The 70,190-nt window shown below is 46.0% G+C and overlaps 3 protein-coding genes across 5 annotated transcripts in view; 2 read left to right on the top strand and 1 right to left on the bottom strand.

Moving 5' to 3' along the window:
* LOC129861249 (sorting nexin-21-like) overlaps positions 1-3,061 on the bottom strand; it is a 3,761-nt gene extending 700 nt beyond the window's left edge. Inside the window, exons 1-4 of the mRNA XM_055932496.1 lie at positions 2,903-3,061; positions 1,859-2,138; positions 1,335-1,492; positions 1-1,260 (exon numbers count right to left, since the gene is read on the bottom strand). The exon at positions 1-1,260 is cut by the window's left edge and continues 700 nt beyond it. Of these exons, the coding sequence (XP_055788471.1) occupies positions 490-1,260; positions 1,335-1,492; positions 1,859-2,126 (1,197 nt within the window). The 5' untranslated portion in view covers positions 2,127-2,138; positions 2,903-3,061 and the 3' untranslated portion in view covers positions 1-489. The remainder of the gene's footprint in view (positions 1,261-1,334; positions 1,493-1,858; positions 2,139-2,902) is intronic.
* An 11,882-nt stretch (positions 3,062-14,943) lies between these two features.
* Positions 14,944-27,763, top strand: LOC129861245 (deoxyribonuclease gamma-like). Of its 2 annotated transcripts, XM_055932487.1 has the most exons (10): positions 14,944-15,180; positions 21,089-21,165; positions 24,702-24,856; positions 25,060-25,148; positions 25,581-25,667; positions 25,876-25,988; positions 26,064-26,176; positions 26,342-26,499; positions 26,638-26,734; positions 26,917-27,763. In XM_055932487.1, the coding sequence occupies exons 3-10, from the start codon at positions 24,716-24,718 to the stop codon at positions 27,067-27,069; spliced, it is 951 nt and encodes a 316-aa protein (XP_055788462.1). In that variant the 5' UTR covers positions 14,944-15,180; positions 21,089-21,165; positions 24,702-24,715; the 3' UTR covers positions 27,070-27,763. The 2 variants fall into 2 exon arrangements, with proteins under 2 accessions (XP_055788462.1, XP_055788461.1); XM_055932486.1 differs by lacking the exon at positions 21,089-21,165 and having other exon boundaries at positions 14,947-15,180.
* Positions 27,764-27,853: 90 nt separating this feature from the next.
* Positions 27,854-47,498, top strand: LOC129861244 (minor histocompatibility antigen H13-like). 2 transcript variants are annotated; one of them, XM_055932484.1, is made up of 13 exons: positions 27,854-28,237; positions 29,193-29,228; positions 30,143-30,241; positions 31,128-31,210; positions 31,327-31,415; positions 31,517-31,602; positions 32,142-32,267; positions 32,614-32,671; positions 34,008-34,091; positions 34,267-34,303; positions 34,798-34,900; positions 35,012-35,097; positions 46,061-47,498. In XM_055932484.1, the coding sequence occupies exons 1-13, from the start codon at positions 28,010-28,012 to the stop codon at positions 46,140-46,142; spliced, it is 1,197 nt and encodes a 398-aa protein (XP_055788459.1). In that variant the 5' UTR covers positions 27,854-28,009; the 3' UTR covers positions 46,143-47,498. The 2 variants fall into 2 exon arrangements, with proteins under 2 accessions (XP_055788459.1, XP_055788460.1); XM_055932485.1 differs by lacking the exon at positions 29,193-29,228 and having other exon boundaries at positions 27,855-28,237.
* The last annotated feature ends 22,692 nt before the right edge of the window (positions 47,499-70,190 follow it).

Below are 70,190 nucleotides of genomic sequence, written 5' to 3'. Positions count from 1 at the left end.
AATTCTTTACTGTGTAAACAAGCAAATAATACCCACGTAACAGGTAGAAAATGTGTCTTTGAAAATCCCTGTTCCCTTATCAAAATGAACTGTGATCCTTTTATCCTAAAAGTAATTTGTCCACTCACATCAAGATTCTGAATGGCATATTTAAAAGCAGCAGTACTTGAAATATTGACCTGGAAAAATACAATGTTTCATAAAAAATATTAGTATTTGCTACAAAGCAGCTGTATCATAAATATAATGATTGAAATAACTTTAGTGTTTTCAATTTACAAGGTAAAGCTAAGTGATTACATGGAACTATAGAGACATTCTATAAAATGTGATTGTTTTCTGCTTATTGTGTATGACTTGGTCAGTTGAATGTCTAACAGTCCAGACTCCTGTAGAAAATACAAGTCAAAAGAGACCAAATACCTCATTACTAGGCTAGGCTACATGAAGTGCATTCCTCATAACTAACTGAGCACCATTATCTTCGGGTTAAGTGGTGTCGTCCCGTTTGACCTTGGCCTTAGTGTTTCCCTCACTCTCCACCAGGTTTTCCTTCATCAGGTACTCCTTCAGGCTGGGCTGGTTCCCTACATCAGCCCCAGAGTCCTGGATCTCCTGTAGCAGCACCTCCCACCGCCGCTTATCCTTGGAGATCTTCCACGACAATCTGACGTTGGTCTGGAGGAGAGGGATGAGCAGTGGGTGAAAGAGGTGCTGCTGCAGGGCCTCCGGTGAGGGGGCCAGGTCCCTCAGGGCTCGGTCACAGTGCTCCTGGGCCTCCCCCAGCTGCTCCAGCTCCTGGAAGCAGGTCACCAGGGCCAGCAGGGTGTAGAGCCAGTGGGTGCGCTGCTGGTGGTGAGGCTGCTGCATCCCCTGCTGCTCACAGCCTAGCTTCTCCTGGAGCCTCAGGCCGTTGAGCAGAGGGCCTAGGCCCTCCTGGTAACGGCCCACACGCATCAGCATCTGGCCAGCCTGCAGGTCACCCAGGTAGAAAAACTCGAGAAAGGTGGGCGAGCGCCGCAGCTCAGCCAGCGAGTGCATGTGGGTCAGGTACTGCTCAAACGCCCGGCTCCGCTTGGCGATGGTCTCTGCCACAAAGTTCTTACGCAGCCTCTTGCGGGGGAAACAGACACGCTCCATGTGGTCCCCGTGACGACGGCGAAGGCGGCTGTGCAGACGCTCGAAGTCGGTGTATCGCCGGGTGATGACGGCGGGGGTTTTGTCAAACATCCCAGACTGGATCACATGGATGGTGTAGAGCTGAGGAGAAGGAGAGATGTCACACACAGGCTTAGCCAGGGACTAGACTTTCATCTCTGCTGTGTCACACTTACCACATACTTGGAGGAGCTCTCTGGCACCACACTGGCATCAGTCACTTCAAACACCAGCTTCTCAGGCACAGTGCAGCTCCGTAAGCTCCTCCAGCTCTCCTGCAGCTGACATGTGAGCAGGGATGAGACTCCAGGAGACAGGCCCACTGGGCTGGTGTCTGAGGAACAATGAGAGACATCAGCTCAGACTGCCCTAAAACCGCTCATCTAAAAACTGAGAAAGATCAGACTGAAAAACCTTCAGTGAAATTTGCAGTTTCAAGAAAACAGGATACCGTGGAATGAATGCTATTGTTATTCTGGTAAGACTGTTTCAGTTGACTGTGCCTAATAGTACATCATTGTCCATACACAATCACAGTTGTGGATACTTAGCAGCACCTCATATTCTACTGCTTTCGTTCCTGCACCTCAGAATATTAGCTCAAAAAGGATTGCAAAGTTCCTGCAACTAAATATAAAACAGTACCAGCACTGAAATGAGTATTGGCACCTATTTTAGTTGCTGCTAAGGTCTACATTACCTGTGCTGCTGAATCCATCCTCTACGGACTCTCCAAGGAAGTCTGAATCACTGTCTGGTCCTGAGGCCTCACCTGGGTCTTCTGATTCCATGGCGCTCTCCCCATCGAAGCAGAGTGTTCCCCCAAGCCGCTCTGAGAGACAATCTGTGTCATCTAACTCAGAACTCTCTGGGAAGCTGTCCTCTGGTACATCAATTGGCTCACTAGCGACTACTTCTCCTTCTTTGAACAGTGTCCGTCGCAGTCTGTCCAATAGCTTAGAAGCCATCCCATCAGACCACTAGGAAATAGTTTGACATTTCATTTGATTTCAGAGAGTATGCTTTAGTGTACAACCTACAAGAAATCCATTTCGGTGGAAGTCATCTTATAATAGTAAATATCAATCATTATTTCGTATGGTAACAACTCAGATCAACTACGTTCGGATACTAACGTTACACCCCCAGCTAGAACGTTTGAATGGAAACGTAGTTTATGAATAACGGAAATCCTGAAACCAGACACTTCGAGTAGGGGTCTTAAAAGACAATAGCTACTTTTGTATCTAACGTAACTAGTTAGCGGTTTTTTGAATATTGCGTTTGCCTGATTGTTTAAATAAAATAACATGCATGTGTGCAAGATGGTTAACCAAGGCAAGAGCTCCAACGTGAAAATGTATGTAGAAGGGAAAGAAAACCTCGCTAGTTACGAATGCAAAATAAATTGGCTAGCTCGCAAGACTACCTAAAGAGGATTACCTAACTTTACCCACTTTTAAAATGTCAACGTCAGTGGGGGACGTCCCAAGGATCCCGATTGCAATTACCATCTAACTAATAGGTAGCGAAGCTAGCAAATAATACAAATAGATAACGTTAGCTAGCTAGCAAGTCAAATCGGCTTATTTAACTAATTAACTTGTTAACGTAGCTATAGCAACGAGTCAGCATGCTACTGTAGCTATGAAAAACTATTTAGCTAGTTAATTACTTAGTTACTTGAATTTATTTAGTTAGCTAAAAAGTAGCTATAGCTAACGGAGTTGTAACTCTTACTCACTGTTATGATGGATCCGTAAAGCACCCAACCTTATTTCATCAGCATTATGCCGCTTCGGTCTCTCTCCCAAACTTATTTAGGACAATCTGTCTGACCTCTTTACCACTGGATACGGCCCTGAATTTCTTCTTCTTCGGGATTGTGTTGGCGGATCGCATCCAGTTGAAGGTAGATTCACCGCCACCTACTGTACTGAAGTGTGAGGCCATTCACGACCGACCTACATTTATTTGAATTGGGGAAATTAAAAATTACCCTGCCAACTATTAGCCCTCTCTCTAAAAAAAATTACAAAATATATATACATATATATAATAAAACAAAACGTTTTATAATAATAAAATGCCACCCCATTCCACCCTATCAATCACATTTATTTATAAAGCACTTTTTGCATTTCATTATTTTTCTCTATTTAACTAGGCAAGTCAGTTAAGAACAAATTCTTAATTACAATGACGGCCTACACTGGGCAAACCCGGACGACGCTGGGCCAATTGTGTGCTGCCCTATGGGATGGCCCATTTGTAATACAGCCTGGATTCAAACCAGGGTGTCTGTAGTGATGCCTCTAGCACTGAGATGGAGTGCTTTAGATCGCTGCGCCACTCGGGAGCCCTATATCAGCAGATGTCATAAAGTGCTGTACAGAAACCCAGCCTAAAACCCCAAACTGCAAGCAATGCAGGTGTAGAAGCACGGTGACAAAGAAAAACTCCCAAGGAGAACCTAGAACCTAGAGAGGAACCAGGCTCTGAGGGGTGGCCAGGCCTCTTCAGGCTGTGCCTGGTGGAGAATATAAGAGTACATGGCCATTTAAGGCCAGATTGTTCTTCAAGACGTTCAAACATTCATAGATGGCCAGCAGGGTCAAATAACAATCACAGTGGTTGTAGAGGGTGCAACAGGTCAGCACTTTGAGAGTAAATGTCAGTTGGCTTTTCATAGCTGAGCATTCAGAGGTCAAAACAGCAAGTGCGGTAGAGTCAAACTCAATTGTCATACTCCATTGTCATACTTGAGTAAAAGTAAAGATACCTTAATAGAAAATGACTCAAGTGAAAGTCAGCCAGTATTTACTACTTGAGTAAAAATCTAAAAGTATTTGGTTTTAAATATACTTAAGTATCAAAAGTAAATGGGATTGCTAAAATGTACTTAACCCTTGTGTGGTGTTCATGTTTTTGTTATTCACACAATGTTCGCGGGTCTGATGGACCCACAACATTATTGTTTAAAAAATAAATAAAGCCATAACTAACAATTAATGTAAAAATACTTAATAATTAGATGTTGACATATCAATTACAAGCAATATAGACAGCATACATGGTTAATATTTGCCATTTAGCTCTGCTAGATCACATTTATCAATACGTATTATTCGTTTTTTTAATATGAAATGTTGATTTTTGTCAACAAAAATGATCAACAAGTGGATGGAATAAGTCATGTTTATCTTGAACAAATATAAATGAAACAAGGTTTTCATCACTATTGATGTTTATTGCTTTGAACTGAACAAATTAGAAGGACTCATTTTATATACAGTATTTTATGGAAATGATCAATTAGCCCATTGAACACAGATTAAGGCTGGTCTACACACCACATGAGGGACAGAGTTGTACTGGGTGTGTGTTGCAAATGTATTTCTTTCACTTGATGCATGTGTACTGTGTCTTCCTGTCCTTCTAGGGTCCACACACATCGCAGCGCTTCTTCTTGTTCCTACCGGCTGTAGTCCAGAATGATGGAAACACTTAGTTCAGGAGTTTTACTAACATCTCACTCACATATATAGTTACAGCAGACCAAGGTAGGAGAGTCAGACACACACACATGAAACAACATCACTCACACTTACTTCCGGTATTGGAGTTGTTGGTTCTGTGGGTCGGGCGGATGGGACACCAGCATCCTCCTCCTGAATCCTACTCACGATGGCTGCAGAAGCTGTGGTCTTTGGGATATGTTGCCTCCTCTGGATTTGAGGTCTTACCAATGCTTTGCCCAGCTCCCCGAGAAAGAGCCGTCTCCTCTGGAGCTTCCCTCTGTTCCAATCTGGGTTCAATGCCATCCAGATGACAAATGCGTTGTACGCCAAGATGTCCAAGATGTTGAAGAATATCACAAGTGGCCAGCATAGGTTTCTTCTTTTGCAGCTGTAGCCAGTCACCATGTTGTCTAAATTGTCCACCCCTCCTTTTGTGGCATTATAATCCATTATGATTTAGTTTTTTGATGTTCCTGGGCACAGATTCTCCCATCCCTATTCAGCGCACTCATGAGTACCACATTTTTGCCTTTCTTTGGCACGTAGGACACTAGGGACGTGTTGGCCTCTAACATCGTCAGCTTGCTCTTGAGGAGCTCCTGTCACAGCTTATGCGAAGTAAAAACATTATCGCATGTGATGTTGTGGCCACGAAGTCCCTTTGTCACGTCCAGGACAACCCACATCCCTTGGTTCTTCTCAGGGGCTCCTCCATCTGGCTTCCCCATATACACTTGCAAGTTCCACGCATATGATGAAGCAGCATCACAGGCAGCCCAGATCTTGATTCCATATTTTGCGGGTTTAGACGGTAAGTACTGCCTGAAAGGGCAGCGGCCCCTAAATGGCATAAGCTGCTCATCAACAGTAACGTTGGGCCCAGGGTTGTAAAACAGGGGACGTGGTCCACTTACTTGTCCCAAACTGACCTGATTGCAGCTACCTTGTCTCACTGCCGCCGAGCTGGTCTGGTGTCTCGGTTATCGAAACGGATAATCCGGGAAATAATGTAGAAGTTTTGTAGAAGAGACATTGTTGCACGGAAAAGTTCTCTGCCAGTTTCTGCATCCCACAGGGTTCTGTGGAATCCCCATTGGATCTGAAAACAACAGCAAGGATAAGAACCCCAAAGTATTGTGAGAGCAAAATTGCAAGATTATGTTATAATACTTTTATTGCATCAAATGGTTGTTTTATGCAACATAATAGAGGGTTCTTATAACTCTATTGTGTCTGTGTGAACTGAAAGTGGGCCTCAGGAGATTATATGTATTTATTTGACCTTTATTTAACTAGGTAAGTCAGTTAGGAACAAATTCTTATTTTCAATGACAGCCTAGGACCAGTGGGTTAACTTCCTGTTCAGGAGTAGAATGACAGATTTGTACCTTGTCAGCTCAGGGATTTGAACTTGCAACCTTTTGGTTACTAGTCCAACACTCTAACCTCTAGGCTACCCTGACAGGAGATTTACAATGTGTTTTGGGTGATGAAACCTAAGGAGACCGGATTCCAGTTAATGTTTCTGTTCTATAAGGTACCAGGGAAAGATGACCCCAGGGCCAGACCTTGGTCTCTACACAAAGATAACTTTTTTTTTTACAGCACATAGGCATGTAAATGAAATTGGTCTCTCTCCAAAAACACGCCTTTCCTCCAAATTAGTGCAGTCTAAAATGATTTTCTGGATGGTGTCTGGGATGAACAGTTCAAAAGAAGAATTTATGTCCTGCACATGAGTAACCGCCATCTGCGTCAGCCCTGGTTGCATCCTTATCACATTGGCAGCCATGCGAGGTGGCTCATTCCTTGGGCAAGAAGAACCCTTCAATTTCACAATTTTTTGACATCCATATTTCTCCTCTTGCAGGCTGCTGATGAGCTGGTTGCTGACGGGCTGGTGCTGTGGCTGGCTGAGGGTCAATCTCATCCTCTTCTTCCAACTCACTGTCAGACTCCGAATTGACAGAGACATGATCCTAATATTCTGAATTTTCCAAAGTGGAAGACGCTCCTTCCACACTAGCTTCTCTCTCTGCAAACATTCTTTCTAAGGCCCTCTGAGCAGAGATTATTTTTGACATACTGATTGATTATGGTAAGGAGCCACACATGCAAAGCTATTTATTTGTTGTGTCCCTCCCTCAAATTGCACCTGGCTGTGGTAGAGTGTGGAAAAATACAGCATTTAAAAAAATGTATTGTAATAACATTGTGTAGGTTCCCGCAAGACATTGTGTAGTTTCACACACAATACAAAGGACAAAGAGTGCGAGAAAAGCGGGAGACAGGCAGACAGGCAGGGAGACAGACAGGTTATTGGTGATATGTTGAAACAGCAGGCCCAGGGAGGAGGAAGACTCAGGAACAAAGCAAACCTTTGTTTCATTTTTACTTGTTTTCACCTACACACACACACACACACACACACACACACACACACACACACACACACACACACACACACACACACACACACACACACACACACACACACACACACACACACACACACACACACACACACACACACACACACACACACTTTTCCTAGCCTTGGGTCCAGTGTACCCGAACACCACATATGTAATATAAATGTGTTCAGTAGGGGGATGCACAGTGTGCACACACTTCAAATGTGTTTTTTTACATATTATTCACAAAACCATTTTTATTTTAGTAAACATTGAAAACACCACACAACGGTTAAGTATCAAAAGTAAAAGTATAAACCATTTCAAATTCCTTATATTAAGCAAACCAGACGACACCATTTAAAAATAAAAATGTATTGACGGATTGACAATCCAACACAGGCATAATTTACAAACACAGCATTTGTGTTTAGTGAGTCCGCCAGATCAGAGGTAGTAGGGATGACCAGGGATGTTCTCTTGATAAGTGTGTAAATTTGACAATTTTCCTGTCAAAATGTCAGAGGTACTTTTGTGTTTCAGGGAAAATGTATGCAGTAAAAAGTACATTATTTTATTTAGGAATGTAGTGAAGTAAAAGTAAAGTACGGATACCCCAAAATACTACTTAAGTAGTACTTTCAAGTATTTTTACTTAGGTACTTTACACCACTGCTCCAGACCAACGGTCTGAGAGGACAGAACACTGCCACTCAACATCCCCTGCAACTGTTCTGCAGTAAAACCTCGCAATCCCAAGTATTTCTCTGCTGCTGCCACCACAACCTCTATTTTCTGTGACTTTTGATCCATTTCTGCAGTACAATTGACAACCATAGCTATGATTGCCAAGAAACCTACCTTACTGAAAGCACATAGTCTTCCCATCACTCTCTATTAGTCTAAGCCTACTCACAGGAATCCTCTCAGTGTCCCATCTTCCTCTCCCACTCTCTTCACTTTGTACTGTACTGTACTGTACTACTCTGACCATAGCTATCTCAACCTGATTTTCTCTCAACGGACACCTCTGATCTTCAGCCCCATGGGCACCTCCACAACTTTATCCACTGAAACTACACACTCCTTTGTCTCATGCCCTCCTGAACACTTTTCACATCTAGGACTCTCCCTCCCACATACTGCTGCAACATTGCCCACAAACTTTACACCTAAAACACTAAAGTATTTTGGGAACAAAACTCTCTCACGGGAGTTTTGTTACACTTCTCAAGTTACACTTCCTACCTTAACCTTATCTGGCAACGACTCTACTTCAAAACTCAACAGGACAGACAACTTCTTCTCCGTTTCCCCACACTCGCCACCAGATCTGTGTCGCACCAAAACAGCGAGTGTCACAGACACCGGAATATTCACTTTCAATGGTGACCTGCTCCAGAGAACAAAGCAAGCCACATTTCTTGTCCCTAATCGTGTGATCTGGAGTGACCACCCGCTGAAGAAACACTATAAATCATCACTAGTCCACTCTTAGTTACTTTCACCAACTCAACAGTACCCAACCTCTTCTCCACCCAACCTACCACCACATATGGATCAGCCAAAATGCAAGAATCTATTCTTTCCACAAATTTTACTCCCACTGGGACAGAATCATCTTTCACATCCTCGGACCGAGGCCCGAACTCGGTGGTCCTCGCTGCAGGAAAATCATCCACTTTCTTGTAGTTCCATCTCTGAGCTACTAGAACACTATTCCTCTATTTAGCACTCGACGCTAACCACACTGCTATATGTATATGTATTGTTTGCCATTGGCAGATTTTTATATGCTCAAAAATAAGGTAATTTTGGTTTTGTACGCGGTCATATGATACGTGGGACAGAAAAATTTAGGTGAGTACATGGGGTGTTATATCTCAGCAGAGGGTCTGTCTTTCTGGTCAACATCACTGATACAGGTCCCCCTTCACCCTCTGGTGGTACGGATAACTTGTCATTACAGAAAAACCTATAGAACCAGCACTAAGGAAGGTCTCCGTCACAGACAACATCTTCCTAACCACACTGCTAGCCTCTACATTTTAGTAGACACTCTTATCCAGAGCAACTTATAATAATGCATATATTTTCATACTCCTCAACCCCAAATACTGATCCCCTATGGGAATTGAACCCACCACCATGGCATTGCAAGCAACAGGCTCTACCTACTGAGCTACACTCAACTTCTCCTCAACAGTCACTGCACCTGCCACCATATCTAATTCATATCTCACTCTCGTCACTCTCCATTTCCTCAAGTTCTGTGAAATCCCTCATTCCATTTTCCCTCATAACAATTTGCACTTTTCTCCTTTTTTTCCCTTGTCCATCATCTTCCCCTTCACCAGATCTTTCCCATGACCTGTGTAATCAATCCCCCACTCCATGTTTATTCATAATATGCTCCACTTTCTTCCTTAACCCCCCCACCCAGGACAGTGTGTCTTCTGTCTGGGGGTTGGGTCTAGGGATGGGTCGTTTGTGAACAAACTGATCATTTTGAACAGATGTTTTTGGTGAACGTCAGGAGCCAAATCGTATCGGTGAAAGAGATGTTCATTTGGTTCCCTGATGGAGAAAGGAGGAGATAGTAATCATATTGGACAATAAATGGAGGAACGTATAACCACAGATGGAACAATGAGCCAGATGTATAAATGTGAAATATCCAGTTGCCGTTTCCGCTCACTACCAAATATGGTGATGAGTGGAAGCACAGTGGCCAACAGAGAGCGTGTGTTGAAAGGAAAGTAGTGGGCGTGTGGAAAGGAAAGTGAAGATTTTTACATGACAGGGGTCGTGTAGAAAGGAGTGGGTGTGTGGAAAGCGATCAGCTGTGAGTCGTATTTCACTATTAATTTTACACAAACAATTTTACATTTTCAGTTTTAAAACGGATGTTTTTAAAAAAAAAGTATTTATGATGGGTGTACTGTTGCGTCATACATTGAATGTATGCGTGTGCTCAGGGTTAAGTTGAGGAGTTCGGTTAAAGGGTTAAGGTTAGGAGAATGGTTAGCTAAAAGGTTGATGGTTAGGGTTAAGGGGAGGGTTAGCTAACATTCTAAGCTAAGTAGTTGCAACGTAGCTAAAAAGTAGTAAGTAGTTGAAAAGTTGCTAATTAGCTAAAATGTTAAGGTTGTCTATAACGAGATCAAACTAACAACCTTTGAGTTGCTAGACGTTCGCGTTACACAGAGGGTCTAAACACATTTCTCCTATTTGTCTGACACTTCAGAACAAGAGTGCATTGCATGGTGCCGTTGCAAATGTCAGACTCCACTCTGTGAGGTACATCGATCTGCAGGTTGAACATGGGGAGGTTGAACCTCTCCCTGACCCAGTCTGTAATACCTACATGTTACAAGCAGACCACCATAGTCCCTGTGCCCAAGGACCCCAAGGTAACCTGCCTAAATGACTACCGACCCGTATCACTCACGTCTGTAGCCATGAAGTGCTTTGAAAGGCTGGTCATGGCTTACATCAACACCATCATCCCAGAAACCATAGATCCACTCCAATTCACATACCACCCCAACAGATCCATAGATGACGCAATCTCAATTGCACTCCACACTGTCCTTTCCCACCTTGGAAAATTCCAGAAAATTATGTAATGGCTTTAGAAGCTTCTGATGGGCTAATTGACATAATTTGAGTAAATTGGAGGTGTACCTGTGGATGTATTTCAAGGCCTACCATCAAACTCAGTGCCTCTTTGCTTGACATCATGGGAAAATCAAAAGAAATCAGCCAAGACCTCAGAAATTAAATTGTAGACCACCACAAGTCTGTTTCATCCTTGGGAGCAAATTCCAAATGCCTGAAGGTACCACGTTCATCTGTACAAACAATAGTACGCAAGTATAAACACCATGGGACCACATAGCCGTCATACCTCTCAGGAAGGAGACGCATTCTGTCTCCAAGAGATGAATGTACTTTGGTGCGAAAAGTGCAAATCAATCCCAGAACAACAGCAAAGGACTTTGTGAAGATGCTGGAGGAAACAGGTACAAAAGTATCTATATCCACAGTAAAACGAGTCCTATATTAATATAACCTGAAAGGCCGCTCAGCAAGGAAGAAGCCACTGCTCCAAAACCCCCATAAAAAAGCCAGACTACGGTTTGCAACTGCACATGGGGACAAAGATCAAACTTTTTGGAGAAATGTCCTCTGGTCTGATGAAACAAAAATAGAACTGTTTGGCCATAATGACCATTGTTATGTTTGGAGGAAAAGGGGGGAGGATTGCAAGCCGAAGAACACCATCCCAACCGTGAAGCACGGGGGTGGCAGCATCATGTTGTGGGGGTGTTTTGCTGCAGGAGGGACTGGTGCACTTCACAAAATAAATGGCATCATGAGGAAGTAAAATTATGTGGATATATTGAAGCAACATCTCAAGACATCAGTCAGGAAGTTAAAGCTTGGTCGCAAATGGTTCTTCCAAGTGGACAATGACCCCAAGCATACTTCCAAAGTTGTGTCAAAATGGCTTAAGGACAACAAAGTCAAGGTATTGGAGTGGCCATCACAAAGCCCTGACCTCAATCCTATAGAAAATGTGTGGGCAGAACTGAAAAAGTGTGTGCGAGCAAGGAAGCCTACAAACCTGACTCAGTTACACCAGCTCTGTCAGGAGGAAAGGGCCAAAATTCACCCAACTTATTGTGGGAAGCTTGTTGAAGGCTACCCGAAACATTTGACCAAAGTTAAACAATTTAAAGGCAATGCTACCAAATAATACTTGACTGTATGTAAACTTCTGACCCACTGGGAATGTAATGAACAAAATAAAAGCTGAAATAAATCATTTTCTCGACCATTATTCTGACATTTCACATTCTTAAAATAAAGTGGTGATCCTAACTGACCTAAGGCAGGGAATTTTTACTAGGATTAAGTGTCAGGAATTGTGATAAACTGAGTTTAAATGTAATTGCCTAAGGTGTATGTAAACTTCCGACTTCAACTGTTCATATTACCTAAATTACCTTGACTAACCCGTTCCCCCGCACATTAACTCAGTAATGGTACCTCCTGTATATAGTCTTGTTATTGCTATTTCATTGTTACTCCATTTTTTACTTTAGTTTAATTAGTAAATATTTTCTTAACTCTTTTTCTTAACTGCATTGTTGGTTAAGGGCTTGTCATGCAGCGTCACGCAGTTGCTAAGCTAATCACCACACAATACCTTTTAAAAAAAAATCAGGGTATACATCGAGAAACCTTATTATTTCCCTATAAAGTATGCGATGTCACGATTCTGTTAGGATATACCTAGGGGTCATGATTGGGGCTGTACAAATGTTTGGTGTAGTAGAATAATTGATTATGCTTATGTTATATTAATAGAGGGTTAAAAGACACCTCCCTCTTTACATTTATAGGGTTTTAGACTACTGATTAACAATAGATATAGTCATTGTAGAAGTTTAGTATTGTTCTACATTTGTATTTTAGTTCTCTCTTTTTCTGCCTCATTATAAAGAGGCCCTTAGACAGAACTCTGCAGGGGAGTGAAGGAGATATGACTAGGTAAACATTCCACAATAGGTCAACTTTGGGGGAAGGGGACATTTACTGCTAAGTGTTTAGCTAACAACAAAGGCCCTGTTTATACAGCTTTGTAGGCATGGTTTTGGTCCCAGGAGTAGAGGATGATGATGTAGGTAGTGACGTCACCAGGGCGCGACTTAGGGTTTAATAAAACCACTGGAGACCTTTTGGTGGGGGCAGAACTTACTCTGAAACATGCGTGCTATGTTCCTGTTTGTCAACTTCTGTCTGCAATTGCATTAATAAAGGTTTTTGAATGATTTAATTAAAGACATTGTCATAATGCTAATTTCATCAATGAACCAATGATTGACAAAGAAGGACATAAGGAACGAACCCTAACAATTCCAAAGCTATATGATAGTATTGAGAACAAGTTAATTATCTAACACCTTGGAAAATATGTAATGTTGTACTTCATGTTGACGAAATTAATGCTAATGTTGGGTTTTTGAGCTTGCGCCCAATTGACTCAAATTCTCTTTCTGAAGGAGAGCTCACCGCGTGGCCCATTGACGACGTATGGGCAACGTACTGTACACAATGGGCTTTAATACGATTGTAATTGGGTTTCTCCTTTCCTCAAAAGTAACTCTGCTGCCACTACTGCTTTGAGCTAAAAACAGATACGTTACAAAATAATTATCTGAAGAGGATGAATCCTCACTGCAGAAAGAATAAATAGTGCAGAGAGAGCGTCAATCTGTTACATGTTGGGGGAAAAAAAGTGAGGTGCATAGAGACAAATATTGAAATAAAAGGTAAATAAAGATACAAGGTAACTACTTTGTTAGCTATTTATTATATTGCTTGGGAATAGATGCTGTTCAGGAGCCTGTTGGTGTCAGACTTGATGCACCAGTGCCTCTTGCTGTGCGGCAGCAGAGAAAATAGTCTATGGCTTGGGTGGTTGGGGTCTGACAATTTTTCACACCGCCTGATATAGAGGTCCTGGTTGGCGGCGGGGGGGGGGGGGGGGGGGGGGGGGGGGGGGGCGTACAACTCTCTGTGCGATCGAGGGCGGTGCTATTTCCAAACCAAGCAGTGATGCAGCCAGTCAATATGCTTACAATGGTACAGTTGTAGAACCTTTTCAGGATTAGAGGGCCCATGCCAAGCTTTCCTCCTGTGTCAGCAATGCCTGGGCAGAGGAATGTGCAGAGAGACAGATGCATCAGCTGTACCATAATCACACTTGCAAACATAACATTGCAGACAGTTGAATGTTTGGGTGAGATGCTTGATAAATATTGATTCATTAACTGCTTGAAATATGTTTAATCTACAGATGTGTGCCTTCTACAAAGCACTGATAAGACTATTACATTTTCAGATTGCTTTCCACTGAGGAGAAAAATTCAAATTTTCTCAATAGAACAATTTAATAATTTTGGAGATTTACTAGACAGTCTGGTGGATTGGTGTCATAGCCACTTCTCAAATATGTTTTATTGGTGTTTATTGTAAGTTAGGCTAAAAGTCCCAAATTAATTGATCGCCCACATGAAAATATGTGTTTATGTAAGAAGTATTATTTGAGAATTTGTAAAGCTGTCACGTAAGAATGACATGTTTATATTTTTTATTTAAAGATATTTGAGAAGTGGCCATGACTGACTCAGATCTGTGTAGTTTGCGCACTAAGAGAAGAGTGTTAGAGAAGAGTCTCCTTCCTCGCTCTTCTCTAACATATAGGGGCACAAATTCCAAACAGTCCCTTTACAAGTCGGACTGTTGAATAAACGTAATTTGAATTTGACCTGTTGTCCACTGATTTCATCCTTATGTGGGTGGAAATTTGAGACACAATATCCACAGGAAAGTGTTATTAACCAGACTTTTAGAACGCTGGTGTGTATATGGTTCTGTCGGATTGTATTTCTGGTTTTGTATTTTCAATCTATTGATGCATGCAAAGTAAACACTTGCACAATTTATAAACAATTGCCAACCGAACCACAGTTTAGCTATTATATATCAGCGGGCGATGTGCAGTAAAATTGCAAGCGAGCATTTTTTTGCCGGCAATCTCCTATTACATTAGGCGATTATTTACATAGTGTCCATCACATGCGAATACATCAGGAGATTGAAAATATAAATTGACAAAACCATACACCCACCGGCGCTCAAAAAATTCAGCTAAATAATACTTTCCGGCAGATATATTTTCTATAATTTTGATGCACATAAGGACCAACCGCACAGACAACCGGTAGAGTACGTTCAAATAGAATTGTATTCAACATTCTGTTTTGAGTGTTAACTTTCCATATGTTTGCAGTGCATTTAGTCAGACCGTGTAACTGGTAGACTCCAGTTTACAAGAACAAAAAAAGGAAGCGGATCGGGACATCACCTGACAGGAAGATGTGTTAAAGGTGTGGTGAAAACGGATACTTGCCCTACACCCAGCGGCAGCCAGACGGGACTTCTGTCAAGGTGTTTAAAGATTAGTCTAATTCAACACCGTGTACCTGGAATTCATCAAATTCTCTTCAAACAAGGTAGACTAATGATATTCACTGTTTCTGTTCAAATATTGTATCTTCACCTTGCTCACCAAAAGCTTCTAAATGTAATTCTGCTTCAATGCTTTTGTTGTTGCCTACAAACTATCATGGAGGAAATTGCTTTAAAAAATAAATAAATAATTAACTACGTAAGTCAGATAAGAAAAAATTCTTACTTACAATGACGGCCTACCGGGGAACAGTGGGTTAACTGCATCGTTCAGGGGCAAAACGACAGATTTTTACCTTGTCAACTCAGGGATTCGATCCAGCATCCTTTCGGTTACAGGCCCAACGCTCTACCTGCCGCCGAGTTTTGTCTGCTTCTTTTGAGTCTCTGCATCTAATCACTTTTCTGCTGGTGTGAATGTTTTATAGACAAATGTTGAATTCTCAGACTTATATCTAACTTTAACCACACACACGTTAGGTCCTTCGTTGGAGCATCTTTAGAGCTGTTTCAAATAAACAATCGCTATTAACGTCGCACATAACGCCTGTCTCAGACGACTCGTAGAACAGCAAAGTTCGTCAGATTGATTTTTACCCTCCCGCGTCAGAATATGCTAAAAATTAAAACCGAAATGACTGCATTAACCCTCCTGCTCTGTTTCCGGTCGAATTGGACCGATTTACAAGTTCTCTCTGAAAAATGTAGTTCATGTAATCTTATTGTCATACGGTTCCATGACTTTGTCCACACAGGGCATATGAACATACAAAATGCATTTAGTTGATTTTCATTACATTTTGGGTGTTTTATTTAACTTTTGTACACCCTTGGTGTTCCCTTGACCGGTCATTAGAAATTAATGGGGAAGACTACAATTAGTGTAGAAAATTGAGTTCAGGCACATGCCCATTCATCAGATGGACACTTCCTCTCCCAGAGGCATGTGTGTTTGAGCACACACACACCTTACTCCCCATCTTGGCTTCCATGGAAAACCCCACGGAAACCACACCTGTTGGCATTCTCACAAATAATCATATTATTGAAACAATATTACATAGAACTTTTCTCGCAGCTCTGGTATATAAAGTTTTTTTGAGGCCTTGTTCACAATTCATTCTGTGTCACCACAATGACCAAACGATAAACTGTATGCGAGGCTCTTGATCATATCTTTGATCATGACACTGGTGAGGAGGAGAGTCCTTGTTAAACTTTGACACAAAGTAGTCTGTGATAATTAGCACTGTCATCTGAGTATTTGTTTATAGTCAAAATAATAAATTGATAAACTCATGAGTTGTATGAGCTCAGGTCATTGAGGCCTACAGGCCATAAATAGCAAATAGAAGTTAAGTTCTTGTGAACATTACAAGTTTTAAAGTTGATTAAAACGATCTAACACAACATTAGGTGATATGTATTATTATGGATTTATAAATCAGCTATGAGGCGGTCATTTTGGACCGGGAACACAGAATGAGTTAACATGAAACCAACACAACAACTGGGTTAAGAGTCTACAGTAGTCTACAGGCCTATCATATTGAAATATATTTAATGGTAAATCAAATGAGTTGTATTTTGATACTTGTATGCTACTGTCTGTAATTTCTCTAAATATTACATGTGTAGCCTAACTTGTGCAATGATGTGCCAAATATGTGCAGCCATAGGCAATATCTTTATAGGAGCAGTGGGGTATATTCATGGAGGCCAAGGGAAAGCCAGACCCCCCCTCCCCATATATTTTATGTATATTTCGACTGTTTAATAATTTTCCTTCAATTCGCAATATGCTGACTGCATCTCACAGGAGAAAACATCTGTGAGAGAAACCGTGCCCCTGTCTCTCTGTGGTCCAAAAGAGTATGACATTGTTGCCCCACGTAGCATTGAATGCAAGGGAAGCCAGCGAGCATTTTGCTTCACTTGACAAAAAAAAGTATAAATTAGCTAATCAGCTTTGAGCTAAACTGAGCAAGCACAAGTGTGCATTGTCCTGACACCCGCCCCCCCCCAAAAAAAGTCTAAGGAAGACGGCTTGGATTTGGTGTCTATCCTATCAAATCGCATTGAGCATATGTCATTGACAGGAACAACTTTAATTGTTGCATCTAGTTGTCCTCCGGTGGCTAGCTCGCTATCTAGCTAGAATTAAGCAAAATCTGTGGTTTTACTTAATTCTCTGTACTGGCCAATGATTATAACGGCTATTCTGATCCAACCATTAATTCATACATTGTTTGTTGTGTCCCTGGCCTGAGAGGATGTTAGTTCAATACGTAGCTAGATGTAGAAGGCTAATGTTAACTAGCTAACGTTGCCCATGAATGGAAGTTAGGCTAGCGAGCAAGCATTTTAACCAGGTAGCCTAGGACAACAAAAAAAAGTGTATGACAGTGATAGACCATTTCATCAACATGAAAGAAGATGACATTGGTGTTTCTCTACAAGTAGGTTGAGTCAACATGTTTTTTTTTTACTTGCACAAACACACAGATGTAAAGTACTTAAGTAAAAAATATTTGGAAGTACTACTTTTTTGGTATTTGTACTTCTACTACTTTTTTGGTATTTGTACTTCTACTTATTTGACAACTTTATACTTTTACTTCACTACATTCCTGAAGAAAAGTATGTACATTTTCCCTAACACCTAAAAGTACTTTTTACATTTTGAATGCTTAGCAGGACAGGGAAATGGTCTAATTCAGACTTATCAAGAGAACATCCCTGGTCATCCCTACTGCCTCTTATCTGGTGGACTCACTAAACACATGCTGCATTTCTAAATTATGTCTGAGGGTTGGAGCTTGCCCCTGGCTATATGTCTGGTTTGCTTTATATAAGGAATTTGAAGTGATTGATACTTAATTATATTTTAGCAATTAATTTACTTTTGATACTTAGGTATATTGACTTGAGTCATTTTCTATTAAGACAACTTTACTTAAATTACTCAAGTATGACATTTGGGTACTTTATCCACCACTACACACACACACACACACACACACACCATAACCATGGACAGCCACATCATATTTAGCTTACTTTGATTGGACTAAATTGTTTTACTTTGATTGGACTAAATTGTTTTTGGTTTCTTTTAGTTGTCATTATTAGACTAAGCATAGGTGATTTGATGATGAAAGTGTGCTGGAATAGTGGAGGCAGCTCCTGTTTTCTTTACAACTTGCGTTAACTCTGTGGTTCTAAATCAATAGTTTAGTGGTCCGAAAATGTTGAAAACATTAACATGCTTGACCATGCTGTAGGTCATGTTAACTGTCTGTTACATGCAATATGCTTTGTGGACTTCACCAGACAGAGGTTACTATCTGGTTTTGTGATGAAACAAAGGTGTGGTTGAATTTATTCTGCCACTGTCTTCTTATTGTCTTGGCCTATATATCACGGTCGAAAGGCATATGAAAGAGCAAATAATGCAATTATAACCTGTTCAATCACAACACACAGGTTGTAATATGGCTTTTTTGGGGGTGTGCTCCCCCATTGATTTTACCCACGCACCGCTACTGTCTAGGAGCTGCTCCGTCATCAGTATTGTGCTTCTATGCTTCTTAAGTTTTGTTTGCGTCTTTAACTTTCAGTTTTGTACACCAGTTGGAAATACAATATTTTTCTTCGGTTTAGTTGGTCCAATGATTCTCTACACTCTACATTGTTTGTTTTGTAAAAACTGAAATTAGGCAAAGTTAGAATTTTAGCAACCAGGAAATGGCAGAGCATTGGTAAGCCTAAATGCCATTGCTATGGGAAACTAGGCCTTGGAGAAGTACCAAGGTAAAATTAGTTTTATATTGGATATTTGGGTTTCTCTTGTCAATAGCTATTGAACCAATCATGACATGACTGTTGGCCAATAGCTCTTACACAAAGTGTTCCATGACTGATTTAGATTCTCCTCTTTTTGGGGGAGGGCTTTCAATATTCAATAGCTCTTCCTATGAACATTTATTTTTGTCCCTCCCCTGATTCAGAATATATAATTTTCATAGTCATGGCATGCTTTGTGTAAGGCATAATTTCCCAAACTCTGTCCCCAGGACCCCAAAGGGTGCATGTTTTGGCCTTAACATTACACAACTGATTTGTATTGTAAAAGTTTGATTATTAATTGTTTCTGAATTAGCTGTGTAGTGCTAGGGCAAAAAACTAAAATGTGCACCCCATAGGGTCCCAAGGACCGAGTTTGGGGAAACCCTGGTGTTGGAGCTTTTGAAAATAGAACTGTATTTTATACAAAAAAATTATAAAAAGAAGCTGTGGAATTGTCCATCCTCGACTGATTCAAAATACAACATTTTCATAGTCATGGATCGTTTTGTGTAAGAGCTATTGAAATCTGAAATCTTATGTGTAAACGTGTATTTATCTCCATCCACCCCTGATTCAGAATATACACTTTTCATAGTTATGGCATACTTTGTTCAATAGCTATTGACAAACTGAATATCCAATATAAAACCAATTTTTGTCTGGGCTGGGGCTTTCTTAGTACAGTTGTCAGCGATTAGCTCATGACTTGCTCATGTGAACTACAATCCCTACGCTGTGTTTTAAAGTTTTAGAAACGTTAATTATTGCTTTCAATATGGCTTTCGAAACATATGGCCCTTACCTTTCATAAGCGAGTGGAAAAAATCCTTCAAATAAAAGGTAGACTTACTATAGCAGTTTTGCACAGATCCGTATAGCTATGGGTGCCTCCATCCGAAACCACACTTCCACAACTAAACTCAGCAAAAAAAGAAACGTCCCTTTTTCAGGACCCTGCCTTAGATAATTCGTAAAAATCCAAATAACTTCACAGATCTTCATTGTAAAGGGTTTAAACACTGTTTCCCATGCTTGTTCAATGAGGCATCAAAAACAATTAATGGACATGCCCCTCGTTTTTGTTAAGACGCTTACAGATGGTAGGCAATTAAGGTCAGTTATGAAAACTTAGGACACTAAAGAGGACATTCTACTGACTCTGAAAAACACCAAAAGAAAGATGCCCAGGGTCCCTGCTCATCTGCATGAACGTGCCTTAGGCATGCTGCAAGGAGGCATGAGGACTGCATATGTGGCCAGGGCAATAATTTGCAATGTCCGTACTGTGAAGTGCCCTTCACTGACAAGTTGCGGTTTTGTCTCACCAGGGGTGATGGTCAGATTTGCCTTTATTGTTGAGGGAATGAGCTTTACACTGAGGCCTGTACTCTGGATCGAGGTGGAGGGTCCGTCATGGTCTGGAGCGGTGTGTCACAGCATCATCGGACTGAGCTTGTCATTGCAGGCAATCTCAACGCTATGCGTTACAGGAAAGACATCCTCCTCCCTCATGTGGTACCCTTCCTGCAGGCTCATCCTGACATGACCCTCCAGCATGACAATGCCACCAGCCATACTGCTCGTTCTGTGCGTGATTTCCTGCAAGACAGGAATGTCAGTATTCTGCTATGGCCAGCGAAGAGCCCGGATCTCAATCCCATTGAGCATGTCTGGGACGTGTTGGATTGGAGGGTGAGGGCTAGGGTCTTCCCCCCCCCCCCCCCCCAGAAATGTCCGGGAACTTGCAGGTGCCTTGGTGGAAGAGTGGGGTAACATCTCACAGCAAGACTTGGCAAATCTGGTGCAGTCCATGAGGAGGAGATGCACTGCAGTACTTAATGCAGCTGGTGGCCACACCAGATACTGACTTTTTATTTTGACCCCCCCCCTTTTGTTCAGGGACACATTATTCAATTTCTGTTAGACGCATGTCTGTGGAACTTGTTCAGTTTGTCTCAGTTCCTGAATCTGGTTAGTGTCATACAAATATTTACACATGTTAAGTTTGCTGAAAATAAACGCAGATGACAGTGAGGACGTTTCTTTTTTTTGCTGAGTTTACATGTCACGCTAACACAGGTGTGTCACCTCTCTTTTCAATAGGGTCCAGCTACGACGTCATCCCTCATGGTCTCTGTGCTGCCCCTACTGATATGTCATCTCGGTGCATCTGAGGAAAAGTGGGTGTTTTGAAAGTAACCACATGGATAAGTGGGGGATTCGAAAGGAGTATTTTAACACTAGAAAACGCTGGAATTCAATATCAAGTGTAATTAAGAAGCCTTTTTAACATCAACAGATTTTTTAAATTCATCCTTTAACTAGGCAAGTCAGTTTAGAACAAATTCTTATTTACAATGACTGCCTACCAGAAGGCAAAATGCCTCCTGTGGGGACGGGGCTGGAATATTATTTTTTTATAAATAAAATGTTGGTGCTTATACAGAATCTCAGCCTAAAACCCCAAACAGCAAGCAACGCAGATGTAGAAGCACAGTGGCTAGGGAAAACTCCCTAGAAAGGCCAGAACCTAGGGAATAACGCCCTAGAGAGGAACCAGGCTCTGAGGGGTGGCCAGTCCTCTTTTGGCTGTGCCGGGTAGAGAATATAAGAGTATATGGCCATTTAAGGCCAGACTGTTCTTCAAGATGTTCATAGATCACCAACAGGGTCAAATAATAATCACAGTGGTTGTAGAGGGTGCAACAGGTAAGCATTTTGAGAGTAAATATCAGTTGGCTTTTCATGGGAGAGCCCAAGACGAGGTGGCAGGTCAGGGTTCCATAGCCGCAGGCAGAACAGTTGAAACGATCAGCAGCACGACCAGGTGGACTGGATACAGCCAGGAGTCATCAGGCCAGGTAGTCCTGAGGCATGGTCCTAGGGCTCAGGTCCTCCAAAAGTGGAGGGATAGAGAGAGAGCGCATCACTTCAGTCGGTGCTCGGGAGAAAGCGAATCACTAATGGTAGTATCGCTCTCGCAACTTCGACTGTAGAACTACAATCATGTCTGACAAGGCCCAGTGGTGGGAAAATGTACCCAATTACCATATTTGAGTAAAAGTATAAAGATACCTTAATAGAAAATGACAAGTGAAAGTCACCCAGTAAAATACTACTTGAATAAGTCAGTGTTTTGGTGTTGAATATACTTATTTGAGCAATTACATACTTAAGTATCAAAAGTAAGTGTAAATCATTTAAAATGTCTTAAGATAATGGTGTCTGGTTTGCTTAATATGTTTTATTTACGGCTAGCCAGGGGTAGACTCCAACACTCAGAGGCAGTAGGGATGACCAGGGATGTTCTCTTGATAAGTGTGCCAATTTGACCATTTCCCCTTTGGGTGTCAGTACTTTTGGGTGTCAGAAAATGTATAGTGTAAAAAGTACATTTTCTTTAAGAATGTAGTGAAGTAAAAGTTGTCAAATATAAATAGTACAGATACTATTTAAGTACTTTTACATAAATATACTGAACAAAAATATAAACTCAATGTAAAGTGTTGGTTTCATGAGCTGAAATAAGATCTCAGAAATGTTCCATGTGCACAAAGTTTATATCCTTGTTAGTGAGCATTTCTCCTTTGCCAAGATAATCCATCCACCTGACAGGTGTGGCATATCAAGAAGCTAATTAAAAGGCATGATCATTACAAAGGTGCACCATGTGTTGAACAATAAACGGCCAATTTTGTAGTTGTCACACAACACAATGCCACAGATGTCTCAAGTTGAGGGAGCGCGCAATTGGCATGCTCACTGCAGGAATGTCCACGAGCTGTTGCCAGAGGATTGAATGTTCATTTCTCTACCATAAGCTGCTACCAATGTCGTTTCAGAGAATTCGGCAGAAACTGCATTTTATCTTTTGGCATTTTGAATGCACAGCGATACCGTGATGCGATCCTGAGGCCCGTTGTCGTGCCATTCATCCGCCGTCATCACCTCATGTTGCAGCATGATAATGCACAGGCCCATGTTGCAACGATCTGTACACAATTCCTGGAAGCTGAACATGTCCCAGTTCTTCCATGGCCTGAATACTCAGACATGTCACCCATTGAGCAAGTTTGGGATGCTCTGGATCGATGTGTACAACAGCATGTTCTAGCCAATTTCCAGCAACTTCACCAAGCCATTGAAGAGGAGTGGGACACCATTCCACAGGCCACAATCAACAGCCTGATCAACTCAATGCGAAAGAGATGTGTAGCGCTGCATTAGACACATGGTAGACACATGGTGGTCATATCTTTACTGACTGGTTTTCTGATCCACACCCCTACCTTTTTTTTTCTTTTAAGGTATCTGACCAACTGATGCAAATCTGTATTCCCAGTCATGTGAAATCCATAGATTAAGGCCAAGTGTATTTTCCTTATGAACTAACTCTGTAAAATCTTTGAAATTGTTGCATTTATACACAATATGACCAAAGATATGGACACCTGCTCATCGAACATCTCATTCCAAAATCATGGGCATTAATATGGAGTTGGTTCCCCCTTTGCTGCTATAACAGCCTCCATTCTTCTGGGAAGGCTTTCTTTCCATTAGATGTTGAAACATTGCTGCGGGGACTTGCCTCCATTCAGCCATGAGCGTTAGTGAGGTCTGGCACTGATGTTGGGCGATTAGGACTGGCTCGCAGTCCTAATCACAAAGGTGTTTCGATGGGTTTGAGGTCAGGGCTCTGTGCAGGCCAGTTAAGTTCTTCCACACCGATCTGGATGAACCATTTCTGTATGGACCTCGCTTTGTGCACGGGGGCATTGTCGTGCTGAAACAGGAAAGGGCCTTTCTCAAACTGTTGTCACAAAGTTGGAAGCCCAGAATCGTGTAGAATGACATTGTATGCTGTTTTTGTGAAGACTTCCCTTCACTGGAAATAAGGGGCCTAGCCCGAACCATGAACAACAGCCCCAGACCATTATTCCTCCTCCACCAAATGTTATAGTTGGCATTATGCATTCGGGCAGGTAGCGTTCTCCTGGCATCTGCCAAACCCAGATTCATCTGCCAGATGGTGACTAGTGATTCATCACTTCAGAGAATGAGTCCTATGTTGGCGAGCTTTACACCACTCCAGCTGACGCTTGGCATGGTTCCAAACTTCTTCCATTTAAGAATGATGGAGGCCACTGTGTTCTTGGGGATCTTCAGTGCTGCAGATATGTTTTGGTACCCTTTCCCAGATCTGTGCCTCGACACAATCCTGTCTCGGAGCTCTGTGGACAATTCCTTCGACCTCCATGGTTTGTTTTTTTGCTCTGACATGCACTGTCAACTGTGGGACCTTTTATATAGACAGGTGTGCCTTTCCAAATCATGTCCAATCAATTGAATTTACCACAGGTTGGAATCCAATCAAGTTGTAGAAACATCTCAAGGATGATCAATGGAAACAGGATGCACCGGAGCTCAATTGAGGCTCATAGCAAAGGGTCTGAATACTTATGTAAAGTACTTAAAAAAAAAAAAATACATTTAAATACATTTGCAAAAATGTCTAACCAGTTTTTGCTTTGTCATTATGGGATATTTTGTGTAGATTGAAGAAAATAAATTAAATCAATTTTAGAATAAGGCTGTAACAATGTGGAAAAAGGGAAAGAGTCTGAATACTTTCCGACTGCACTGTGGATATGTATTGTTCAGTGTAGTAAAAACAAAAGTAACAATGTATGATCTCGCATGTCTTTTCCATTCACAGCAAGCAGCTCAGTCATGACTTGCCCCTCTCCTCTCCTCCTCCTTCTCGTTGGTATTTTTGGGCCATGTTCAAGCTTCAAGATCTGTGCCTTCAATGTCCAGAACTTCGACGATGCCAAATCAGCCAACTTCAGGGTGATGCACACTCTGACCAGGGTGAGACTCTGCCTCGTCTTTTCACAATCATACAGTTGCTATTCATGACGACTGGTCCAGGAAGGAACTAAACTCAAACATTTTAACTATAGTTCCATACTGTTGGGTAAATCAGTCTCAATTACTTTATTATAATCATCCAGGTATCTTTCTATGATTTGTTAGACATTCTTGTTCTAATCCGGTTGGTTGATTGTCCACAGATTGTGTCTCGCTGTGACATCTGTCTCCTTCAGGAGGTTAAAGACACACAGGGCAATGCCACTAAAGCTTTGGTGGAGGCACTCAACAGGTACAGTTGCATCTAGATACTGTTACCATAGAAAGAGAATCCATTGAATTCTATTTATGACTGTAACAAGTACTCTACCTTAGGCATATTCCAATCTTACCCTACGAGGTCCGGAGCCTGATGGGTTTTCTGTTCTTCCTGATGACTAGTTGCACCCACCTGGTGTCCCAGGTCTAAAACAGTCCCTGATGGGGGGAGGGGGGAAAGCAGTGGAACTGGTTTAGAGGGCCGGATTTTAATTTGAGGGATTTTCCTCATGCACCGTTCAGTGATGCATATATACATTGTTTTGTATTCTTTGATTGTTTCCTATAAAAGTGTATTGCGGCTTTTGTTAAATGCACTTTAAATACATTTTGATTATAAAGAAAATAATTTAAGTCTTTTCACTTAATTTATGGACCAACCCTTTTTTTGTTAATTTCTTCTTAGATATGATGCCTATCACTATAAATATGTTTCCAGTGGATTTCTGGGGCGAACACCTCAGGACCAGGAGCAATATGTCTATCTGTACAGGTAAGGGAAGCTTTCTTTTACATCTATTACAGCTCTTCATTTATAAATGCTACTCTCGTGACGTAAACTTGCATTCATTTGAGATCCTAAATATGCCGCCTCCCCTGTCCTAACCTTTTGACTCTCGGGCCTACATGCTAGTTAAACTGTCACCCTGCTTGACTTTAAGCCTAAACGAATGGTGCTATAACTAACTGCCTCTCCACAGGGATGAAACCGTAGAGTTGACAGATCAGTACCAGTACGTTGACAGAAAGGGGGGGAATGCGGCTACATTCTCCAGAGACCCCTTTGTTGTTAGATTTCAAGCCAAGGAAGCAGGTTAGTTAAGTTCATGAGAATTTGAAATTCATTGTGTACTGTTTGGATAACTTCCATTGATCTTCCTCTGAACAGTGATTGGAGACTTTGCTCTGATCCCGCTGCACACTATGGCCTCTGATGCAATCAAGGAGATTGACAAGCTCTACGATGTTTTTGAGGAAATCAAAAAGAAGTGGAATACTGAGGTGAGGCATGACAACTACCTGCTGGTGTTTCTGTTTGGTTCTTATTTTTCATAGTGTCTGTCGGTAAGCTGAATGCAGTTAGTTATCTGTCTTGCTACATGATTCTGAATATCTAACTTTTGGAACATACTCCTCTCACCAATGTAATGCCACTCTGTACCATAGAACGTGATGTTCCTTGGAGCCTTCAATGCTGGTTGTGGGCACATGACCCGGCAGGACAAGGCGAACATCCGACTTTTCTCAATACCTGGATTTTTCTGGTTGATCAGGGACCAGGTGGACACCACTGTTGGGGATACTGCCAGCTGTGCCTATGACAGGTGGGTGGAAATTTGAAAATGAGCTACACTGAAATGATATTCTTTGAAATGAAGGCATTTTGATTTATAACCAATCTGTATTGATGGATCCAATAACATATTACTCTTCAGCTCTATTTGACACTTTTTTTTTCTTAGGATTGTGGTACACGGAGAGCGCTTCCTGAAGGCCATCAAACCTTATTCAGCTCAGGTCTTCAACATTGCCAATGAGTATAAACTCTCAAAGGAAAGGGTAATACTTCCTTTTCCTCTTTACAAACAACGTTTTCATTTAGCCTTTCAAACTCCTATCCATCTTCAACAAAGCCCCAGGAGAAGATGGAACATCCCAGACATGCTAAAGTCACCTGTTTTATGTCTGTTTCCTGTGTCGTAGATGTCATGACACAGAATAAACTGATCTCCAAATTTCAGGTTCTGGAAGTGAGTGACCACTTCCCTATTGAGGTGGAGCTGAAGACTAAATCGTCAGGGCAGCTTCAAGCTCCGGTTCAGCCTCTCCTGCTAATTGCTCTCTCTGTCATCACCTCCGCCCTGCACATCTTACCTTCAACCAGTATGGTGTGAGGAGGACTGATGGTCTTCTCCAGAGTATGGATCATAGAAATGTATAATTCATTCTAATTCAATAGTATGGACATCTACAACTTCAATGAGCAGCTGGTTCACTCATGCAAGGTTTTGTCAAACCTATCCCCAGGTACCCCTAGATGCTTAACTATTTTGCTGTAGCCCTGAACTTGCTCATCTGATTCATCTAATTAAGATGTTGATGATTAGTTGCTACGTTTAATCGGGTGTGCTGGCATGGAACTGCTGGGGGTCCCTGAGGAGAGGTTTGAGAACCACTGCTCTAATAAACAGTGATTGTCTGACTGGTCCCCATGAGATTGCAGACATTTTAGAGACAGCAACATTTATCACAACACAAATTGACGGCATAATGAATTGAAAGGAGATGAGGGACATATCTATGGATTTGCTCTGGTGTTGGATTGCTGATCCCAATTTTGCTCTGCTCTGACATGCGGCTTCAGTTATTTGACGTATAATATCTTGAATGGAAGGCTACAGATTCCAGAAGCCACCACTTCTGCATTTAGTAACATCTATTTTGTAAATTAATGGTTGTAATATTTCAAATTCAGTTAGGTTTTTAAAACATTCTTATGTGATGTGGTTTTTACATTGTCACTGTAAATGTTCAATGCATGTATTGTACACCAGTATTTGAATAAAACGAAATTGATTTTAAAACAAAGTAGGCTACATTTTGTTGTTTGAGGATCTGTCTACCCAAAACAAACCACCCAGACCACTGGGCGGCAGTAAGTACGGGTTTGAAACGATATTGACAAGTGAACAAACAAGGAAGAGGCTTGTCAATTGCCAGAGTTAGGAAACGTGGCCTTAGCAAAGGAGAATCCAACATTAGTAGAAACGAGCTGTCTTGATAGCAGGCAAATAGCGTACACGACTCCGTTGGGTTGGTGGACAACTTGCAAACATGGCCGATGTTAATCAAGAATCGGTCTTACCGAGCGAAACTTCACCTCCCGCTCTGGACGGACTGAATGCAACCGACTCAAATGGTACCGACGCTGTCAACGCGACAGTGGCCAAGTTTGTGGCGACACCGGAGGGAACAGCACTGGCATATGGCAGCCTTGTGTTCATGGCCCTGTTGCCCATCTTCTTCGGTGCACTGCGGTCCGTTAGCTGCGGCAAAAGCAAGGTAATGTTAACATGAATGCAATTTTACAAGTAAGTACCTAGGTAGTTTACTCAGCTAGCTAGGTTCCCACTGTTAGCTAACTGTTGGGCCATAAACAGAGGCAATGATCCTCATTCCCCTGTCAGTCTGTCCAGTGCACACGTATCGTGAAACACTAGCCAGCTGTCACTCACCTTCCACAATCAGTGTTTGTGTTCCATATCCAGACCAGTATGATGTAACTAGCCAGCCAGTTATCTAATCATGGCTAGGTAACTACAGTGAATGACTGGCATGCCTTGACTGGGGCTATCAGTGCACCATATGTTCATCTTATTTGCCTGGTAGTTTACTCACCTAGCTAACTAGATTAGTTTATTGTTGATAGTAGCCAATATTATTTTTTTTATCATGACATTGAGCTAGTTCGCAAGATGTTTTCGAATCATTTCAGCCAGGAGGGTGTTACTGACAAGTCTTGTAGCAGGTGATTGAGATGTGTACAAGGTTGAGCATTTTGTTTTGGCGTGTGTATAATCGGGATAGGTTTAGATTGTTTCAAAGTTAAATTCTAGCTAGTCTTTTAAAAAATTCTCTAAGGCTCCTGTGCTCCATGTATAGTAGGAATATGCTAATCCTAGTTTGATTCTCTTAACTACACGTGTCCTTACTGCCATCACTTCTGGTCTTTCAGTCGGTGGGTGGACGGAAACCGATGATGCACGACCTGGTTGTCTGATGACATGACCGATTAGAGAGGACAGGCTTCTTGAGTGGCGTGAAACTAAACTAGCTACTTTTCTGGTGGTGTGGTTAACTAACTTGCACTCTGCTAAAGAGCGTTTCATGTGTGGTGTTGAATTGTGGTTGGTTGCTGCCTCATCCAGAATCTCGCTTTGCGCTTACTATAGATTACTTACTATACCCTTTAAATATACTCCGTTAATGACTTTCTGTGTACTTATTTCGTCCTTAGGTTGCTGGAGAAAATGGTTGCGATTATGAGTACAGAGTGAGTATTAGAACTGATGATCAGAACAGTCAGATATTTTTATTATTCTGACACATTGTTCGTGGCAATCTGGAAGATGCGTCATGACAGTGTCGCTATGCGTGTATGTTTCCCATCTGTGTGTGTGAAATCATTCTGGTTATTAGGCACCGAGTGTCAAGGTGTGGGCCTCATTGTCCTGCTTTGCCCATAATCAATGAGCATGTGGGTCTGTTTGGTGTACAGGTTAAGGCCCCTGGACCAGAATCCCACTGAACTGGGTGGGTGTACGCTGATAAGGGTCAATGACTGTGCTCAAGAAGAAACTGGCACAGATGGTGATAAGTCAAAGGCCTCTAGTATTTTACTGGAGATGAGGTCTTTAGAGTTGGATGGGATTAATCGCTCGCCCGTTGCAGTCCTGTCTTGTTCCTTGCTGCTCATCGCACCACATTGACCCATTTTTAATTATATTCCCTGTGCAGATTTGCTCATTTCATTCAGTTAGGCCTATCTCTAGTGGGACACGAACATGTGACCTGCCTGAGTTTGTCAGTCACCTAACTACTTATTTTGTGATGAATTAGTCTGTGATGTGATGAAACAAAGATGGTCTCTTTAAACAATCAATTCTAGTGCTTTCTCTTTTGAAGTGGAACTTTAGCAATGTGCATTTTTTCCCGGATTCAAAATGGGGCTCATAGGTGGTAGGCCCTCCTGTTGGCCGCCGCAGAGACACCATTTAGCTGTTTTTAAAGCTAAGTTACGGCTTTTCTACACATTGGACATAGGCGACCCCAAAAAAAGTGTCCCCCCCCCCCCCCCAAAAAAAATAACCCTTTGCATATTGATTATTTAGTGTGTTTTGAAGGAACTTAGGAAGCGTGCTGCTTATGCTTGTCCACTCAAATCAACCTTTGTTTCTCTCTCCTCAGAACTCCTCAGACATGCCAGAGACCATCACAGGCAGAGATGCTGCACGGTTCCCCATCATTGCCAGCTGCACCCTTTTCGGCCTCTATCTTTTCTTCAAAGTGAGCATCATCACCCCCCCCCCCCCCCCCCCCTCCTCCCTGCATCACTTGTTTTTGTCCTGAAATATTTCCTGCAGTATTACAATGTAGTAATCTACTGCTATTCACTCCAACAATCTCCCACATACACTGTACCTCTGCTTTACTGTACTCCCTTTTTCCCTTTTACTGTATTCCCTTTTTCCCTTTTACTGTATTCCCTTTTTCCCTTTTACTGTATTCCCTTTTTCCCTTTTACTGTACTCCCTTTTTCCCCTTTACTGTACTCCCTTTTTCCCTTTTACTGTATTCCTTTTTCCCTTTTACTGTATTCCCTTTTACTGTACTCCCTTTTTCCCTTTTACTGTTCCCTTTTTCCCTTTTACTGTATTCCCTTTTTCCCTTTTATTGTATTCCCTTTTTCCCTTTTACTGTATTCCCTTTTTCCCTTTTACTGTATTCCCTTTTTCCCTTTTACTGTATTCCCTTTTTCCCTTTTACTGTATTCCCTTTTTCCCTTTTACTGTATTCCCTTTTTCCCTTTTACTGTATTCCCTTTTTCCCTTTTACTGTATTCCCTTTTTCCCTTTTACTGTATTCCCTTTTTCCCTTTTACTGTATTCCCTTTTTCCCTTTTGCTGTATTCCCTTTTTCCCTTTTGCTGTTTTCCCTTTTACTGTTTTCCCTTTTACTGTTTTCCCTTTTACTGTTTTCCCTTTTACTGTATTCCCATTTTCCCTTTTACTGTATTCCCATTTTCCCTTTTACTATATTCCCATTTTCCCTTTTACTGTATTCCCATTTTCCCTTTTACTGTATTCCCTTTTTCAGCTCTCTGATTTTAAAGTGAGCGAGACTAGTGCTGTTTAAGTGGAGTAGTCCTAAATTGGTTTTGTTTCAATCATAGGTTTTCTCTCAAGAGTACATCAACTTGCTGCTGTCAATGTATTTTTTTGTCCTGGGGATTTTGGCACTGTCTCATACAATGAGGTGAGAGCTTTGTTTCATCACTTTATTAGCTTCTCCTTTCACTTTATGACATTGGATATAGCCTGAAAGTCTCAACATCATTTCTGCCCCCCCCCCCCCCCCCATCTGTCCATTAGTCCCTTCATGAACAGGATCTTCCCTGCTAACATTCCCATCAAGCAGTACCAGCTGCTCTTCACTCAGGGCTCGGGAGAGACCAAAGAAGGTGAGGTGGAAACGTTATGAGCGCTAGAAGCAGTAATATGGTTAATACACTGTAAAAGCATGTGTGTTTTAATATGTCACTGATTACCCTCCCTCCAACAGAGATTGTCAACTATGAGTTTGACACCAAGGACATGATCTGTCTGGTCATCAGCACTGTGGTTGGGGTCTGGTACATCCTCAAGAAGGTCAGTTAAAATGACAGTATATTAAGGATGTGTGTGTTTTTAGCCTTTTTGAGGGTAATGGTGTAAGCCTATAGTTAGTCCTAGAAAATTCCCTCCAGTTTAATACTCTTGTGGTTGTGTTCATCTGAGTTTGTCTTCGTATATTATTTCTATATGCCATTTAGCAAACTATTGTATCCAAAGCGACCTAGTCATGTGTGCATACATTTCACATATGGTTCCTAGTCTTCTGTCTGTGTGGGTGTTGTGTATGTTCTTCTTTGAACATGTGATCTTTGGTTCTTCTTTGAACATGTGTTCTTTGGTTCTTCTTTGAACATGTTCTTCTTTGAACATGTGTTCTTTGGTTCTTCTTTGAACATGTGTTCTTTGGTTCTTCTTTGAACATGTGTTCTTTGGTTCTTCTTTGAACATGTGTTCTTTGGTTCTTCTTTGAACATGTGTTCTTTGGTTCTTCTTTGAACATGTGTTCTTTGGTTCTTCTTTGAACATGTGTTCTTTGGTTCTTCTTTGAACATGTGTTCTTTGGTTCTTCCCAGCACTGGATTGCCAACAACCTCTTTGGCCTGGCGTTCGCCCTGAATGGGGTGGAGCTTCTGCACCTGAACAACATCAGTACTGGCTGCATCCTGCTGGGGGGGCTGTTTGTTTATGATGTCTTCTGGGTAAGTCTACCACATCACCCCAATACTGTACTACCAGGTTATAGCCCAGCGGGGTTTACTACAAAGCAGGATCAATGAGTTATCCAGCTACTTTGATAAACAACTATTGATGTTCAGGGTCATTAAGAAAGCTGAACTTTGGTATGTGTTTTTGGTTGAGTCAATTAGACCATGCCAATTTCAAGTTTATCTTAAATATTTCGATTGATAGATATCCAAATGTTGAAACAAGGTAGATGGCTAACTCATTGATTCTGCTTTGTAGTAAATCTCTCGGGCCTGTCAAAGCGTTAAGCTGGGTGTATTGACTCACTTGAATAAACAAACACAACCGTTATCCCTGTAGGTATTTGGCACCAATGTCATGGTTACTGTGGCCAAGTCGTTCGAGGCACCCATTAAGTGTGAGTAAAGGGACTTTTTTTGTATTTTTTTGTAAAGTCATTGCAGTCAGTATTTTATAGACAGTATTTAATGTTTAACTTTAACGGGTGTTATGTAAATGTCTGAAGCCATACACTTCACTTTTAGTTAGACTGCCTGTGAAAAGCTACATCTATCAAACCAAAGGTGTGGACTAAGTGAAATGCTTACTTACGGGCCCTTCCCAATGCAGAGAGAAGGGAAGTAACAGAAAAATGTTACGTGTAATAATAGATACGTGATGAGTAGCGATAACTTGGCCGAATATATACAAGGGGTACCAGTCCCAAGTTAATGTGCAGGTGTACGAGGTAATCTGTACGTACGGTCACTGTGGGAATGATGTCGTCGACAGACTAAAGAAGCCGGTGACTGATGTGGTAAACTCAATGCCATCGGATGAGTCCTTAGAATAATATTCTAGTCTGTGTTAGGGAAATAGTCCTGTATCTTAGCATCCGTTTCTTTGGAACACTTCCGTATTGGGCGCATCACTGGTACTTCCTGTTTAAGATTTTGTTTGTATGCAGGAATCAGGAGGATGGAGTTATGATCAGATTAGCCAAATCGAGGGAGAGGAGGAGCTTTGTATGCGTCTCTGTGTGAAGCAAAGGTGATCAAGAGTCATTTTTTGCTGGTAGAATTTAGGTCAGACGGATTTCAGTTGTTTTGCATTAAATTACCGTTCTGGCCTCTAGGAGCGCCGCCTCTGGATGAGCGTTTTCTTGAGTGTGCTCTCAGTGACCGCATCTATTTGTGGCGGTTAATAGACGGCTATGAAAATATATAGATAACTCTCTTGGTAAATAGTATGGTCTTAGTATGGTCTACAGCTTATCATGAGGTATTCTAACTCGGGACGGCAGAATCTTGAGGCATCCTTAATATTAGCGATTGCGCACCAGCTGTTAACAGACATGCACAGCACCTCTCTTGTGCTTACGTCTGCCTTTATATTGCCTTTCTCTTCCGAGTGTCGGGATTAGAGCCTGGTCCGGGGTGAACCGTATGTCCTGTGCCTTCGACTCGTTCAAGTAGAAATCTTCATTCAAAGTTGGTGATGTCCAGAAGCTCTTTTTTTGTGAGGCAACACTGGCTGAAACATTAGGTCCAAATAAAGCTAAGATCAGCGGGAAAAAACAGACAAAATGGTCGAATTGGTCAGGAGCCCTTAAAACATCTGCTGTACATTCGGCGCCATTTTAATACTCATGCCAGGTACTGTGTGTGTGCTCTATTGGTCTCTGTAATCAGATCACATCTGACGACACGGTGACAGCGATTTCTTCCTCTCTCTCCCCCTTCTCTTCATCTCAGTGGTGTTTCCCCAGGACCTGCTGGAGAAGGGTCTGGGCGCCAGTCAATTTGCAATGCTGGGCCTGGGAGATATTGTCATTCCAGGCAAGTAAACATTCTCTTCCCTCAACAGTAGCGTCTAATTTTACATACAAATTGGCTTGTCACATCCACTAGGTAATGGTAGTTCTTCAGTATTAGATCCACCTCCAGTACACCTTATTTTATTCTGATAGCTCTGAGCACTCTGTTAATGTTAATATAACATGTTATTTTTCAGGTATCTTCATTGCTTTACTTCTCCGCTTTGATGTCAGGTGAGCTCTAACTCTTTTCTATCATGGCCCATATCCTCCCTCTCCCTACCTGTAATGTTCTGTCTCTGCCCCCTCTAGTCTGAAGAACATGGCCCATATCCTCCCTCTCCCTACCTGTAATGTTCTCTCTGCTTCCTCCACTCTGAAGAACATGGCCCATATCCTCCCTCTCCCTACCTGTAATGTTCTCTCTGCTTCCTCCAGTCTGAAGAACATGGCCCATATCCTCCCTCTCCCTACCTGTTATGTGTGTAATGTTATGTCTTTGCTCCCTCCAGTCTGAAGAACATGGCCCATATCCTCCCTCTCCCTACCTGTCGTGTGTAATGTTCTGTCTCTGCTCCCTCCAGTCTGAAGAACATGGCCCATATCCTCCCTCTCCCTACCTGTCGTGTGTAATGTTATGTCTCTGCTCCCTCCAGTCTGAAGAACATGGCCCATATCCTCCCTCTCCCTACCTGTCGTGTGTAATGTTCTGTCTCTGCTCCCTCCAGTCTGAAGAAGAACACCAGGACCTACTTCCACACCAGCTTCCTGGCCTACATCTTTGGCCTGGGCCTGACCATCTGGGTCATGCATACCTTCAAACACGCCCAGGTGAGAGGCACTGATTCCCAGGTCACACTAATGACATGCAGGTCAAAGGGTCACCTTTATGTCGACTTGGCTGGTACCAACTGGTTGTCTTGTCTCTCTCTTCCTTCCCAGCCTGCCTTGCTGTACCTGGTCCCAGTCTGTATTGGATTCCCAGTGGTTGTAGCTCTGTTGAAAGGAGAACTGACTGAGATGTTCAGGTAATAGCACCTACCCTGTTTCCATCCTGGCATTTCTTTAACCAGCCAAGCTCACGCGTCAGCCTCATCACCAGTGCTAGTGATCATTTAGTCTGTTTCAAATCAAATCAAATCATTCACCATGCAGCACCAGATGGCGCTATTGGTTGTCTGTCTCTTAGCTTGACAAATGATCTGTCTCTCCAAGATCATTTAGCATGGAGACGGAGATACTATCTTCAATCATCATCCAACTGTTCCTCCAGACTCAAAGATCATTTACATGATTACAACAATATATTTTATTTAAAATTTCTTACTGAACACTTATTTTAATTTTTTCACTTCTTAAAGCCTTTTTGTTTAAGGGCTTGTAAGTAAGCAGTACACTAAGGTCTACACCTGTGGTATTCGGCGCATGTGATAAATACAATTTGATTTGATATCATTCTTCTCACCCAGTGCTGTTTGGAGTATTGTGTGTTCATGTAAATGCTCCTACTGGTTCAGGGCCTTGGCCTGTTAGCCCCTACTCTCAGCCCTGTGGCTGTGGAGGGGTGACTGCTGCCTGTTAGCCCCTACTCTCATCCCTGTGGCTGTGGAGGGGTGACTGCTGCCTGCTAGCCCCTACTCTCATCGCTGTGTAGGGGTTACTGCTGTCTGTTAGCCCCTACTCTCATCCCTGTGGCTGTGTAGGGGTGACTGCTGCCTGCTAGCCCCTACTCTCAGCCCTGTGGCTGTGTAGGGGTGACTGCTGCCTGCTAGCCCCTACTCTCAGCCCTGTGGCTGTGGAGGGGTGACTGCTGCCTGCTAGCCCCTACTCTCAGCCCTGTGGCTGTGGAGGGGTGACTGCTGCCTGCTAGCCCCTACTCTCATCCCTGTGGCTGTGGAGGGGTGACTGCTGCCTGCTAGCCCCTACTCTCATCCCTGTGGCTGTGGAGGGGTGACTGCTGCCTGCTAGCCCCTACTCTCAGCCCTGTGGCTGTGGAGGGGTGACTGCTGCCTGCTAGCCCCTACTCTCAGCCCTGTGGCTGTGGAGGGGTGACTGCTGCCTGTTAGCCCCTACTCTCATCCCTGTGGCTGTGGAGGGGTGACTGCTGCCTGCTAGCCCCTACTCTCATCGCTGTGTAGGGGTTACTGCTGTCTGTTAGCCCCTACTCTCATCCCTGTGGCTGTGTAGGGGTGACTGCTGCCTGCTAGCCCCTACTCTCAGCCCTGTGGCTGTGTAGGGGTGACTGCTGCCTGCTAGCCCCTACTCTCATCGCTGTGGAGGGGTGACTGCTAGCCCCTACTCTCATCCCTGTGGCTGTGTAGGGGTGACTGCTGCCTGCTAGCCCCTACTCTCATCGCTGTGGAGGGGTGACTGCTAGCCCCTACTCTCATCCCTGTGGCTGTGGAGGGGTGACTGCTGCCTGCTAGCCCCTACTCTCATCGCTGTGTAGGGGTTACTGCTGTCTGTTAGCCCCTACTCTCATCCCTGTGGCTGTGTAGGGGTGACTGCTGCCTGCTAGCCCCTACTCTCAGCCCTGTGGCTGTGGAGGGGTGACTGCTGCCTGCTAGCCCCTACTCTCATCCCTGTGGCTGTGGAGGGGTGACTGCTGCCTGCTAGCCCCTACTCTCAGCCCTGTGGCTGTGGAGGGGTGACTGCTGCCTGCTAGCCCCTACTCTCATCCCTGTGGCTGTGGAGGGGTGACTGCTGCCTGTTAGCCCCTACTCTCATCCCTGTGGCTGTGGAGGGGTGACTGCTGCCTGCTAGCCTCTACTCTCAGCCCTGTGGCTGTGGAGGGGTGACTGCTGCCTGTTAGCCCCTACTCTCAGCCCTGTGGCTGTGGAGGGGTGACTGCTGCCTGCTAGCCCCTACTCTCATCCCTGTGGCTGTGTAGGGGTGACTGCTGCCTGCTAGCCCCTACTCTCAGCCCTGTGGCTGTGGAGGGGTGACTGCTGCCTGCTAGCCCCTACTCTCATCGCTGTGGAGGGGTGACTGCTAGCCCCTACTCTCATCCCTGTGGCTGTGTAGGGGTGACTGCTGCCTGCTAGCCCCTACTCTCATCGCTGTGGAGGGGTGACTGCTAGCCCCTACTCTCATCCCTGTGGCTGTGGAGGGGTGACTGCTGCCTGCTAGCCCCTACTCTCATCCCTGTGGCTGTGGAGGGGTGACTGCTGCCTGCTAGCCCCAACTCTCATCCCTGTGGCTGTGGAGGGGTGACTGCTGCCTGCTAGCCCCTACTCTCAGCCCTGTGGCTGTGGAGGGGTGACTGCTGCCTGCTAGCCCCTACTCTCATCGCTGTGGAGGGGTGACTGCTGTCTGTTAGCCCCTACTCTCATCCCTGTGGCTGTGGAGGGGTGACTGCTGCCTGCTAGCCCCTACTCTCATCCCTGTGGAGGGGTGACTGCTGCCTGCTAGCCCCTACTCTCATCCCTGTGGCTGTGGAGGGGTGACTGCTGTCTGTTAGCCCCTACTCTCATCCCTGTGGCTGTGGAGGGGTTACTGCTGCCTGCTAGCCCCTACTCTCATCCCTGTGGCTGTGGAGGGGTGACTGCTGCCTGCTAGCCTCTACTCTCATCCCTGTGGCTGTGGAGGGGTGACTGCTGCCTGCTAGCCCCTACTCTCAGCCCTGTGGCTGTGGAGGGGTGACTGCTGCCTGCTAGCCCCTACTCTCATCCCTGTGGCTGTGGAGGGGTGACTGCTGCCTGCTAGCCCCTACTCTCATCCCTGTGGCTGTGGAGGGGTGACTGCTGCCTGCTAGCCTCTACTCTCAGCCCTGTGGCTGTGGAGGGGTGACTGCTGCCTGCTAGCCCCTACTCTCATCGCTGTGGAGGGGTGACTGCTAGCCCCTACTCTCATCCCTGTGGCTGTGGAGGGGTGACTGCTGCCTGCTAGCCCCTACTCTCATCCCTGTGGCTGTGGAGGGGTGACTGCTGCCTGCTAGCCCCTACTCTCATCCCTGTGGCTGTGGAGGGGTGACTGCTGCCTGCTAGCCCCTACTCTCAGCCCTGTGGCTGTGGAGGGGTGACTGCTGCCTGCTAGCCCCTACTCTCAGCCCTGTGGCTGTGGAGGGGTGACTGCTGCCTGCTAGCCCCTACTCTCAGCCCTGTGGCTGTGGAGGGGTGACTGCTGCCTGCTAGCCTCTACTCTCAGCCCTGTGGCTGTGGAGGGGTGACTGCTGCCTACTAGCCCCTACTCTCATCGCTGTGGAGGGGTGACTGCTGCCTGCTAGCCCCTACTCTCAGCCCTGTGGCTGTGGAGGGGTGACTGCTGCCTGCTAGCCCCTACTCTCAGCCCTGTGGCTGTGGAGGGGTGACTGCTGCCTGCTAGCCCCTACTCTCAGCCCTGTGGCTGTGGAGGGGTGACTGCTGCCTGCTAGCCCCTACTCTCAGCCCTGTGGCTGTGGAGGGGTGACTGCTGCCTGCTAGCCCCTACTCTCAGCCCTGTGGCTGTGGAGGGGTGACTGCTGCCTGCTAGCCCCTACTCTCAGCCCTGTGGCTGTGGAGGGGTGACTGCTGCCTGCTAGCCCCTACTCTCAGCCCTGTGGCTGTGGAGGGGTGACTGCTGCCTGCTAGCCCCTACTCTCAGCCCTGTGGCTGTGGAGGGGTGACTGCTGCCTGCTAGCCCCTACTCTCAGCCCTGTGGCTGTGGAGGGGTGACTGCTGCCTGCTAGCCCCTACTCTCAGCCCTGTGGCTGTGGAGGGGTGACTGCTGCCTGCTAGCCCCTACTCTCAGCCCTGTGGCTGTGGAGGGGTGACTGCTGCCTGCTAGCCCCTACTCTCAGCCCTGTGGCTGTGGAGGGGTGACTGCTGCCTGCTAGCCCCTACTCTCAGCCCTGTGGCTGTGGAGGGGTGACTGCTGCCTGCTAGCCCCTACTCTCAGCCCTGTGGCTGTGGAGGGGTGACTGCTGCCTGCTAGCCCCTACTCTCAGCCCTGTGGCTGTGGAGGGGTGACTGCTGCCTGCTAGCCCCTACTCTCAGCCCTGTGGCTGTGGAGGGGTGACTGCTGCCTGCTAGCCCCTACTCTCAGCCCTGTGGCTGTGGAGGGGTGACTGCTGCCTGCTAGCCCCTACTCTCAGCCCTGTGGCTGTGGAGGGGTGACTGCTGCCTGCTAGCCCCTACTCTCAGCCCTGTGGCTGTGGAGGGGTGACTGCTGTCTCTTAGCCCCTACTCTCAGCCCTGTGGCTGTGCAGGGGTGACTGCTGCCTGCTAGCCCCTACTCTCATCCCTGTGGAGGGGTGACTGCTGCCTGCTAGCCACTACTCTCAGCCCTGTGGCTGTGGAGGGGTGACTGCTGCCTGCTAGCCCCTACTCTCAGCCCTGTGGCTGTGGAGGGGTGACTGCTGCCTGCTAGCCCCTACTCTCAGCCCTGTGGCTGTGGAGGGGTGACTGCTGCCTGCTAGCCCCTACTCTCAGCCCTGTGGCTGTGGAGGGGTGACTGCTGCCTGCTAGCCCCTACTCTCAGCCCTGTGGCTGTGGAGGGGTGACTGCTGCCTGCTAGCCCCTACTCTCAGCCCTGTGGCTGTGGAGGGGTGACTGCTGCCTGCTAGCCCCTACTCTCAGCCCTGTGGCTGTGGAGGGGTGACTGCTGCCTGCTAGCCCCTACTCTCAGCCCTGTGGCTGTGGAGGGGTGACTGCTGCCTGCTAGCCCCTACTCTCAGCCCTGTGGCTGTGGAGGGGTGACTGCTGCCTGCTAGCCCCTACTCTCAGCCCTGTGGCTGTGGAGGGGTGACTGCTGCCTGCTAGCCCCTACTCTCAGCCCTGTGGCTGTGGAGGGGTGACTGCTGCCTGCTAGCCCCTACTCTCAGCCCTGTGGCTGTGGAGGGGTGACTGCTGCCTGCTAGCCCCTACTCTCAGCCCTGTGGCTGTGGAGGGGTGACTGCTGCCTGCTAGCCCCTACTCTCAGCCCTGTGGCTGTGGAGGGGTGACTGCTGCCTGCTAGCCCCTACTCTCAGCCCTGTGGCTGTGGAGGGGTGACTGCTGCCTGCTAGCCCCTACTCTCAGCCCTGTGGCTGTGGAGGGGTGACTGCTGCCTGCTAGCCCCTACTCTCAGCCCTGTGGCTGTGGAGGGGTGACTGCTGCCTGCTAGCCCCTACTCTCAGCCCTGTGGCTGTGGAGGGGTGACTGCTGCCTGCTAGCCCCTACTCTCAGCCCTGTGGCTGTGGAGGGGTGGCTGCTGCCTGCTAGCCCCTACTCTCAGCCCTGTGGCTGTGGAGGGGTGGCTGCTGCCTGCTAGCCCCTACTCTCAGCCCTGTGGAGGGGTGACTGCTGCCTGCTAGCCCCTACTCTTATCCCTGTGGCTGTGGAGGGGTGACTGCTGCCTGCTAGCCACTACTCTGAACCCTGTGGCTGTGGAGGGGTGACTGCTGCCTGCTAGCCCCTACTCTCAGCCCTGTGGCTGTGGAGGGGTGACTGCTGCCTGCTAGCCCCTACTCTCAGCCCTGTGGCTGTGGAGGGGTGACTGCTGCCTGCTAGCCCCTACTCTCAGCCCTGTGGCTGTGGAGGGGTGACTGCTGCCTGCTAGCCCCTACTCTCAGCCCTGTGGCTGTGGAGGGGTGACTGCTGCCTGCTAGCCCCTACTCTCAGCCCTGTGGCTGTGGAGGGGTGACTGCTGCCTGCTAGCCCCTACTCTCAGCCCTGTGGCTGTGGAGGGGTGACTGCTGCCTGCTAGCCCCTACTCTCAGCCCTGTGGCTGTGGAGGGGTGACTGCTGCCTGCTAGCCCCTACTCTCAGCCCTGTGGCTGTGGAGGGGTGACTGCTGCCTGCTAGCCCCTACTCTCAGCCCTGTGGCTGTGGAGGGGTGACTGCTGCCTGCTAGCCCCTACTCTCAGCCCTGTGGCTGTGGAGGGGTGACTGCTGCCTGCTAGCCCCTACTCTCAGCCCTGTGGCTGTGGAGGGGTGACTGCTGCCTGCTAGCCCCTACTCTCAGCCCTGTGGCTGTGGAGGGGTGACTGCTGCCTGCTAGCCCCTACTCTCAGCCCTGTGGCTGTGGAGGGGTGACTGCTGCCTGCTAGCCCCTACTCTCAGCCCTGTGGCTGTGGAGGGGTGACTGCTGCCTGCTAGCCCCTACTCTCAGCCCTGTGGCTGTGGAGGGGTGACTGCTGCCTGCTAGCCCCTACTCTCAGCCCTGTGGCTGTGGAGGGGTGACTGCTGCCTGCTAGCCTCTACTCTCAGCCCTGTGGCTGTAGAGGGGTGACTGCTGCCTGCTAGCCCCTACTCTCATCGCTGTGGAGGGGTGACTGCTGTCTGCTAGCCCCTACTCTCATCCCTGTGGCTGTGGAGGGGTGACTGCTGCCTGCTAGCCCCTACTCTCAGCCCTGTGGCTGTGGAGGGGTGACTGCTGCCTGCTAGCCCCTACTCTCAGCCCTGTGGCTGTGGAGGGGTGACTGCTGCCTGCTAGCCCCTACTCTCAGCCCTGTGGCTGTGGAGGGGTGACTGCTGCCTGCTAGCCCCTACTCTCATCCCTGTGGCTGTGGAGGGGTGACTGCTGCCTGCTAGCCTCTACTCTCAGCCCTGTGGCTGTGGAGGGGTGACTGCTGCCTGCTAGCCCCTACTCTCATCGCTGTGGAGGGGTGACTGCTGTCTGCTAGCCCCTACTCTCAGCCCTGAGGCTGTGGGAGGGGTGACTGCTGCCTGCTAGCCCCTACTCTCAGCCCTGTGGCTGTGGAGGGGTGACTGCTGCCTGCTAGCCCCTACTCTCATCCCTGTGGCTGTGGAGGGGTGACTGCTGCCTGCTAGCCCCTACTCTCATCCCTGTGGCTGTGGAGGGGTGACTGCTGCCTGCTAGCCCCTACTCTCATCCCTGTGGCTGTGGAGGGGTGACTGCTGCCTGCTAGCCCCTACTCTCAGCCCTGTGGCTGTGGAGGGGTGACTGCTGCCTGCTAGCCCCTACTCTCAGCCCTGTGGCTGTGGAGGGGTGACTGCTGCCTGCTAGCCCCTACTCTCAGCCCTGTGGCTGTGGAGGGGTGACTGCTGCCTGCTAGCCCCTACTCTCAGCCCTGTGGCTGTGGAGGGGTGACTGCTGCCTGCTAGCCCCTACTCTCAGCCCTGTGGCTGTGGAGGGGTGACTGCTGCCTGCTAGCCCCTACTCTCAGCCCTGTGGCTGTGGAGGGGTGACTGCTGCCTGCTAGCCCCTACTCTCAGCCCTGTGGCTGTGGAGGGGTGACTGCTGCCTGCTAGCCCCTACTCTCATCCCTGTGGCTGTGGAGGGGTGACTGCTGCCTGCTAGCCTCTACTCTCAGCCCTGTGGCTGTGGAGGGGTGACTGCTGCCTGCTAGCCCCTACTCTCATCGCTGTGGAGGGGTGACTGCTGCCTGCTAGCCCCTACTCTCATCGCTGTGGAGGGGTGACTGCTGTCTGCTAGCCCCTACTCTCATCCCTGTGGCTGTGGAGGGGTGACTGCTGCCTGCTAGCCCCTACTCTCATCGCTGTGGAGGGGTGACTGCTGTCTGTTAGCCCCTACTCTCATCCCTGTGGCTGTGGAGGGGTGACTGCTGCCTGCTAGCCCCTACTCTCATCCCTGTGGCTGTGGAGGGGTGACTGCTGCCTGCTAGCCTCTACTCTCATCCCTGTGGCTGTGGAGGGGTGACTGCTGCCTGCTAGCCCCTACTCTCAGCCCTGTGGCTGTGGAGGGGTGACTGCTGCCTGCTAGCCCCTACTCTCAGCCCTGTGGCTGTGGAGGGGTGACTGCTGCCTGCTAGCCCCTACTCTCATCCCTGTGGCTGTGGAGGGGTGACTGCTGCCTGCTAGCCTCTACTCTCATCCCTGTGGCTGTGGAGGGGTGACTGCTGCCTGCTAGCCTCTACTCTCATCCCTGTGGCTGTGGAGGGGTGACTGCTGCCTGCTAGCCCCTACTCTCATCGCTGTGGAGGGGTGACTGCTGCCTGCTAGCCCCTACTCTCATCGCTGTGGAGGGGTGACTGCTGTCTGCTAGCCCCTACTCTCATCCCTGTGGCTGTGGAGGGGTGACTGCTGCCTGCTAGCCCCTACTCTCATCGCTGTGGAGGGGTGACTGCTGTCTGTTAGCCCCTACTCTCATCCCTGTGGCTGTGGAGGGGTGACTGCTGCCTGCTAGCCCCTACTCTCAGCCCTGTGGAGGGGTGACTGCTGCCTGCTAGCCCCTACTCTCATCCCTGTGGCTGTGGAGGGGTGACTGCTGCCTGCTAGCCTCTACTCTCATCCCTGTGGCTGTGGAGGGGTGACTGCTGCCTGCAAGCCCCTACTCTCATCGCTGTGGAGGGGTGACTGCTGTCTGCTAGCCCCTACTCTCATCCCTGTGGCTGTGGAGGGGTGACTGCTGCCTGCTAGCCCCTACTCTCAGCCCTGTGGCTGTGGAGGGGTGACTGCTGCCTGCTAGCCCCTACTCTCATCCCTGTGGCTGTGGAGGGGTGACTGCTGCCTGCTAGCCCCTACTCTCAGCCCTGTGGCTGTGGAGGGGTGACTGCTGCCTGCTAGCCCCTACTCTCAGCCCTGTGGCTGTGGAGGGGTGACTGCTGCCTGCTAGCCCCTACTCTCAGCCCTGTGGCTGTGGAGGGGTGACTGCTGCCTGCTAGCCCCTACTCTCAGCCCTGTGGCTGTGGAGGGGTGACTGCTGCCTGCTAGCCCCTACTCTCATCGCTGTGGAGGGGTGACTGCTGTCTGTTAGCCCCTACTCTCATCCCTGTGGCTGTGGAGGGGTGACTGCTGCCTGCTAGCCCCTACTCTCAGCCCTGTGGAGGGGTGACTGCTGCCTGCTAGCCCCTACTCTCATCCCTGTGGCTGTGGAGGGGGGACTGCTGCCTGCTAGCCCCTACTCTCAGCCCTGTGGCTGTGGAGGGGTGACTGCTGCCTGCTAGCCCCTACTCTCAGCCCTGTGGCTGTGGAGGGTGACTGCTGCCTGCTAGCCCCTACTCTCAGCCCTGTGGCTGTGGAGGGGTTACTGCTGCCTGCTAGCCCCTACTCTCAGCCCTGTGGCTGTGGAGGGGTGACTGCTGCCTGCTAGCCCCTACTCTCAGCCCTGTGGCTGTGGAGGGGTGACTGCTGCCTGCTAGCCCCTACTCTCAGCCCTGTGGCTGTGGAGGGGTGACTGCTGCCTGCTAGCCCCTACTCTCAGCCCTGTGGCTGTGGAGGGGTGACTGCTGCCTGCTAGCCCCTACTCTCAGCCCTGTGGCTGTGGAGGGGTGACTGCTGCCTGCTAGCCCCTACTCTCAGCCCTGTGGCTGTGGAGGGGTGACTGCTGCCTGCTAGCCCCTACTCTCAGCCCTGTGGCTGTGGAGGGGTGACTGCTGCCTGCTAGCCCCTACTCTCAGCCCTGTGGCTGTGGAGGGGTGACTGCTGCCTGCTAGCCCCTACTCTCAGCCCTGTGGCTGTGGAGGGGTGACTGCTGCCTGCTAGCCCCTACTCTCAGCCCTGTGGCTGTGGAGGGGTGACTGCTGCCTGCTAGCCCCTACTCTCAGCCCTGTGGCTGTGGAGGGGTGACTGCTGCCTGCTAGCCCCTACTCTCATCCCTGTGGCTGTGGAGGGGTGACTGCTGCCTGCTAGCCCCTACTCTCAGCCCTGTGGCTGTGGAGGGGTGACTGCTGCCTGCTAGCCCCTACTCTCAGCCCTGTGGCTGTGGAGGGGTGACTGCTGCCTGCTAGCCCCTACTCTCATCCCTGTGGGTGACTGCTGCCTGCTAGCCCCTACTCTCAGCCCTGTGGCTGTGGAGGGGTGACTGCTGCCTTTTAGCCAAAATAATGGTGCTTAGACACTCAGCTTGGGCAACCACCTGTGCTGGGACTGGGCTGGTGAAGGAGGAGAAACATTCCCCAAACCTCTCCCGCCAGCAATGTGTCCTTGCTTGATAATCACCATGGGAACATGTGACCTTGGGGTGGCACAATATGTGGAGAGAGGCTAAGAGACCTGGGTGTCAAAGGTGACAGTGCCAAGGCTTCGTACCAACTGACAACCTGCCTTGTCAGTGTACTTTTGACTTGTTCCTGTCTCTCACTGCTTGTGTCTCGGACTAGACAAACTTTATATTCACTCATTCTCTGTTTACTTCTCCGCTGTGTTCAGTCTGGCTCGGCAGAGCACCCACCACCTCTCTCCCAGGCAGGTACTCCCCACTTCTCCCTTTCCCACTCTCCTGTCCTGCCACCCCTGTCATCAACCCTGGCTTTCAGTCTCCCTCTGTCTCCTTTTAGTTAACCAGGTCCTGTCTGGTCCAGACGTTTAAGCCCAACCCTTTTAGTTAACCAGGCCCTGTCTGGTCCAGACGTTTAAGCCCAACCCTTTTAGTTAACCAGGTCCTGTCTGGTCCAGACGTTTAAACCCAACCCTTTTAGTTAACCAGGTCCTGTCTGGTCCAGACGTTTAAACCCAACCCTTTTAGTTAACCAGGTCCTGTCTGGTTCAGACGTTTAAACCCAACCCTTTTAGTTAGCCAGGTCCTGTCTGGTCCAGACGTTTAAGCCCAACCCTTTTAGTTAACCAGGTCCTGTCTGGTCCAGACGTTTAAGCCCAACCCTTTTAGTTAACCAGGTCCTGTCTGGTCCAGACGTTTAAGCCCAACCCTTTTAGTTAACCAGGTCCTGTCTGGTCCAGACGTTTAAACCCAACCCTTTTAGTTAACCAGGTCCTGTCTGGTCCAGACGTTTAAGCCCAACCCTTTTAGTTAACCAGGTCCTGTCTGGTCCAGACGTTTAAACCCACCCATTTTTATCTTCTCAAGTATTGTGCGTTTCTTTGGTTGAGTCTGATTCAGATACCCCTTAAGTCATCTCAAGGGCTGCCGCTAAGATGTGTCTTATCTATTTGTCCGAGTCCCGGGCCAGCATTGGAATCATCACTCCTCTCCCATTGGTTGTTTTTTGGTATCAGCACGTAGCATGTTAATTTGGAATAAATTGTGCCTTAGTGAAATCAACGTTTTGTTCATCCTGTCTTTCCTGGTCTCTGTAAAAACATTTATTTTCTGCCCCTCTGACAGGTATGAGGAAGTGTCTGTAAAAACATTTATTTTCTGCCCCTCTGACAGGTATGAGGAAGTGTCTGCGGAAGATGCTGCTGCTGCTGCTAAAGAAGAGACTACTACACAGGTTGAGAAAAAAGACAAATGACGACAAAGGTCCTACAAGGTCGTCCATCACTCTCTGGCACCACGTTCACAGCAGCCCTCCTTTCTATACACATCCTAGAAGGTCGTCCATCACTCTCTGGCACCATGTTCACAGCAGCCCTCCTCTCTATACACATCCTAGAAGGGTGTTCATGTTTCCCAGGAGTTGTGTGCTGTACATGGAAGTGGATGATTTGTATTAAATATTTGTTATAACATTGGGAAATGTTGTAGTTTAAGTGTTTTGTAAAACAGCTTTTTGGTGCCTATGTTTTCCTTGTTTTTGTATTCCTTTCCCTTTTGCATTCTCATATGATATTTCTTGTTTCCATTTCATTTGATTCGCCAGTATTTTAAACTCATATGCTTTACTATTTTCTTTTTGGGTAAATCTGAGATCACAGGAAGCTGAACATTTTAGAAATTGCTCTCGGAGTCTCAGATAACGGGGGTCAAGTTTGGTGGTTTAGTTTGGTTTCTGTCCAGTCTTGGTTTGCTATAGGAATCGCTTCCTCATCGAGAATGAAACATCATTGGACGATGTGAAGGAGGCTGGAGATGAGTCTACGATTGTCATACACATGCTTTAGAAGGAACTTTACCTTTGCTACTGTCCCCTGGCCTGGAAGTAGGCCTAAATACCTTACCATTCTCAAGGTATAATTGTGCCAATTTGGTAGTGCATGTAATTACATGCCGCCTGACTTGTTGACCAGTGTAACTAATAATAGCTTAGAATTCTGATCAGCTTATTTAAGGAAGTAACTTGTGCAATCATGATATCACATTTTGATATTTGTATGGACATTTGCTATGACACAATGAGATTTCTGAGAGTCATACTTCGCCATACTCAGTCATATCCAATCAGATGAGTCTGTTATATGGAAATAATGTATTCGTATAGAAGTGGGTTATGTCCTGTTCAGTGACTGAGAGGTACCTGCAGATGGAGACCAGTGTCGACAGAACCATATCTCCTCGGAGAGAGGAGCCCCAGGGGATCGAATGATTCCTCTTGCTTTAGGTTGGGATTGTGCGGCTTTGATTATGTATAAGTTCTGTCCTTTTGCAGAATGGAGCAGTGTGTTTCAGGCCCAGATAGAAAGGGAGTGGGGGGGGGCTTTTTCATGTTAGGGATTTAAGATTGAGCAATTCTGTAGTAATGTGTTTAGGTGAAGATCATGCTCTGCCTGGTGAAGTTTAGTAACCCTGCTATCATTTCCAATAAATTTACAATTTTTTTCCCCCTATTCTACTTGTGTAATTCAAAGTTTATTATGAGCCGTTGTTTATGAGCTGATATCTATTTTTATTTTCAATAAATGTTGGTGTATATCACCGTAGAGAAGCATAACCAATGTGTAGGTCTTTAGTTTTGTACTGAAGTAGACACCCACACATGGGTTTTTCTGGTTATTTTGAATAAATTCTACAGTTAAGTGCTTTCTGGGCTGTAGGAGGGTTGACTTTTTCTACATTTTAGGTTACAAACTTATTTAAAAAAAATATATCTACATAATGCCCCATAATGACGACATTTTTTTAAAGAAATGTTTGCTAATTTTATAAATAATTGATGTCACATTTACATAAGTATTCAGACCCTTTACTCAGTACTTTGTTGAAGGACCTTTGGCAGTGGTTGCAGCATCGAGTTTTGATTATGACACTACAAGCTTACCTTCTCTGCACATCCTCAAGTTCTGTCAGGTCGGATGGGGAGCGTTGCTGCACAGCTATTTTCAGGTCTCTCGAGATGTTTAATCGGGTTCAAGTCCGGGCTCTGGCTGGGCCACTCAAGGACAGAGACTTGTCCGAAGCTATTCCTGCTTTGTCTTGGAAGGTGAACCTTCGCCTCCGTCTTAGTTCTTGAGCACTCCAGAGCAGGTTTTCATCAAGGATCTCTGTACTTTGCTCTGTTCATCTTTGCCTCAATCCTGACTAGTCTCCCATTCCCTACCGCTGAAAAACATCCCCACAGCATGATGCTGTCACCACCATGCTTCACTGTAGGGATGGTGCCAGGTTTCCTCCAGATGTGATGCTTGGCAGTCAGGCCAAATAGTTCAATCTGGGTTTCATCAGGCCAGATAATCTTGTTTCTCATGGGCAGTCCTCTTTAGGTGTCTTTTGGCAAACTCCAAGTGGGCTGTTGTGCTTTTTACTGAGGAGTGGCTTCTGTCTGGCCACTCTACCATAAAGGCCTGATTGGTGGAGTGCTGCAGAGATAGTTGTCCTTCTGGAAGGTTCTCCCATCTCTCCACAGAGGAGCTCTGTGTGACCATCGGGTTCTTTGTCACCTCCCTGACCATGGCCCCGATTTCTGTTTGCTGTTCCTTGACACAATCCTGTCTCGAAGCTCTACGTACAATTCCTTTGACCTCATGGCTTGGTTTTTACTCTGACATCCACTGTCAACTGTGGGACCTTTATATAGACAGGTGTGTGCCGTTACAAATCATGTACAATCATGTTGTTGAAACATCTCAAGGCTGATCAATGGAAACAGGATGCACCTGAGTTTGAGTTTTTATTTTTACAGGGACAGTGCACATTAATCACCGTTTAAGTAAAGTGACGGTTTTAGCCAGCCGACTAATTTTCAACCGCAGTCCCTGGGCAGGTTATTTAAAACAATTACAATAACAATACACACGATCAGTGAGCACACGCAGAGCAACATAGGACAAGCAAGATGTAGCATACAAACAGAGCAACATAGCACAAAAAGAAACAAGACAAAATCCATAAAAGCAAGAGCGTTTCCACACCTCATGAGCTACAGACATGGAAAGCAGCAATACACAACTAGGGATTATGTTCACATCTGATTGGCCTTTAGCCATGTCTTCATGTTTTTTTGTGAAGGTGTGATAGGTGGTGCAGTTATGTCTGGAATACACTGCCATCAGACACACATCATGGGACGCTCTCACAGAGAAAGCAGATTGACTTAAGGTGCTTTTCCTTAAGGGAACTGTACAGTCACCTCTCATGGCAGACCTTGTGGATCTGCTGCCATATGTTTGGGTTTTCTGTTTAACAAAAGTACTGAGTGGAAGGTGAGGAGACTGGCCATTTAGGATCTTGAATACAAGACATGCGTTGGTGTATTGCACAAGATTTTTCCAACTCAGAAGCTCATTCTTTCTGAGGATGTAACAGTGATGATGGCTATTGGGCTTCCTATCAGGCAGTTTGTAGACCGACTGAATGGGTTTTAATGTACAGCAAGCTTGAGCCCAACTAATCAAGCAGTATGTTAAGCACCTGAGCTCAATTTTGAGTCTCATAGAAAAGGTTCTGAATACTTATGTTAAAAAAAGGTGTTTTTAATATACATTTGATAAAATGTCAGAAGCTGTTTTCACTTTGTCATTGGGTATTGTGTTCACTTTGTCATGGGGTTTTGTGTTCACTTTGTCATGGGGTATTGTGTTCACTTTGTCATGGGGTTTTGTGTGTAGATTGAAGAGGACTTCAATTTTAGAAAGAAGGGTGTAACTTAACAAAATGTGGAAAAAGTCAAGGGGTCTGAATACTTTCCAAAGGCACTGTAGTGTTGCTTATTAAAAAAAAACTCCAGCTGCAGCTGTGCTTGCAAGCGCCTCAGACTGTTCACTACACCGCTGGATGGGGGAATTCCTGATGGGCCGACCCCTGGTGGTGAGAGTAGGCAACGACACCTCCACCACGCTGACCCCTCCATCCCACATGGATGTGTGCTTAGCAGCCTTCTATACTCCCTGTTTGACGACACGACGGTCAAGGACACAACGGATTTTTCACATTATGGCTCGGGATTCAAAACCACCAGCCTTTTGGTTACTGGCCCCATGCCTGCTGCCCAGACAGACTGATAAACAGACATGCAGACAGACAAACAAGCTTAGAGAGAATTTATGAAACCACACATATCTGGTGTCTTGGATAGTGAGGTGTGAAGGAATTACTGTGATGCCCCTCCTAAAGCAAAGTGTTAAAGGATAAATTGTCTCAAGGGTCATAGGAATTTATGAGTGGTTGTAGATTTAAAAGATGCCACAAGGGGGTGTAGTGGTTCACTCTACAACTGAGCGTGAGATAAGAGGACAGAAGAGGAGGCAGAGGAGGAAATGTCTCTGCAGGAGCCCAGATTCATCCTTCTGTTTCATTGTGTTAGTCACACTCCCATCCTCTAGATAGATTCATTACACTGTTAACATTTGAGAGAAACTCTAGGAATGTTGCCCAGGACTCCTAATAGTTCAGATTAGAAGGAAACTAATATCAAGTTGTTGTGTAATCGGTCTTTGTGACTCTTGTCAAATCAGTTGACTGCTGCTAGTTCTGCTGTTACTAAGGGTGATAACGATGAGTATCTATTGTGTGTTCTGTTTATTGTCTATATTCTTTGTTGATTCTATTGACTAGCAGCACCATTTCGCCAAATCTAATTCTGGGTATATGTAAATGTCCTTGTTGACTAAAGGTGATTCTGATTATACAGTCAAACACCCCCTTCCAGTCAATCTGGTGGTGAGGGGCTACTGAGTGGAGACAGTCTGGTACCTAGGGGACACTGAGAGAGAAGAGAAGTCTTGAGGTAAAGACCTATTGTCTGCCGTCCAGCTGTTTGAGAGCAAAGAGAAGAGTCTGAGGTAAAGACCTATTGTCTGCCGTCCAGCTGTTTGAGAGAGAAGAGAAGAGTCTGAGGTAAAGACCTATTGTCTGCCGTCCAGCTGTTTGAGAGAGAAGAGAAGAGTCTGAGGTAAAGACCTATTGTCTGCTGTCAAGCTGTTTGAGAGAGAAGAGTCTGAGGTAATGACCTATTGTCTGCCGTCCAGCTGTTTGAGAGAGAAGAGTCTGAGGTAATGACCTATTGTCTGCCGTCCAGCTGTTTGAGAGGGAAGAGAAGTCTTGAGGTAAAGACCTATTGTCTGCAGTCCAGCTGTTTGAGAGAGAAGAGAAGAGTCTGAGGTAATGACCTATTGTCTGCTGTCCAGCTGTTTGAGAAAGAAGAGAAGAGTCTGAGGTAAAGACCTATTGTCTGCCGTCCAGCTGTTTGAGAGAGAAGAGAAGAGTCTGAGGTAAAGACCTATTGTCTGCTGTCCAGCTGTTTGAGAGAGAAGAGTCTGAGGTAATGACCTATTGTCTGCCGTCCAGCTGTTTGAGAGAGAAGAGAAGAGTCTGAGGTAATGACCTATTGTCTGCCGTCCAGCTGTTTGAGAGGGAAGAGAAGTCTTGAGGTAAAGACCTATTGTCTGCAGTCCAGCTGTTTGAGAGAGAAGAGAAGAGTCTGAGGTAATGACCTATTGTCTGCTGTCCAGCTGTTTGAGAGGGAAGAGAAGTCTTGAGGTAAAGACCTATTGTCTGCAGTCCAGCTGTTTGAGAGAGAAGAGAAGAGTCTGAGGTAATGACCTATTGTCTGCTGTCCAGCTGTTTGAGAGGGAAGAGAAGTCTTGAGGTAAAGACCTATTGTCTGCCGTCCAGCTGTTTGAGAGAGAAGAGTCTGAGGTAATGACCTATTGTCTGCCGTCCAGCTGTTTGAGAGGGAAGAGAAGTCTTGAGGTAAAGACCTATTGTCTGCAGTCCAGCTGTTTGAGAGAGAAGAGAAGAGTCTGAGGTAATGACCTATTGTCTGCTGTCCAGCTGTTTGAGAAAGAAGAGAAGAGTCTGAGGTAAAGACCTATTGTCTGCCGTCCAGCTGTTTGAGAGAGAAGAGAAGAGTCTGAGGTAAAGACCTATTGTCTGCTGTCCAGCTGTTTGAGAGAGAAGAGTCTGAGGTAATGACCTATTGTCTGCCGTCCAGCTGTTTGAGAGAGAAGAGAAGAGTCTGAGGTAATGACCTATTGTCTGCCGTCCAGCTGTTTGAGAGAGAAGAGAAGAGTCTGAGGTAAAGACCTATTGTCTGCTGTCCAGCTGTTTGAGAGAGAAGAGAAGAGTCTGAGGTAAAGACCTATTGTCTGCCGTCCAGCTGTTTGAGAGAGAAGAGTCTGAGGTAAAGACCTATTGTCTGCCGTCCAGCTGTTTGAGAGAGAAGAGTCTGAGGTAATGACCTATTGTCTGCCGTCCAGCTGTTTGAGAGAGAAGAGAAGAGTCTGAGGTAATGACCTATTGTCTGCCGTCCAGCTGTTTGAGAGAGAAGAGAAGAGTCTGAGGTAAAGACCTATTGTCTGCCGTCCAGCTGTTTGAGAGAGAAGAGAAGAGTCTGAGGTAATGACCTATTGTCTGCAGTCCAGCTGTTTGAGAGAGAAGAGAAGAGTCTGAGGTAATGACCTATTGTCTACCGTCCAGCTGTTTGAGAGAGAAGAGAAGAGTCTGAGGTAATGACCTATTGTCTGCAGTCCAGCTGTTTGAGAGAGAAGAGTCTGAGGTAAAGACCTATTGTCTGCTGTCCAGCTGTTTGAGAGAGAAGAGAAGAGTCTGAGGTAATGACCTATTGTCTGCTGTCCAGCTGTTTGAGAGAGAAGAGAAGAGTCTGAGGTAATGACCTATTGTCTACCGTCCAGCTGTTTGAGAGAGAAGAGAAGAGTCTGAGGTAATGACCTATTGTCTGCTGTCCAGCTGTTTGAGAGAGAAGAGTCTGAGGTAATGACCTATTGTCTACCGTCCAGCTGTTTGAGAGAGAAGAGAAGAGTCTGAGGTAATGACCTATTGTCTACCGTCCAGCTGTTTGAGAGAGAAGAGAAGAGTCTGAGGTAATGACCTATTGTCTGCCGTCCAGCTGTTTGAGAGAGAAGAGAAGAGTCTGAGGTAATGACCTATTGTCTGCTGTCCAGCTGTTTGAGAGAGAAGAGAAGAGTCTGAGGTAATGACCTATTGTCTACCGTCCAGCTGTTTGAGAGAGAAGAGAAGAGTCTGAGGTAATGACCTATTGTCTGCAGTCCAGCTGTTTGAGAGAGAAGAGTCTGAGGTAATGACCTATTGTCTGCCGTCCAGCTGTTTGAGAGAGATGAGAAGAGTCTGAGGTAATGACCTATTGTCTGCCGTCCAGCTGTTTGAGAGAGAAGAGAAGAGTCTGAGGTAACGACCTATTGTCTGCCGTCCAGCTGTTTGAGAGAGAAGAGAAGAGTCTGAGGTAAAGACCTATTGTCTGCCGTCCAGCTGTTTGAGAGTGAAGAGAAGAGTCTGAGGTAAAGACCTATTGTCTGTCGTCCAGCTGTTTGAGAGAGAAGAGTCTGAGGTAATGACTTATTGTCTGCCGTCCAGCTGTTTGAGAGAGAAGAGAAGAGTCTGAGGTAATGACCTATTGTCTGCCGTCCAGCTGTTTGAGAGAGAAGAGAAGAGTCTGAGGTAAAGACCTATTGTCTGCAGTCCAGCTGTTTAAGAGAGAAGAGAAGAGTCTGAGGTAAAGACCTATTGTCTGCAGTCCAGCTGTTTGAGAGAGAAGATTCTGAGGTAATGACTTATTGTCTGCCGTCCAGCTGTTTGAGAGAGAAGAGAAGAGTCTGAGGTAATGACCTATTGTCTGCTGTCCAGCTGTTTGAGAGAGAAGAGAAGAGTCTGAGGTAAAGACCTATTGTCTACCGTCCAGCTGTTTGAGAGAGAAGAGTCTGAGGTAATGACCTATTGTCTGTCGTCCAGCTGTTTGAGAGAGAAGAGAAGAGTCTGAGGTAATGACCTATTGTCTGCCGTCCAGCTGTTTGAGAGAGAAAAGAAGAGTCTGAGGTAATGACCTATTGTCTGCAGTCCAGCTGTTTGAGAGAGAAGAGTCTGAGGTAATGACCTATTGTCTGCAGTCCAGCTGTTTGAGAGAGAAGAGTCTGAGGTAATGACTTATTGTCTGCCGTCCAGCTGTTTGAGAGAGAAGAGAAGAGTCTGAGGTAATGACCTATTGTCTGCTGTCCAGCTGTTTGAGAGAGAAGAGAAGAGTCTGAGGTAAAGACCTATTGTCTGCCGTCCAGCTGTTTGAGAGTGAAGAGAAGAGTCTGAGGTAAAGACCTATTGTCTGTCGTCCAGCTGTTTGAGAGAGAAGAGAAGAGTCTGAGGTAATGACCTATTGTCTGCCGTCCAGCTGTTTGAGAGAGAAGAGAAGAGAAGAGTCTGAGGTAAAGACCTATTGTTTGTCGTCCAGCTGTTTGAGAGAGAAGAGAAGAGTCTGAGGTAATGACCTATTGTCTGCAGTCCAGCTGTTTGAGAGAGAAGAGTCTGAGGTAATGACCTATTGTCTGCCGTCCAGCTGTTTGAGAGAGATGAGAAGAGTCTGAGGTAATGACCTATTGTCTGCCGTCCAGCTGTTTGAGAGAGAAGAGAAGAGTCTGAGGTAACGACCTATTGTCTGCCGTCCAGCTGTTTGAGAGAGAAGAGAAGAGTCTGAGGTAAAGACCTATTGTCTGCCGTCCAGCTGTTTGAGAGTGAAGAGAAGAGTCTGAGGTAAAGACCTATTGTCTGTCGTCCAGCTGTTTGAGAGAGAAGAGTCTGAGGTAATGACTTATTGTCTGCCGTCCAGCTGTTTGAGAGAGAAGAGAAGAGTCTGAGGTAATGACCTATTGTCTGCCGTCCAGCTGTTTGAGAGAGAAGAGAAGAGTCTGAGGTAAAGACCTATTGTCTGCAGTCCAGCTGTTTAAGAGAGAAGAGAAGAGTCTGAGGTAAAGACCTATTGTCTGCAGTCCAGCTGTTTGAGAGAGAAGATTCTGAGGTAATGACTTATTGTCTGCCGTCCAGCTGTTTGAGAGAGAAGAGAAGAGTCTGAGGTAATGACCTATTGTCTGCTGTCCAGCTGTTTGAGAGAGAAGAGAAGAGTCTGAGGTAAAGACCTATTGTCTGCCGTCCAGCTGTTTGAGAGAGAAGAGTCTGAGGTAAAGACCTATTGTCTGTCGTCCAGCTGTTTGAGAGAGAAGAGAAGAGTCTGAGGTAATGACCTATTGTTTGTCGTCCAGCTGTTTGAGAGAGAAGAGAAGAGTCTGAGGTAATGACCTATTGTCTGCAGTCCAGCTGTTTGAGAGAGAAGAGTCTGAGGTAATGACCTATTGTCTGCCGTTCAGCTGTTTGAGAGAGAAGAGAAGAGTCTGAGGTAATGACCTATTGTTTGTCGTCCAGCTGTTTGAGAGAGAAGAGAAGAGTCTGAGGTAATGACCTATTGTCTGCAGTCCAGCTGTTTGAGAGAGAAGAGTCTGAGGTAATGACCTATTGTCTGCCGTTCAGCTGTTTGAGAGAGAAGAGAAGAGTCTGAGGTAATGACCTATTGTCTACCGTCCAGCTGTTTGAGAGAGAAGAGAAGAGTCTGAGGTAATGACCTATTGTCTGCCGTCCAGCTGTTTGAGAGAGAAGAGAAGAGTCTGAGGTAATGACCTATTGTCTACCGTCCAGCCGCTAATAAAACATGCCAGCTACATCTGGAATTGATCACGTCAGTGGCTGTGAGGGGGAAGTACATTATGAATCACAGTGATCTCTGTGGACAGACAGGAAGCTGAAGATGTTACCTGTAGATAGGAAATGAGGATGTATTATCATCATTGAGGACATAATACATACTTGATACCCTCTTTACCACACCTCAGGCTTGAGATGGTCATTATTTAGGCTAGTCTCACTGATGGAGGAGTAAAAAGGTATTATCAGACTTGCCCATGCTGATTTATTGTGGAAAATGTACTTTAAGATGAATGCACCAACTCTAAGTTGTTCTGGATAAGACCATCTGCTAAATGATTCAAACGTCAAATTGTATTCCTTCAGTTAATATCTGACGTGTATGTATGTATGTGGGTGGGGGGGTTGGGTGGACTTCCTCTGGTGGTCACGGGTCTCTGCCCCGCTGTGTTTGCTGAGTCCCGAGATGCAAACCAGTTCCCAGCATTCACTCTGCACCAAGTCCCAGTGTCATGACAACAGGCAAACCATGTCCCCGGGCCTGTGTGGTGAGACTGAAGCCACTACAGAGAGGCCTGAACGTTGTGGCCGGGGAAACATGATCTAAGAACACACACCTACACACACACACTTAGAGAGGAATACAACACGAGACAGCTGTTATGACTATGGTGCTGTAGTAAGGCCGCAGCAACAATGCACTACACCGCGTGTGTGTGTGGAGGGTTCAGGGGTCAGGTTTCAAAGCTAGAACTTTCTTCCTTTTCGCTGTCTGTTGCTGTATCTTCTCCTCTTAGGGGCTCTGTAGTGGAGCTGCTCTATGTTCCAGGCTGTCTTTGTGCTGAGACCCCCACTCCCGATGCAGGTGTGCTTCTGATGGGGCCCACTGGGAGGGAGAGGGACCCTACCCTCTGGCCGTGTCATGCCCCCTAAAAAAAATGGCATGTATTAGCCCCAGCGCGTCGTCAGGGTGTTGCCTAGTGACTTGGTCTCTCTCTCTCTCTTGGTAACCTCATTTTGATCTATTCTGATCCCTCACCACCCCCACCGGCCCACCCTCAACCCCCTGCCCCTAGCTGACCACTGAGAGTAGGGGGGGTCATAGGTCACACAGGGGAGGTCTATTAACCAGTCAAGTGGTAAAGCCATAGTCAATATTCATGCCGCACTGTTCTATTTTTGGTCAACATTTTAATTTACAGTTACTGGCTATGTTCAACAGTTCAACAGTCATCCTTTGCAGAAAAATAATAATTGGTGTTTTTAAACTCTTGATTTATAGTTCTACAGCTGGTGGGTTCAGTAAGAAAAAAGAACAAACTTATACAATTCTTTTGAACAGTGTGTGCTTAGTTTTCCCAGCTGGTGGATTGGAGTGAGCCTTGTATGATTGATAAGGAAAAACAAAACGTCAGATCCACCTCTCTCTGATGACTTATGTATGCACAGAGCAGCTTGACATTGCCATTAGCATGTCATATTTACGTCATCTTTACAACCACTTTATTATCATTATCAAAACCAGCTGCTACTGAAATGTGTGTGTGGGGAAGACATTTTGAACTTACATCAGTGTCAAGATCCTCCAGATAGCACCATGTCACGTTGCTCACTCTTCAGGACTGGTGGCTAACGACAGTGACAGATACAGGGTCCATGTGTCAGCTGACATCCTCCCAGACATGGCCTAATGCAGTCTCCTGGCTTGGAGCAGACCAGCCCCAGATTCAGGCCTGGAAACTAATCTCCTGTCTGTGTGACGGGTCACAGTGTTCCTCCAACAAGTTGGAGGAGGAGGTTCAACCAGGCCAGAACAGGCTCATGGCCAGAACAGGCTCATGGCCAGAACAGGCTCATGGCCAGAACAGGCTCATGGCCAGAACAGGTCAGGGCCAGAACAGGTCTTGCCAGAACAGGCTCATGGCCAGAACAGGCTCATGGCCAGAACAGTTCAGGGCCAGAACAGGTCAGGCCAGAACAGGCTCATGGCCAGAACAGTTCAGGGCCAGAACAGGTCTTGCCAGAACAGGCTCATGGCCAGAACAGGCTCAGGGCCAGAACAGGTCAGGCCAGAACAGGCTCATGGCCAGAAGAGGGCAGGCCAGAACAGGCCAGAACAGGCTCATGGCCAGAACAGGTCAGGCCAGAACAGGCTCATGGCCAGAACAGGCTCATGGCCAGAACAGGTCTTGCCAGAACAGGGTCATGGCCAGAACAGGTCAGGCCAGAACAGGTCAGGCCAGAACAGGCTCATGGCCAGAACAGGCTCAGGGCCAGAACAGGTCAGGCCAGAAGAGGGCAGGCCAGAACAGGCTCATGGCCAGAAGAGGGCAGGCCAGAACAGGCCAGAACAGGCTCATGACCAGAACAGGTCAGGCCAGAACAGGCTCATGGCCAGAACAGGCTCATGGCCAGAACAGGTCTTGCCAGAACAGGCTCATGGCCAGAACAGGTCAGGCCAGAACAGGTCAGGCCAGAACAGGCTCATGGCCAGAACAGGTCTTGCCAGAACAGGCTCATGGCCAGAACAGGTCACGCCAGAACAGGCTAGGCCAGAACAGGCTCATGGCCAGAACAGGTCAGGCCAGAACAGGTCAGGCCAGAACAGGCTAGGCCAGAACAGGCTCATGGCCAGAACAGGCTCATGGCCAGAACAGGCTCATGGCCAGAACAGGCTCATGGCCAGAAGAGGCTCATGGCCAGAACAGGTCAGGCCAGAACAGGTCAGGCCAGAACAGGGCAGGCCAGAACAGGTCAGGCCAGAACAGGCTCATGGCCAGAACAGGCTCATGGCCAGAACAGGCTCATGGCCAGAACAGGCTCATGGCCAGAACAGGCTCATGGCCAGAACAGGCTCATGGCCAGAACAGGCTCATGGCCAGAACAGGCTCATGGCCAGAACAGGTCAGGCCAGAACAGGTCATGCCAGAACAGGTCAGGCCAGAACAGGTCAGGCCAGAACAGGCTCATGGCCAGAACAGGTCAGGCCAGAACAGGCTCATGGCCAGAACAGGCTCATGGCCAGAACAGGTCAGGCCAGAACAGGTCAGGCCAGAACAGGTCAGGCCAGAACAGGTCAGGCCAGAACAGGTCAGGCCAGAACAGGCTCATGGCCAGAACAGGTCAGGCCAGAACAGGCTCATGGCCAGAACAGGTCAGGCCAGAACAGGTCAGGCCAGAACAGGCTCATGGCCAGAACAGGTCAGGCCAGAACAGGTCAGGCCAGAACAGGCTCATGGCCCACTGCTGGGTCACATCATGGCTTCCTGTGGAATCTCCTCCAGTCAGGAGAGAGAGAAACACGTTGCCCTGTTAATCAGTTTGAAATGGAGAGATGAGAGATACACGTTACCCTGTTAATCAGTTTGAAATGGAGAGAGGAGAGATGAGAGATACACGTTACCCTGTTAATCAGTTTGAAATGGAGAGATGAGAGATACACATTACCCTGTTAATCAGTTTGAAATGGAGAGAGGAGAGATGAGAGATACACATTACCCTGTTAATCAGTTTGAAATGGAGAGAGGAGAGATACACGTTACCCTGTTAATCAGTTTGAAATGGAGAGATGAGAGATGAGAGATACACATTACCCTGTTAATCAGTTTGAAATGGAGAGATGAGAGATACACGTTACCCTGTTAATCAGTTTGAAATGGAGAGATGAGAGATACACATTACCCTGTTAATCAGTTTGAAATGGAGAGATGAGAGATACACGTTACCCTGTTAATCAGTTTGAAATGGAGAGATGAGAGATACACGTTACCCTGTTAATCAGTTTGAAATGGAGAGAGGAGAGATGAGAGATACACGTTACCCTGTTAATCAGTTTGAAATGGAGAGATGAGAGATACACATTACCCTGTTAATCAGTTTGAAATGGAGAGATGAGAGATACACGTTACCCTGTTAATCAGTTTGAAATGGAGAGATGAGAGATACACGTTACCCTGTTAATCAGTTTGAAATGGAGAGAGGAGAGATGAGAGATACACATTACCCTGTTAATCAGTTTGAAATGGGGAGATGAGAGATACACGTTACCCTGTTAATCAGTTTGAAATGGAGAGATGAGAGATACACGTTACCCTGTTAATCAGTTTGAAATGGAGAGATGAGAGATACACGTTACCCTGTTAATCAGTTTGAAATGGAGAGATGAGAGATGAGAGATACACATTACCCTGTTAATCAGTTTGAAATGGAGAGATGAGAGATACACATTACCCTGTTAATCAGTTTGAAATGGAGAGATGAGAGATACACGTTACCCTGTTAATCAGTTTGAAATGGAGAGAGGAGAGATGAGAGATACACATTACCCTGTTAATCAGTTTGAAATGGAGAGATGAGAGATACACATTACCCTGTTAATCAGTTTGAAATGGAGAGATGAGAGATGAGAGATACACATTACCCTGTTAATCAGTTTGAAATGGAGAGATGAGAGATACACATTACCCTGTTAATCAGTTTGAAATGGAGAGAGGAGAGATACACGTTACCCTGTTAATCAGTTTCAAATGGAGAGAGGAGAGATGAGAGATACACGTTACCCTGTTAATCAGTTTCAAATGGAGAGAGGAGAGATGAGAGATACACGTTACCCTGTTAATCAGTTTGAAATGGAGAGATGAGAGATACACGTTACCCTGTTAATCAGTTTGAAATGGAGAGATGAGAGATACACGTTACCCTGTTAATCAGTTTCAAATGGAGAGAGGAGAGATGAGAGATACACGTTACCCTGTTAATCAGTTTGAAATGGAGAGATGAGAGATACACATTACCCTGTTAATCAGTTTGAAATGGAGAGATGAGAGATACACGTTACCCTGTTAATCAGTTTGAAATGGAGAGATGAGGGAGAGAGATCGGGGAGAGAGACGAGAGAGAGATACACGAGAAAAGAGAGAAAGGGGAAGATAGTGGAGGGGGATTGGGAAAGAGGAAGAGGGCGAGGGGGTGAAGAGAGAACCATGTGAAATACTTCATTCTGTTCCAACATGTCTTTTTCTCACGAAATCGTCAAAGAAATCTCCACAGAAACGGGAGCAGGGGCACAACAACTCCCTCTCCCCTACACCCCCACTGTCAAGCACACACACCACCCCCTCTCTCTCTTTCACTCTCTTACAGGAAATGCTATGATGTAATTGGTGAACATTTGCCTCTTTATGTCTTGTGACCCAATTCTGTTTACCGAAATGTGTCCTCTTAGTCAAGGGGATTAGCCAGAGAGAGCTTCTGAGACGCCAGGGGCTTCCGTTTCATTTGACCATAGCCAAAACAGAAACTAAGGACAGGAAAGAGAGAGGAGAGGAGAGAGAGAGAGTCATTATAAGCATGAAGAGGGGAGTAAAGTGAAAGAAGAGAAGCGTAATTGAGAATGCAGAGAGGAAGCTGAATGGGTAGATATATCATACTCCATCTTAAAGCCGATCACTCATCACAAGCTGTCAGTGGTGGAAAAAGTACCCAATTGTCAAACTTGATTAAAAGTAAACAAATCTTAATTGAAAATGACTCAAGAAAAAGGGAAAGTCACCCAGTAAAATACAACTTGAGTAAAAGTATAAAAGTATTTGGTTTTAAATATACTTATGTATCAAAAGTAAATGTTTCTACTAAAATATACTTAAGTATCAAAAGTAAAAGTTTAAATAATTTCAAATTCCTTACATAAAGTAAACCATACGGCACCATTTTCTTGTTTCTTAGCCAGGAGAACACTCCAACACTCAGACATAATTTACAGACAGTCAGGGGAACACTCCAACACTCAGACATCATTTACAGATCGCCAGGGGAACACTCCAACACTCAGACATCATTTACAGACAGTCAGGGGAACACTCCAAAACTCAGACATCAATTACAGATAGCCAGGGGAACACTCCAACACTCAGACATAATTTACAGACAGTCGGGGGAACCCTCCAACACTCAGACATCATGTACAGATCGCCAGGGGAACACTCCAACACTCAGACATAATTTACAGATCGCCAGGGGAACACTCCAACACTCAGACATCATTTACAGATAGCCAGGGGCACACTCCAACACTCAGACATCATTTACAGATCGCCAGGGGAACACTCAAACACTCAGACATCATTTACAGACAGTCAGGGGAACACTCCAACACTCAGACATCATTTACAGATAGTCATGGGAACACTCCAACACTCAGACATCATTTACAGACAGTCAGGGGAACACTCCAACACTCAGACATCATTTACAGATCGCCAGGGGAACACTCCAACACTCAGACATCATTTACAGATCGCCAGGGGAACACTCCAACACTCAGACATAATTTACAAACAGTCAGGGGCACACTCTAACACTCAGACATCATTTACAGACAGTCATGGGAACACTCCAACACTCAGACATCATTTACAGATAGTCATGGGAACACTCCAACACTCAGACATCATTTACAGACAGTCAGGGGAACACTCCAACACTCAGACATCATTTACAGATCGCCAGGGGAACACTCCAACACTCAGACATCATTTACAGATCGCCAGGGGAACACTCCAACACTCAGACATAATTTACAAACAGTCAGGGGCACACTCTAACACTCAGACATCATTTACAGATCGCCAGGGGAACACTCAAACACTCAGACATCATTTACAGACAGTCAGGGGAACACTCCAACACTCAGACATAATTTACAGATCGCCAGGGGAACACTCCAACACTCAGACATAATTTACAGACAGTCATGGGAACACTCCAACACTCAGACATCATTTACAGATAGTCAGGGGAACACTCCAACACTCAGACATCATTTACAGACAGTCAGGGGAACACTCCAACACTCAGACATCATTTACAGATCGCCAGGGGAACACTCCAACACTCAGACATCATTTACAGATCGCCAAGGGAACACTCCAACACTCAGACATCATTTACAGATCGCCAGGGGAACACTCCAACACTCAGACATAATTTACAGATTGCCAGGGGAACACTCCAACACTCAGACATCATTTACAGATCGCCAGGGGAACACTCCAACACTCAGACATAATTTACAAACAGTCAGGGGCACACTCTAACACTCAGACATCATTTACAGATCGCCAGGGGAACACTCAAACACTCAGACATCATTTACAGACAGTCAGGGGAACACTCCAACACTCAGACATAATTTACAGATCGCCAGGGGAACACTCCAACACTCAGACATAATTTACAGACAGTCATGGGAACACTCCAACACTCAGACATCATTTACAGATAGTCAGGGGAACACTCCAACACTCAGACATCATTTACAGACAGTCAGGGGAACACTCCAACACTCAGACATCATTTACAGATCGCCAGGGGAACACTCCAACACTCAGACATCATTTACAGATCGCCAAGGGAACACTCCAACACTCAGACATCATTTACAGATCGCCAGGGGAACACTCCAACACTCAGACATAATTTACAGATTGCCAGGGGAACACTCCAACACTCAGACATCATTTACAGATTGCCAGGGGAACACTCCAACACTCAGACATCATTTACAGATCGCCAGGGGAACACTCCAACACTCAGACATAATTTACAAACAGTCAGGGGCACACTCTAACACTCAGACATCATTTACAGATCGCCAGGGGAACACTCAAACACTCAGACATCATTTACAGACAGTCAGGGGAACACTCCAACACTCAGACATCATTTACAGATTGCCAGGGGAACACTCCAACACTCAGACATCATTTACAGATTGCCAGGGGAACACTCCAACACTCAGACATCATTTACAGATCGCCAGGGGAACACTCCAACACTCAGACATCATTTACAGATCGCCAGGGGAACACTCCAACACTCAGACATCATTTACAGATCGCCAGGGGAACACTCCAACACTCAGACATCATTTACAGATCGCCAGGGGAACACTCCAACACTCAGACATCATTTACAGATCGCCAGGGGAACACTCCAACACTCAGACATCATTTACAGACAGTCAGGGGAACACTCCAACACTCAGACATAATTTACAAACAAAGCATTTGTGTTTAGTGAGTCCACCAGATCAGAGGCGGTAGGGATGACCAGGGATGTTCTCTTGATAATGATGTGAATTTGACTATTTTAATGTCCTGCTAAGCATTCGAAATGTAATGAGTACATTTGGTTGTCAGGGAAAATGTGTGGCGTAAAAAGTACATTATTTTCTTTAGGATTGTAGTGAAGTAAAAGTTGTCAAAAATATAAATTGTAAAGTACAGATACCCCAAAAAGCTACTTAAGTAGTATTTTAAAGTATTTTTACTTAAATACTTTACACCACTGCACGCTGTTATATTTCATCATTCTCCCTCGTTGTCGTCATCAGTAGTTGCTGTTAGTCAATAAGACCGAAAATCAGAAGGGAAACAGCTTTCAACAAGTTCCAACTACTCTCACAGAACTCCTTGTGTCAGGGCCTAGTTCCTAATATCACAGCCTAGACTCCTTGTGTCAGGGCCTAGTTCCCTAATGTCACAGCCTAGACTCCTTGTGTCAGGGCCTAGTTCCCTAATGTCACAGCCTAGACTCCTTGTGTCAGGGCCTAGTTCCCTAATGTCACAGCCTAGACTCCTTGTGTCAGGGCCTAGTTCCCTAATGTCACAGCCTAGACTCCTTGAGTCAGGGCCTAGTTCCCTAATGTCACAGCCTAGACTCCTTGTGTCAGGGCCTAGTTCCCTAATGTCACAGCCTAGACTCCTTGAGTCAGGGCCTAGTTCCCTAATGTCACAGCCTAGACTCCTTGTGTCAGGGCCTAGTTCCCTAATGTCACAGCCTAGACTCCTTGTGTCAGGGCCTAGTTCCCTAATGTCACAGCCTAGACTCCTTGTGTCAGGGCCTAGTTCCCTAATGTCACAGCCTAGACTCCTTGTGTCAGGGCCTAGTTCCCTAATGTCACAGCCTAGACTCCTTGTGTCAGGGCCTAGTTCCCTAATGTCACAGCCTAGACTCCTTGTGTCAGGGCCTAGTTCCCTAATGTCACAGCCTAGACTCCTTGTGTCAGGGCCTAGTTCCCTAATGTCACAGCCTAGACTCCTTGTGTCAGGGCCTAGTTCCCTAATGTCACAGCCTAGACTCCTTGTGTCAGGGCCTAGTTCCCTAATGTCACAGCCTAGACTCCTTGTGTCAGGGCCTAGTTCCCTAATGTCACAGCCTAGACTCCTTGTGTCAGGGCCTAGTTCCCTAATGTCACAGCCTATCCTTGTGTCAGGGCCTAGTTCCCTAATGTCACAGCCTAGACTCCTTGTGTCAGGGCCTAGTTCCCTAATGTCACAGCCTAGACTCCTTGTGTCAGGGCCTAGTTCCCTAATGTCACAGCCTAGACTCCTTGTGTCAGGGCCTAGTTCCCTAATGTCACAGCCTAGACTCCTTGTGTCAGGGCCTAGTTCCCTAATGTCACAGCCTAGACTCCTTGTGTCAGGGCCTAGTTCCCTAATGTCACAGCCTAGACTCCTTGTGTCAGGGCCTAGTTCCCTAATGTCACAGCCTAGACTCCTTGTGTCAGGGCCTAGTTCCCTAATGTCACAGCCTAGACTCCTTGAGTCAGGGCCTAGTTCCCTAATGTCACAGCCTAGACTCCTTGTGTCAGGGCCTAGTTCCCTAATGTCACAGCCTAGACTCCTTGTGTCAGGGCCTAGTTCCCTAATGTCACAGCCTAGACTCCTTGAGTCAGGGCCTAGTTCCCTAATGTCACAGCCTAGACTCCTTGTGTCAGGGCCTAGTTCCCTAATGTCACAGCCTAGACTCCTTGTGTCAGGGCCTAGTTCCCTAATGTCACAGCCTATCCTTGTGTCAGGGCCTAGTTCCCTAATGTCACAGCCTAGACTCCTTGTGTCAGGGCCTAGTTCCCTAATGTCACAGCCTAGACTCCTTGTGTCAGGGCCTAGTTCCCTAATGTCACAGCCATCAACATTTGTTGTTATGCATGTCTATGATAGTTAATCTGTTTGTCCTTGTTGCATTTCCTTTTTCTGGTATACATTTATCTCATAGCTTTAATAGATCCAACCACAAACATATTAAACTATTCTAAACCTCTTCCTGTTAGATGCCTGTGGGACTGTACTGGCAAGGAAGGGAGGAGGCTGGGAAATTAGAACTGTTGTGTAATTGTCTCAGCATGGTAGTAATTTGTACTGGTAATGTCACGCGTGTTCCCTCCCGACTTCTAGGTCACCAGGCTGCTCGTTATGACACACCTATGACCATCCTTACCTGCACTTGTGCGTCATCAGACTCACCTGGACTCCATCACCTCCTTGATTACCTGCCCTATATATGTCACTCCCTTTGGTTCATTTCCCAGGCATCATTGTTTCTGTTTCAGTTTCCTGTCTGTGCGTTGTTTGTTTTTCTTGGTCTGTTCATTTGTTTATTAAATGATGCACTCCCGAACTTGCTTCCCGACTCCCAGTTACATGTAATCTGAGGAGTTAAGACCACATTGGTTTTATTTTCTGTTCTATGGGGAGTTTTCTCACTAGTCATGTAATTCAGAGGCAGAAAAATGTAGTGAAAGAGAGTAACAGAGCAATGGACAATGAGAACGTAATGCTTGTTGATGGGCGAGAGAGATTTGCTGAATAGAACACATTTCCCACTGTTCATGTGAGAGTTGATCTAATAGACTATACAGTACTCTACTCATTTCAACAACTCCATGAGTACCCAAGACACAGATACAGTATGTGCCTTAGAATTCAGGAATGGGGATGGTGAGAGTTCCAACCTGAGACGTGACTATGGTCACAGTAGGCCACCACGCTTAAGGGGCCGAAATATTAGACGGGTCGTCAATTACTGGACATTTTCACTGTGGAAAAAGAGAGATGTCTGTGCCACTCGCCAACAGCACATCCAATGAGTTAAACTGACAGCCCTCTGTCCACATGGGTGTCCACATGGGTGTCCACATGGGTGTCCACATGGGTGTCCACATAGGTGTCCACGCCGGGATGGATTTTGCTGTTGTATTTCAACAGTAACCCCTCGTACAGAGTAAACCATAAAACAGAATTCAAAATATTAGGTTACATTTTCCAAACCAAAAGCGACACAGCAGGACACAGTGTTGATTACATTGAGTGTGATGGATTCAATGTTCCTATATGATATCATAGCAGTGCTGACAGAGACGTTTCACCTGATCTGGCAACAGGCTTTCAGGCAACAATCTATCTTTGTCATTATAGCTGTCACTGTCCCCCTCCCGTACTAAAAAAGCACATGATAAAATGATATTTAATAACACATTCACATGGTTAACAAACCTCGTCAATGTTTTTTTTGTTGTTGACATTTTCATATGTCAGACATGTGGTTTTTGGTCATGTGTGAAGTTGACATTTTCATATGTCAGACATGTGGTTTTTGGTCATGTGTGAAGTTGACATTTTCATATGTCAGACATGTGGTTTTTGGTCATGTGTGAAGTTGACATTTTCATATGTCAGACATGTGGTTTTTGGTCATATGTGAAGTTGACATTTTCATATGTCAGACATGTGGTTTTTGGTCATGTGTGAAGTTGACATTTTCATATGTCAGACATGTGGTTTTTGGTCATGTGTGAAGTTGACATTTTCATATGTCAGACATGTGGTTTTTGGTCATGTGTGAAGTTGACATTTTCATATGTCAGACATGTGGTTTTTGGTCATGTGTGAAGTTGACATTTTCATATGTCAGACATGTGGTTTTTGGTCATGTGTGAAGTTGACATTTTCATATGTCAGACATGTGGTTTTTGGTCATGTGTGAAGTTGACATTTTCATATGTCAGACATGTGGTTTTTGGTCATGTGTGAAGTTGACATTTTCATATGTCAGACATGTGGTTTTTGGTCATGTGTGAAGTTGACATTTATTAAAACTTATACTATTGGGTACAGGTTATGCTTTCATTATGTTTGTTTGCAATATTAAGAATTTTGTGCTCTACTTTTTCTTGATATTAATGACAACAGTAACTCACAGCACCATATAATAACACGATGACTCTATTAAAGGTGTTTAAAGCAACAATCCAGAATTGAAACATTTTCAAAGAGTTTTACCCGTCACAGTTTGTGTAAAAAGGCTGAGGGATGGGGCTGGAGAAATGAAACCACTCTCAAACCCACAGACTATGCTATGGATGCAAGGACAGACCATCCATGTTATCTAAATTATAGTTTTAACCATGTTTTTAGGCAATATAGTGGTTGCTTACAATTACTTTGTTTACAAATATTGTAGTAAAACAGGCTTATATTTTGGGTTCTGATGGGGTATGACAGTTCAACTAAGCTCATGAGGCATATCGTTAATTTTTAAGTCCCAAAATGTACGTAGCAACTAAGGATTGCCCTTTTAACCAGCATTGCCATTGCCCTTCATACACCAGTCTGCCCACTGTTCTGCAAGTGTCCAGCAAAATCATTCCCTTGTCCCGTATTTGTGCTTTTTAGAAAATTACACCGATGGAAACATTACTACTGCAACATGTTAACACCATCTTTTTACGTGCGAGAAGAATCATTTCAACCTCACATGTGAAACTGCAAATTTGATTTTCAAATGTGGAATTGCAAGTTCACATGTGAAAAACAATCCAGAGTGGAAGTTTTTCACATATGAAACTGCACATGCGATTTTCACATGTGAATGTGACATTTTCATTTCACAAGTGACAAGGTGGAGTTAATAACATGTGAACTCTAAATGTAATGTCAAATTTAAACTCGACATGTAAAAAAAAAAAAAAACTATTTGACATTGGAAACTGCAAATTTGAAAATTGTTCTTTGGACTTTATTTCTCATTGACACATAGATCTGTCTCCATCCCTCTTTCTTTATATCTCTCCTGTCGCTTCACATTTCTCTCTCTCCCTCTCTTCCTCTCTCTCTCTCTCTCCTTCTCTCTCTCCCGCTCTCTCTCTATCTCTCTCTCTCTCTCTCTCTCCCTCTCTCTCTCTCTCATCTCTCATCTCTCTCCCTCCCTCACCTCTCTCTCTCTTCCTCTCTCTCTCTCTCTAATCTCTCTCATCTCTCTCTCCCTCATCTCTCTCTCTCTCTCCCTCATCTCTCTCTCTCCCTCACCCACCTCTCTCTCTCTGAGGGCTATTTCTCTCTCTTTCACACATGGGAAAGATTATCAAAGCATTTATTTTCATTTCCACTGTTTTCCTTCTCGCTTTCATGGACAATCAATCATAAACTGCTGCTGACGGCTCCTCACCCTGCACCCAACCCTCACCCCTGGACCTCTCACCCTCTCACCGCTGGACCTCTCACCCTCTCACCCTCTCACCCTTGGACCTCTCACCCCTGCTCCCTCAGCCTAGAGCGAGAGAGACAGGAGAGAGACAGAAAGAGAGAGAGTCCAAGGTCCCCACAGTCCCAGCGGGCTAAACGGTGGGGAAAATATTTGTGCACATTACAGTCAGTTTAGAGTTTCTTAAACATTTACTCTGTGACTAAGGAGAGAACGAGAGAGAGATGGCAGCCAATAACAGACAACCACAGGAGACAGAACAGTGGACAGCCAACCAAACAAGACAACACAGAGCAGCTCTACAGGCTATGTGCTTGGCCTGCCTGCCTGTCAGCCCAGAGGCCGGGGCCAGTAGTCCACCTCTGCTACTGCAGTAGCTCCTACTAGAATGTGCTACTGTACACTTGTGTTTAATTAATGTCAGGACTAATTGGGCCTGTAGTGGCCAGAGAACCAGGCCCTGCTTTCATACTGGAGGGGGAAGCCAGATCTGACAGGGTGTTAAGCCCCAGCCGCCCCGTCCGTTCATCCGCCTCCGCCCGGGGGGTATCTGCAACGCTCGTACAGGGAAATCACAGTTGACAGGCCCTGGCCTGGAACTCCCTCCACACAATGGGAAAATGGAGCAGTGGAGCAGTGCAGGGAGACCTAACAGAGCTCAGAGACCAGGCAGACAACAGGAGAGGGAGAGACAGGGAGAGAGAGAGAGAGAGACAGAGATAGAGAGAGAGACAGAGATAGAGAGATAGGAAGACCTAACAGAGCTCAGAGACCAGGCAGACAACAGGAGAGGGAGAGACAGGGAGAGAGCGAGAGAGAGAGACAGAGATAGAGAGACAGGGAGAGAGAGAGAGAGAGAGACAGAGATAGAGAGAGAGACAGAGATAGAGAGACAGGGAGACCTAACAGAGCTCAGAGACCAGGCAGACAACAGGAGAGGGAGAGACAGGGAGAGAGAGAGAGAGAGACAGAGATAGAGACAGAGACAGAGATAGAGAGAGATAGAGAGACAGGGAGAGAGAGAGAGAGAGAGACAGACATAGATAGAGAGAGAGACAGAGATAGAGAGAGAGACAGGGAGAGAGAGAGAGAGAGGGAGAGACAGGGAGAGATAGGGAGACAGAGACAGAGAGAGACAGGAAAAGAGACAGGGAGAGAGAGAGTGATAGAGAGAGAGACACAGGGAGAGAGAGAGAGATAGAGAGGGAGACAGGGAGAGACAGAGAGAGAGAGAGAGACAGAGAGAGACAGGGAGAGACAGGGAGACAGGGAGAGAGATGGAGAGAGAGAGACAGAGTGGGAGAGAGGCCCACTGACAACTCACCCTCACCTCTCTCCTCAGCAAGTACACATCCTCTAATCTGAAATGTACCAAGCCGGAACATCCAAATCAAATTTTATTTGTCACATACACGTGTTTAGCAGATGT

This window comes from Salvelinus fontinalis, chromosome 8, assembly GCF_029448725.1.
Source record: "Salvelinus fontinalis isolate EN_2023a chromosome 8, ASM2944872v1, whole genome shotgun sequence".
NCBI lineage: Eukaryota > Metazoa > Chordata > Actinopteri > Salmoniformes > Salmonidae > Salvelinus > Salvelinus fontinalis.
The sequence above is the reverse complement of the archived record's forward strand: the minus strand, read 5'-3'. Positions and strand labels throughout refer to the sequence as shown.

What these genes read in the sequence shown, in the direction of transcription:
- LOC129861244 (XM_055932484.1), top strand. Translation starts at nt 28,010, where the DNA reads ATGGCCGATGTTAATCAAGAATCGGTCTTACCGAGCGAAACTTCACCT. An exon ending in CTCGGGAGAGACCAAAGAAG is followed by an intron (nt 31,416 to 31,516) that starts GTGAGGTGGAAA and finishes TCCCTCCAACAG; the next exon opens with AGATTGTCAACTATGAGTTT. An exon ending in CTTCTCCGCTTTGATGTCAG is followed by an intron (nt 34,304 to 34,797) that starts GTGAGCTCTAAC and finishes TGCTCCCTCCAG; the next exon opens with TCTGAAGAAGAACACCAGGA.
- LOC129861245 (XM_055932487.1), top strand. Translation starts at nt 24,716, where the DNA reads ATGACTTGCCCCTCTCCTCTCCTCCTCCTTCTCGTTGGTATTTTTGGG. An exon ending in TGATGCACACTCTGACCAGG is followed by an intron (nt 24,857 to 25,059) that starts GTGAGACTCTGC and finishes GATTGTCCACAG; the next exon opens with ATTGTGTCTCGCTGTGACAT. An exon ending in GCCAGCTGTGCCTATGACAG is followed by an intron (nt 26,500 to 26,637) that starts GTGGGTGGAAAT and finishes TTTTTTTCTTAG; the next exon opens with GATTGTGGTACACGGAGAGC.